At 40.1% G+C, this 72,089-nt stretch overlaps 1 protein-coding gene across 1 annotated transcript; it reads left to right on the top strand.

Moving 5' to 3' along the window:
* The first annotated feature begins 16,740 nt into the window (after positions 1–16,740).
* Positions 16,741–55,376, top strand: SEPSECS (Sep (O-phosphoserine) tRNA:Sec (selenocysteine) tRNA synthase). The gene is made up of 11 exons (XM_004432320.3): positions 16,741–17,034; positions 17,851–18,005; positions 20,359–20,477; positions 20,806–20,964; positions 23,682–23,835; positions 27,009–27,111; positions 33,836–33,965; positions 34,100–34,191; positions 44,086–44,179; positions 45,865–45,955; positions 47,614–55,376. The coding sequence occupies exons 1-11, from the start codon at positions 16,741–16,743 to the stop codon at positions 47,918–47,920; spliced, it is 1,698 nt and encodes a 565-aa protein (XP_004432377.3). The 3' UTR covers positions 47,921–55,376.
* The last annotated feature ends 16,713 nt before the right edge of the window (positions 55,377–72,089 follow it).

Here is a 72,089-nt window from a genome sequence, read left to right as displayed (position 1 = left end):
AGTTGTCCAGCCTCTAGTAAGGCTCGTGAGAAGGAGGCTGAGTGAGCCAGTCCACACTCTCCGCATCTAGGGGCAAGTGGCTTACTCGCTACCATGGCCATGACCAGCTATAACAGCAGAGACCATGGTTTCAGATTTGCTGAGTGCTCCCTCTGTGCCATGAGCTGGGTTGAGCACTTTACATCCATCATCATCTTTCCCTCGCTATTATTATGCCACTTTCACAGAGAAGCGAGCTGGGGCCTAGAATGAGTCAGTAATTTGCACTGACTTACACTGGAGGAAGAAGGGGAGCCAGGCTCCGAACTCCAGCTTCCAGATTCCCACCACTACTTGACCACTTCCCTTTATCGCTGCTCCACCACCCGCCATCCCTCTAAGTCAAAGGCCTCTGAAACTCTTCCTCACTCTTTCAAGTGCCAGCAAGCCCCAGGCTCCGGGCCAGTTCACAGACTCCTGACAAGTCTCCTGCAGCTCTTCTCTTGCTCCTGCTTTTACAGGAATTGTAACTATCTCCGCAGTTTTAGTGCTTGGAGGAAGCTTTCTCTACCTACCTCTCCTCCCTTTGGAGAGAGAATTGCTTTACTCATCCCAGGGAAGGTCTTAAATTACCTTCTGCTACATCCACATCTACTTTTATTTCATCGCTCTCCATCTGAAATAGAGAAGATGAAGGTGAGACCATGCTTTCTGAATTCTCTGAGTCTCAGCAACATGTAATTACTGCATTTTTTTTCTTTTTCTAATCACAGGAGACTTCTCTGAGCAACCTAGTTACTGATTCCACTCCTCCCTTACTTTCCACTTCCAACCGCTCTTTGAAGCTTGACATTGGCGTGGAAGTTATTTTGCTTCAAATTACTTAAGAGGCCTCATTAATGAAGGTGACGACAGCCAGATCCTGCCATGCTTCTTAAGAGACTTGTCATTTCCCCTACCCCAAGCCTTTTAGAACACATGTGAATGGAATGACAAAGCGGTGTGGTCATTATTGGTCTATTTGCATCTGCCACTGGAAAACATCTCCTCCCCAATTTGAAATACGCTCATAACATGAGGTGTCGCCTATTCCCTGCTCTCTCTCACATCTGGATTCCTTCAGCAACCATCAAATGATAAGCAATCTTTGGGACCCATTCTTATCTTTTAGCCATTCAAAAATGTTTGTGAATGCTTACCATGTGCCAGGCACTGTGCTAAGTGCTAGGAAGAGTAGGTGAATAAATAGTCAGGGTTCCCGTCTTCAGGACCTTATAAGTTAAGATAAGGCATCTGGATTATATGCTGAGCATGATGGGAAACCATTGAAGAGTTCCAAGCAGGGGAGTTACGTGCTTTGATATATACTTAAAAGAGAATTTTTGCCGCTGAGTGGGGACCAGACTGGGATGAGCGGTGATAAGCAGAAGCAGAAGCAGAGAGGCCATTGCAGTTGGCGATGTCAAGAGGAGATGACGGACCTGGAGTAGGTGGTGGTAGAGCAGGTAGAGAGAACGGGGTGGGGTGAGGCATGACAGGTTTGCTGATAGACGAGATGTGAGTGATGGTGGAGTGGAGGAGTCTATGATGCCTTCTGGGTTTTCAGATGCTATTGGGGCTCAGCATCAAGGAATCCTGGGCACCAATATCGCACGGGGCTTTTCTGCCCACGGGGTTCAATGGGCTTTATGACTTAACAATATGCTTCTTGGCAACCTGTCCTCTCTCCCTTTCTGATTATATTCTTGTGCTCCATTCACATCCCAGTGGACAGAACCCTTATGCTACATATTTGCCTGCCTGAAGCCTGGACCATGAAATGCCTCTTGGCTCTGACAGTGTAGAGCAGTGGTTAAGAGCACAGTCTCCAGAGCCAGACAGCCTGGTCAGAATCCTGGCTGTTTTCCTCAACTAATGTGCTATCTCACCTGGCTTCTCTGGTGCCTATCGTCTTCAGTTGCAAAATGGGGTGGGGATAATAGTACCTACCTCATAGGGTTGCTGGGAGGATTGGATGAGCTACTGCAGGTAAAGTCCTTGGAGCAGCACCTGGCATACAGGCTCAGTGTTAGCTCTCATTACTGTAAATCAGAGGGGACCAGGTGCTTTTGAGCTGCCCTTATTTCACTCTACACCCATTCTTACAGCAGGATTTAGTGCTTCAAGGCATCCGCCAAATAGATCCAAGCCCATAGCGGATTAACAAGAGAAGACTATTTTACTACGTATTTCATAGGGAGATGGAGAATGGGGGTTCCCTCAGCATTACACTTCAAAATCCCCATTGAAAATCAGCCCTTCACTCCCTCCCTGGACACTTGCTGTGTATCTGCTTCTCCCCACACTTCCTTCTTGCAGTTTCCCTGGACTCCGGACCTGGGCTCTCCTTCCCACCTCACCCTTAGTTTTTTCACAGAAACCATTATTAATTTTGGTAATCCTCTCTTTGTTTTCGATTTCCCTAATTTCTGTTCTTATCTTTATTATTTCTTTCCCTCTATTTTCTTTGGGTTTATTTTCTGTTCTTTTACTAACTCTTGAGATAAAATCTTAGCTCAGAAATGTTTAAGCCTTTTATTCTTTTCTACTATATGCCTTTAAATTCATATGTTTCCCCCTAAGCATGATTTTAGCTGCTTCCGATAGGTCTTGATATGTGGTATTTTTACTATCATTTAGTTCAAAGTACTTTCCAGTTTCGATTATAATATTTTGCTTGATGTATGGATTACTTACAATATTGCTTAATTTCAAAATAAGTCTTGTTTTTCTTATTCTTAGCTTAGTTGCATCGTGTCAGAGGATGTACTCTGCACAATTTCACTGCTTTGAAATTGGTTGTAACTTGTTTTATGACCCACGATAGAGTCAATTCTGGTGAATGTCCCATGTGAGCTTGACAAAATGTGCTCTGTAGTTGTCAGATACAGTGCTCTACGAAGTACATTAGGTCATGTTTACTAAACATGTTGTTTCTATAGCTTTAATTTTTTGTGTTAACTTGTTCTATCACTTCCTAAAAGGTGTTTTATAATATCCTAGTGTAACTGCAGATTTGCCTATTTTTCCTTTTGTCAGTTCTGACTTTATGTATTTTGAAACTATGTTAGTAGGTATATACAAATTAAGAGTTATTATATCTTCCTGGTGAATTGCATCTTTTATCGTTATGAATCATTCCTCTTTATGTTTAGTAACGCCATTTGCCTTAAAGTCTACTTTGTCTAATATTATGTATTTTTTTTTGTGAGGAAGATTGGCACTTCCGATCTTCTGGAGCTAACATCCATGCCAATCCTCCTTTTTGCTGAGGAAGACCAGCCTTGAGCTAACATCTATTGCCAATCCTCCTCCTTTTTTTTTCCCCCTTTTTCTTCCCAAAGCCCCAGTAGATAGTTGTATGTCATAGTTGCACATCCTTCTAGTTACTGTACGTGGGACGCCACCTCAGCATGGCCTGACAAGTGGTGCATCGGCGCGCGCCAGCGATCGGAACCCAGGCCACCAATAGCGGAGCACACGCACTTAACAGCTAAGCCACGGGGCCGGCCCCTACTTTGTCTAATATTAATAGTCTATGCCAGCTTTCTTATTGTTAGTATTTGCATGTTATATCTATTTCATTATTTTACTTTCAACTTTCAACCTTTCTATAGCCTTTTGTTTTAGATGTGTCCCTAGTAAAGAGCATGTAATTATTTTTGTTTTTAAAAATCTAGCCTGATAATCATTGTTTCTAATATTTAGCTCACTTATATTTAATGTGGTTTCTAGGTGTCCTACCTGTTCTGTTTCTTTTTCTTTTTCTTGCCTTATTTTGAACTGATTATTTTTATTATTCCACTTTTCCTATGTATTAGATTAGAAATTACGCAATCTTTTACTATTCCTTTATTGGTTATCCTAGAGATTACAAAATAAATTCTAGGTTTTCAAAAATCTAATGTCAGTTGGTACTTCTACTCTCTTTTGAGATAATACAAGCGCCTTTGGAACAGCACTTCCCAAACTTTAATGTACATATGCATCACAGGGGACCTTGTTAAAATAGATATTCTGATTTAGTAAGTCTGGGGAGAGGCCCAAGATTTTGCCTTCTAATGAACTCCATGGGCCACTCTGTGAGTATAAAGCCCTCAGAACACTTCAACTCTGTTTACTCTATTTAGCTCCTCCCTATTTAAATTCCAATCATGTATTTTAATTCTATACATATTTAAACTCCTCAACACTTACTATAACTTTTAACATGGATAATACGAACCTAGATTCACCCATATGTTTACTTACCATTTTTGTTGCTTTTTATCTTTTCTTGCATCTCTGATATTTCATCTGGAACCATTTTCCTTTTGCCTTATGGGATACCCTTTAGCATTTCTTTTAGTGGTGTTCTGTTGGTGAAATTCTGTTTTTGTCTGAAAATGTCTCCTTCATTTTTTAAAAAATAAACTTTTTTATTTTGGAATAATTTTAGATTTATAGAGATAGAGCAGAGGGTTCCCATATATCCCTCACTCTGTTTCCCTAATGTTAACATCTTATATTACCATAACACACTTGTCAAACTAAGAAACCAACATTGACACATACTGTTGACCATACTTCAGACTTTTATTTGAATTTCTCACTAATGTCCTCTTTCTGTTCCAGGATACCACATTGCATTCAGTCATCATGTCTCCTCAACTCCCTTTGGTCTGTGATAATTTCTCAGTGTTTTTTTGTTTTTCATGACTATGACAGTTTTAAGGAATACTGGTCTGGTATTTTCTAGAATGTTCCTCAAGTGGGGTTTGTCTAAAATTTTCTCATAGTTAGACTGGGGTTATTGGTTTTGGAGAAGACTACCACAAAGGTGACATGCCCTTCTCATAGCATCCTATCAGGGAATACATGATAGCTACATGACTTATCACTTGTGATGTTAACTTTGATCACTTGGTTAAGGAAATGTTATACAGATTTCTCCACTGCAGAGTTTCTATTTTTCCCTTTGTTTTAATCATCTCATATTCACCCTATTGGTAAGGAAGGGATTCCCATTGTAAGGTTATAGGGATGGCCAAATGCATGACACCTGACACTGGACAGATGAGACTCACAGCAGTTTATTAGTGACATATACTCACAGCCTGGGAAGCACGGCACTGCATGACATGCATGGCTACATGGGGGTTACACTTGAGGACAGAGTGAATGACCAGGAGCTGTGGGAGGCAGGGTGAGTGGGGTGCTCCCTGGTCCCATGGAAGGAAGTGACTGGCTTGTTTGAATAATTCTGTGGGCTGACAGGGAACTGAAACCTGCTACTCAGGGATAAGCAGGAACTCTGCCTGATCCCTTTGATAAGGAGGGTTGTTTGGCTAGGGCATCTTATTGGCAGGAGCAGAGCGAGAAGGGATCTTGTGGTTAGTCCATTTGAGGTCCTCTTGATTTTACCAGATGTCAAGATAACATAAAATATTGAGCCTTAGTTTTAGGCCTCTACCACATCTTTCCACATTCTATTCTTTGGAAGCATTCTTCCAAAGAATGCTATTCTTCCTCTATTCTTCCAATAGAAGAATCTATTCTTCCTCATTTGTGAAAGATGTGTCCCAGCAAACAGAATTCTAAACTGGCAGTTATTTATTTCAGCACTTTTCTTATTTCATTGTCTTCTGGCTTCCATAGTTTCTTCTTACTGTATTCCATGTACCTCTTACTCTCTTTTATATTTCCATCTTTTTTTTTTTTTTTTTTACCTCAATACTTTATTCTGGTTACTTTCTTCTAGCTATCTCTCAATTCAGATGTAGGGGTCCAATAGAGTGTTTGGTGACCATAAGTAGCTTGTGTCACTGGAGCACATCCATGGGGGAATGGGAGGGCAACCTCTGGTGAAAATGCAGTGCCTACAGAACAAGTCTAGATTCCTTTGACTGGCAAGGAAAGCCTTTTAACACAGAGCTACAATTTAGCTTTGAGGCTTTTCCTCCTGTGATTTAAGACCAACCAGACAGAACTATGTATTTGTGAAATGCATCTTTATCCCTGATTCCAAACTTAACTCGTATCATTTCCTCCTTGGAAGGGTTGATTCTCCCTTATGTCTACTGAGATAATCCTCAAAGTTTTAGCCTAAGTGCCCTTTGTTCCATGAGGCCACCTTTGATCATGTCACAGGGACTCCTGCTACTTAACATATGTTAGATTGTATTGTTAGTTGTCTTTTAACTATGTTCTGTTTTCAAAGTAAATAATATTCCTGGAGGAAAGGTATGTCTTGTACTATTTAGTACTTAACATTTTAGCCTCAGCACTTAAATAGGGTTTTGCACAGATTATGTTAATGAATTCACATCGATTGATTTTTCCCTTGGTTTCTCTCAGTATGCTAGAGAGAGATCCTCTAGTTGTGTACATGATACATTTTAGCTTTTGGTCAATTTAATTTTATAAAGGTGTGGAAATAAATGAAGACCACTCAAATGATGATAGAAGCTGTTTATTCAGAACTTGCCACAGCAAGGGAGTCAGTCACCATCACTTGTATTTGGCAGAGATTCAAAGGAAGGCAGTGGAGTGGGAAAACTTTATAATGGAAAAATGGGAAGGCATCAGGTATGCCCCGACTGTAGGCTGTTGACATGGGGAAGCTGGAGATGGGTTAACTAGAAAAGGGGTTATCTTATTTGATTGGTTTGAGGATCATATTTGGCTTTCTCTGGTTGGTCCTGAGTTGGAAATGGAGGCAAAATAAAACAATGCTGATAGTCATTGACCAAGCCCTGACTATTCTGGGATGGCTGCTCAGAGACTATGGTCTGGCTTTCTGGTTGCTGCAGAGGTTTTAGGTCAGAGTTCTATTGTCATATATGGTCTGGCTAGTGTTCCTTCGTATATTCAGTCCCTCAGATGCCCCTTTTGGTCATTCTCTTTCTTGCAAGAGGTTGGCCAATTTAGGGAATTAAATAGATAGATCTAGATATCCAGATCTTCACCTCCTGGGGATTGTTCAGTTGCCTCCATAGTCAATCTTATTGTGAGATCTTCTTAATCCTTTTGTTTTACTATTATGGTGATGATATAATGAGAGAGTAGCTACATAGAAGAATTTAAAACTCTACACAGAATGCAAAGACCAGCATCATTACCATTATGACAAAAAGAAGAACAAGTAATAATTCCTTTAAGATGCTTCAGAACCAGGAACCCAATAGAACTCAGACCAAAAGAGCAAATCCCACAGGCCACGAGGATCAACTTAAGACAGCCAAGTAGCTCTTTCCTTAAAGATATGTATAGTCTTTTCTACCTTGGATTTTTCATTGATCTAAGCACAGCAAGATATTTTAGCAATGACACAGATGCCACCATGACTGGCCAACAAGAAATCTAGAAAAATGCAATTGTCCGTCACTGTTCACACCAATGAATTGCAACTGATTTGTACTTCATCTAGAGCAGAAGTGGTAACATTGTTAACTCTTGCTTGAGTTAGTAATGAGTTTCTTACAGTGTTTTCTATTTGTATTATTCTCACCATTGGGAACACTGCATGAACAATGAATCAGTAATTCCCTCAGGTAGAGTGCCTGAATAAGCAAGAGTCGCCTTATTTTGGGAGAACTCATGTATAAGTTAGGATTTCTAGCCCTGGTGATTTATAGAATCAATGTCTCTGTGTACAGACAAGTTCACAGGATACTATTCCTAAAGTGCATGAGGTGTTAATCTGAGGCAAACAAGACCAGGTGTGCTGGCTGCAAGGGAAGTGGTATCTGGGAGGGGACATGGAGATACAGGAAAAAAACGAGTTGCTCATGCTATAAGGTTGGAACCAAGGCCTTACATAGCTGGGATACATATTTGGATTTCAATGAGTCTCTTCCAAGTGGCAAGTATTTGGCCCATCACCCTACAAACATTGTTGAATTCAAATTTAGAAATACCCAGGGTCTAATCAGTAGATTATAATAATCGATTCTTTTTTAAGGGAGAGAGGGACACTAGCAAAGCCACAGGTTGATTTGTTTAAGGTCATTTGTCCATGTAATTGCAACTGGAAACATCATTGGTTACAATTCTCTATGGTCTTATTTAATGAGATTGGAATTGCCCAGAGATTTTTATCATGGGGGTCTGGTGATGGATGGCATATCAAGCAGTCAGTAAGACTGAGGGATGGCTACTGTTTGGGATAACCTAAGAATGGCATTAGGTAAATATGTTCTGATCTAACAATTATACTAGGGAGAGAACAAAAGAAAAAGTGGCCATTCTGAATGGACAAAAGCCAGGGGCTTATATAAAATGGCAAGAATGAATATAAGCAAACACAAAAAATAAAACAGGAGTAGGGCAGAGATCTTGGTCCAGTGTCTTGGTAGGAACCTGTCCACTATTTGAGGTCATCTGCTTGTTCTGCAGGTTTTGGATCAGCTGTCAACTTCCAAAGATTGGCTACTTCTAGAAGATCTCTGAGAATCTGCACTTTGAGGTACCTTATTGGAGTAGCTTTCCAATTGTATGGAATTCTAAATTACTTCTTTAGTTGTGAAACTCAAACCCAATGATTGACTCTGCACTATCGTATTTGTTGTTAACAGTACCTAATAAGGTCCCTTTCAGTAAGGTTCAAGAATAGTTTGTCTCTTATATCTCTTCCAGTAGATGAAATCTCCTTGTCAAAGATCATAAAGAGGCTGTTTAAGAAGATGTTGTGGGAACAATGGCATAATGATCTTGGTGATAGGACTGGGTATAGTACATGAGTCTGTGCAATATTTTGTCATGTTTGTGTGCAATAGGACAGATCCTATTATTGTGAAATCACTAAATGTATGGACCTTCCAGTAGCCAGTTCATAGGGGGATAACTGATGTGTACCCAGGGGAATGGACCACATAGCCATGAAGGCTAGTGGGAATGGAACTACCTTTGTCCAAAGGATGGCAAGAATTTCTGAAAGTTTTGTAAATTTAAATTTAAGGATGCCGTTAGTTCTTTCAACCTTTCCAGAAGATTGTGGGTGGTAAGGGCAATGTAGTTTTTGAGGAAGGGGTAATGCTTTACGGAGTTCTTTTATAGTGATTACCATAAAGTGTATGCTTTGGTCACTTGATATAAAAGCTGGTATGCCCCAGGTTAGAAATACAAAATCAAGCAGCTTTTTAGCAACTGTAAAGGCTATAGCTTTTTGGCAAGGAAATGCTGCAGCTCATCCTGAAAATAGACATACAATAACTAAAAAATATTTTTAAAAATCCATCTGAAGGTGTTCAGAAGGCTATTGAGGACTTGGTTCCAGGCCATGTCTCACCTTTATAGTTTTTCTAGGATTATGTTGTTGACAGGTGACACATGACCTGAAAATAACTTCAGCTATCTTCTTAAAGTTTCCCAATCAATCTTGATTTAAGGGAGCAATTGATTTGTCTGTAGGGTGATGAGCAGTTCTTGGAGAAATTTACCTAATTTCCATTTGAAGTCATCTGATGCCATAAAGCAGCCATCTTGGAAGTTCCAGAGATCATCTGAGTGAAAGGTACAACCAGATTTTTTTCTATTTTCCTTTTCAAAATCAGGGGCTAAACACTGATATTTGATAATGGCCTCTTTGAATACCTCCATAGATTTATGCCTTGAGGTGTAGGTAGGATCATAATGTTGGCTAAGGCTGCTTGTTTGGCACAATGATCTGCTAGAGCATTTCCTTTAGCTTCCGTATTATCTCTTGTTGCTTAAGTGTCCATCTTTATAATAGCCACCACTCTAAGAAGTAGGAATGCATCTAAAGTATCTTCACTTGTCCATTTTTTTAACGGGAATTCCAGCATTATTTCCAAAGCATCTCAAAGTCATGTACTGCTCTGAAAGCATACTTTCTATTTTTATATATGCTTAGTCTCTGGTCTTTGGTTAGTTGACTAGTCTATTAAGTGTAATAAGTTCTGCTGTCCTAGCTAATTTTTACCTCAGGCAGAGGGCTATATTCTAAAGGAGAGTTTAAATTAGTGATAGCATATCCTGCTTGATAACCTTCAAGTATGAGCCATCAGCAAATAATATAAGATCGGGGTTCTCAATGGGATTCTCTAATAAATGTGAACAAGGTACAGAAACTTTCTTAGCTAAGGTAAGACAATTGTGAGATTCACCTTCTTCTGGTAGAGTGGCAAGGTTCAGAGTGTTGGAGTGATGAATAGTAACGCAAGAGTAAGACAGTAACAATAGCATAGGAGGGTAATCAGCTGGCTCAAAAGTGTTGCATGTTCCCAGTCAGCAATAATGTCTGTACTGTGTGAGGAACCATGAGATCAAGTGGGGAGCCTAGAACTAGTTCAGCAGAAGTATCAACAAGTTGTTGTTGTTGTTGTTGTTTCAGTAGCAGCTATTGTTACAAGACAAGGAAGGTAACCCTTTGCAACCAGGACAAGGGTAAGGCTATAGTAAGCAGTAAGTTTTTGATGGTTCCCATGAAATTGAGTTAGAACCCCAAGGGCATGTCCGGATCACTTATGCACAAATAGACAAAAGGGATTTTTGTAGTCAGGGATCCCAGTGAAGGAAGCTATTGAAGAACTTTCTTGAGGCTACAGAAGGCCTATTCCATAATTGGGTTCCCAGAAGAGAAGGTCTCTTACTGATAACTTAGTCAACTCATAAAGAGGTGTTGCAATCTCAGAAAAATTTGTCTGCAATATCCAGTTAAATCTAGAAATCCTGTTATATTGTTATTTTGTGAGAGGTCTAGGGTAAATTTGGATAGTCTTTAATCTATCAGGAGAGAATATTTTTCCCTTCTTAGATATGCCATGATCTAAATAATGGACTGTGCTTTGGAAAAACTGCAATTTATCTGTTGAAACTTTGTGTCTCTTTTCTTCTAAGGCTGAGAGCAAGTAAATGGAATCCTTTTTACAAGCTTTCTTGTTCTCTGAATAAAGTAGGAGATCATCTACATATTGTATCAGAACTGAATAACAAGCAAAATTTAGATCTTGTAAGACTTGTTTGAGGAACTGAGAAAAATAGGAGAGGGCTTCAGTGAACTCCTGGGGCATGACTATCTAGGTATATTGTTATCCTCCTCAAGTGAAAGCAAAAAGTATTGACTGTCCTAGATGTGGTATAGAGACACGTCAAAAGGGCAAAGCAAAGATCCATTACAGGGAAGCAAGTAGCTTCAGGTAGAACTGATGCCAAGTGGGTATTTGGGTTAGGTACTACTGGAAAGTGAGGGACAAAAATTTTGTTGATTGCACTGAGGTCTTGAAAAAATTGATATCCTTATCCATTTGGTTTCTTTATTGGCAATACTGGAATGTTACAGGGCTAAAACAAGGTATGAGAAGACCTTTGGATATAAGGTCTTCAAGGGATTTTGCTTTGCTTCTGGCTTCAAGAGATGTTCGGGATGTCTGGGTTAACAGTTTGGTAGATCTATCTACTCTCCAGGTTCTGACCCAATTAGGTTTTCTATGTCAGTGGACTTTTAAGGTCATAGAATGTCAGGTACAATGTCAAGACCTTTATCTGGGGTATGCATAAAATATAATGAAGAAGGCAAAGGTATATTCAGAGCAGACATAACTTGATTATGAATAGGAGTCCTTTGGAACTTTAAGAAATAGTCCCTTTGTTGTGCATTTAATATTACAATTCCATTTGCAAAGTAAATCTCTCCCTATTAAATTTGCAGGAGTGGTATCACAGAGCAGGAAGGCATGTTTTCATTCAAGGGCACAAGGGTTACAATTAATGGCTGGGAGATAGGAAAAACCTGTGGGTTATTTAAAGACCTATCACTTGCATGTCTGCTTATTCTGAGGAAGAGGTTGAGCAAAGATGGTGGAGTTTGGGGGCTGGCCCTGTGGCTTAGCAGTTAAGTGCGTGCACTCCGCTACTGGTGGCCTGGGTTCAGATCCCAGGCGTGCACCGACTGCACCGCTTGTCCAGCCATTCTGAGGCCGCGTCCCACATACAGCAACTAGAAGGATGTGCAGCTATGACATATGACTATCTACTGGGGCTTTGGGGAGAAAAAGGAAAAAAAAAAAGGAGGGGGATTATTGGCAATATATGTTAGCTCAGGGCCGGTCTTCCTCAGCAAAAAGGGGAGGATTGGTATGGATGTTAGCTCAGGGCTGATCTTCCTCACACACACAAAAAAAGATGATGGAGTTTTAGGTAGTAAGAGTAGCACCTCTATCTACCAAGAATTGATGAGGTTGACCATCCATATTTATTCAACTTGAGTGGTTAAGGGTAAGTGAGGATATTGGGAGCTTTTTGCTTCTTCAGCGCACTCTCATTGATCAGAATTGAGGGATTTCTTTTGTCTTGGTTTTTCTCTTATATGATGGAACATTCTTTTTTCCAGCGTCCCTTCTGTTTACAATACTACAGCGTCTTTGTCAAATACGGTTGCTTGGGAAGTGGGCCACCTAGCTGTTTGATCTGCAAGATCATAGTTTATTTTGGATTCTGTCTCATTTTTATTCTAAAGTCCTTTCAAAATGTTCTGACAGGTATTTTAGTTCAGACAAAGGGGCTATTTTCTATTCCAATTTCTACTTTTGAATTAGGCTTCCAGTTTCAGGTTTAACTCCTTTGACAAAATGAGATGAAAGGGTTGTTTTTATGCCGACACCTTTGTTAACTCCTGAATGTTGTCAGAGGCATTTTCTAGTATATTATGAAAATCTTCTATATTTTCATCTTTTTTCTGTTTGTATGATTGAATTATGGGCCAATCAATTTTTATTGGAAATGTTTGGGGATACTACTTTTAGGAGACTTTGCCCTGCTTTTCATGCTTTTTCTTTTTTGACCCTAGGTTTATTGTGAAAAGAGAGATTCCGTAGATCCTTTCTGGGTCAGTCCAATCAGCTGTGCCATCCAAGATTTAGCATCTGAGGTTCTGACCAACCTATGTACAAGCTTATGTAGATTAGGTAACCCTGAATCATATGCACCCAAAAGTATTCCAAATTCTTCTATGAATAGTTGCTGGTCTTGTATGAGAGTAGGGAGATCCTTAATTATAGCTCTTAATTCATCTTGGGTCCAAAATTTAAATTCTACAGTTGCCTGCATATCTGGCTCATAGGAGGGATGGATCTTTAGAGGCAACTGGTATTTTGTGGTCATAGGAGAGTCACTGGGAATAGGTAGGGGGTCTGAACAAGAGGAAGAGAAGGGAGGAGTTGATGGAGGTAAGGAAAGAGAGAGATCAGAAGGATAAGGAGGAAGAGGGGCATCTGGATATAGGGAAAGAACTGGAGGACAAGGAGGGGGAGGATTTACTAAGAAACGAGTCTAGTTTGTTGTTGCTTAAGTTTGTCAAATGCTCATTAGCTGTGGCTAAAGAATCTTTTAGTAAAATGATTTTTGAACCAGAATTTGCTTTGGAGATCTCTGCATACCAATCAAAAACTGCTGCCCATTAGGCCTGAGAAATCTTAATTCCCTTTCTTTTCTAAGGTGCATATCAAACAAAAAATTTATTCAAATCAAATGTTCCCCAGATTGGCCACTGAGGGCCTAAATCCTCATGGCTGGAGTTGTGCCACTTAGAGAGACAGGCACCAGAATTAGGATTGTAATGAGAATACACATAAGAAGCAGCCGTTTTTCCTAGAGGAGTAGAGGATTTAGGCTTCGACGACCCAGGAGAGCTGGCAATAGTTGATTGAAAGTAATGCTTGTGTTCTTTGTGTTTCAGGGCCCCTCCAAACACAGAGCATGTGCCCCCTGGCAGGTGGAAAATTAGAGTGAAGTCTCTCTAGATCAAAGGCCAACTCTCAGGACAAAAAAATCAGGATGAAGGAGAACCTCATCCAGTTTTATAGGTGACCCACAAAAAAGGTTGTCTAAATGGATGCTGGTCTGGTAGGAACTGCAAACTCATTGGTCTGTGAGGCTGGCTCGAACCACAGACTTACAGGGCCTATGCCGTGTTCTACCCTCTGATTCTCCTTCTTCTGAAAAACAACTCTTTTAGATAGCATAATACAAAACAGAAGTACAAAAGAGAGCCAAAAATGATGAAAAGGAATGGCCTGGTTCCACCAAGGATGCCAAACAAATGGAAACTATAACAAAACCTGGGTACCAGACTTAGAATAAAGAGCTGAGGAACTCAATGCAAAGTTAGCCGAGTTCAGCCCTGGCACTGACTTGCCATGTTGGCACAGACTTGACAAGTCACAGATAGCAAGGCACAGGGGGCCTCTGTGGGTGCCACATCTGGCTGAAGGTGGCCTCCATGGTGATGGACAGTGCAGACCATGTCTCAGTGGAGTCTCCAGGAAAACTGTGGAAATAAACGAAGACCACCCCAATAACAAACAGAGACTATTTATTCAGAGCTTGCTAGAGCACGGAGTTAGCCACTATCACTTGCATTTTGGCAGACTCAAAGGCAGATGGGAGTGGAAAAACTTTACTGTGAAAAAGGGGAAAGGCTCAGGTGTACGCTGATTGGAGGTTGTAGGCCTGGGGGAGCTGGAGGTGGGCTAACTGGAAACCAGGCATCTTATGTTATTGGTTTGGGGAGCATGCATATTTGGCTTTCTCTTGTTAGTCCTGAGTTGGAAGTGAGTGAAAAAACCGGGAAGCCAGCAGTCACTGACTGAAACCTAACTGTTCGGGTGGACTGCTGTAGGAGTTTTGGTTTGGCTTCCTGGGTGACTTGCTGCAGAGGTTGTGAGTCAGGGTTCTGTTATATATGGTCTGGCACTTGTCCATTTATATAATCAGTCTGTCAAGGCGAAGATGTCATTGAGCAATTACATCTCATTTAATCATCGTAACTGTCTCCTCCGTGTTCCTATTTTACAGACGAGGAAAGCAAGGCTCAGGGAGTATGAGTAATGTATCCAGGGTCATGTGACTAGTGACACAAGCAGAATTCACACCTACGAAAGTTGGACCTATTTTTAACTGTTTCATCTTGTAAAGACCATGAAATTATTCTGATGTTGCCCTATCTGTTAAAAATATTAGGGTGCCCAATAAATACTCATTGGGTGAGTGAAGAGATGAATTTTTAGAACAGTTCTTTTGAGATTGCCTTCAGAGCCTGCATTTTTTGAATACCTTCAGTAAAGGCATAGCTCAATGATGGGTTTAGTTTTTGGAAACAAACATCTTTCTGAACTAAGACTGGTGAATAACGTAAAAGAATCAGTTGGCTCAAAAATCTAGTGTGTCCATTCAGTAACGAAATGGATCTTGCGATTTTTGCACATTTTGCGTGTGATTTACAAAGCAGCTTTGAAGCCTTTTCGAAAGAAGTTGCGAAAATTGTTGTACTTTGGGAATAAGAAATCAACTTTCCAAAAGTTGGAAGGGTAACGCTCATTTAAAAAAATAAGCTAAATTCTCATTATTTTTGTGGTTTATCTTTCTGTGTAGTTTTATGTAGTTCTCAAATGGTCTACATCATTCAACAAACATTTGTTGAACATTTATTTATGCATCCAGCGCTGTGCTTTGAACACAGATATCAAATATAGCCCTTGTCAACCAGGAGTTCACAATCTAGTTGAGGAAGACAGAAAATTAACAATTGAAATGCAGTTTCACGAGTATAATGGCTGATAAATGGCAGGATGCCCTGGGAACATGCAGTAGGAACAGTGGTGAGTTGCTACATGGTAAACAACTGACTTCTGGCGGGAGAGGGTAGGGAAGGGCCTGATTTGTAGTGTTTACTGATTTCCATGTTGTAAACACTCCCACCATGGCCAATTTCAAGCTACCATCATGATGCCACTAAGGGAGTTGGAAAGAGATGCGCAGTAGTACACCACTATATCCTATTTCTGCCATTCAGATACAAAAGATGTAAATAACCTCAAGAGCGTAGCTAACAGTAAAATGTAGTAAAATAATTAGGAAGTGATGAGTTTGAGTAGTTATTACTTTTGCTTTTAATATAATTAACTTAATTGTAAACTTACATAATTTTTTAAAGAGCAGTTGTAGTTAAAAACCAGCTCACAAAATTACTGAACATTTAACCATCAACTCTTGCAAGAGAGTATGAACCAGTACAAGTGGGCTCTAGCATATCACTGGATAAGAGCAATTACTGCAGGCTCACCTAAGGCGAAGATTGCAAGGAAGTCTTGACAGGGATCCTGCCTGTTCATTCCTCATTTCTCTATCTCCAGCACCTAGTGCTAGGATGTTGAATGGTTAGAGTAATTCAGTAATTCAATATTTAAAAAAAAAACTTTTTTAGCCTCCACTATACCCCGGGCACTGTTCTAGGTGCTCTGTGGGTACCGCAGCAACAACCAAGGCCCCGCCTTTAGGGAGTTTACATTTGTGTGTTTGTGTATAAACAAATGTCTGTCGTGTCAGGTGGTGGGTGATAAAAATTCTGTAGTGCAAAGGAGAAAAGGAGTGGGCATTGCTATTTCATAGGGGGTTATCAAGCAATTGTAAACGTTGCAGTGTATGAAGGTAAAGACGAAAGGTTCTGGAATCTGAGAAACACGGTCTGAGCAAAGCGGAAGCAGAGACTCTACGCAGATCTCACCATTCAACGGTACTGGAACACCGAGTAATTTAGGAAATTTTTTTCTTCTGAGAAGCCCACGGAGTTACCTTTTACTCTCCTCAGCCCTTCTGCACAACTGCAAAGTGCTTTCCAGTCCTTTTCAGGAACCCGAGGGTTTAACCAGACCAATCAGAGGGAGCGAGGCGGGGCTTATTTTCAGTACCTTCCGAAGCCCGCTAAACGCACAGACACCCTTGCGCATGCTCAAATCCTCCGGCTTCTGGCGCACCGTCTGGGGCGGTTCGCGCATGTGCGAGAGCGAGACGCAGGTTTTTGCCCCAAGGCCTTGCCGTACCGTCCAGGCGGCGAGCTGCGTCGTGGTTCTGCCGCGTGTTCTGGCGTGTGGAGACTGTTGTCCTGTCACCGTTGCCGCCGCTGACATGAACCGCGAGAGCTTCGCGGCGGGCGAGCGGCTGGTGTCGCCGGCTTACGTGCGGCAGGCCCGTGAGGCCCGCCGCTCCCATGAGCACCTCGTACGGCTGCTTCTGGAGAAGGTACCGAGCTGTCGGGTCGCTCGCAGCCGTCGCGCCCCCCGGCTCCGGCTCCGCCCCGCGCCCCTGTTGGCGCTGGGCCCGCCTCAGCCGCTCCTATTTGCTGGTTGAGACCTGTCCCGGAGCCTGTCGCAGCTTGGCGTGCACTCGGCTGCCTTGCTGCGCTCAGCGCCTTCTCAGCCTCGCCAAAGCCAGCAAGACCCAGGGAGTGTCGTTAGGGGCTGTGTGGGCTCGGGATTTCGAGCCCCGCGGTTTTCTAACTTCGGGATGCGGAAGTGAGGGGAAGTCCCAGTCGGTTTACTGTTTTGTTGGCGGAAAGGGCAAAGTTCGCCCCTTCCATCTTTCCGTCCTCCCAGGGACTCAGGGAATACGTGATGTTTCTAAACCGCGATCTACTAACTCGAACGAAGTCTGCCGCGGAGCTTCACGGGTCTCGCTCCTGCAGCATTCCTGAATTTTAATTTCATTCAGGTTTGACAACCCCTAGTTTTAACACCCTGGTTTGAAGAATCTTCGTTGAAGATAAAGTTTAGTGGTTTTCGGTTACTTTAACCTACTGCAACTTTAAACCTGAGTAAATCTCATCGTGTGCGTGTATCATCACTCCTCACGATCTGTAGATAATTGTAATACAGTGTGACACAAACATTTTGCCTACTCGAGGTTTCTTCGTAGTGCTGACTTTGTATCTGAATTTTAGAAAGCAAGGAGCGTGGCAAAATACACGTTAAAAAGTTGTGAAATTCATTGAAGTAGGGTCCTAGGGAACGTTGGTTTTCTTAAATATAATTATAGTTTTTTTTTTTTTTTTTTTTTAAGGGCAAGTGTCCAGAGGATGGTTGGGATGAAAGTACACTTGAACTCTTTCTACATGAACTTGCGATCATGGATAGCAACAATTTCCTGGGCAATTGTGGTGTGGGAGAAAGGGAGGGGAGAGTGGCATCTGCATTAGTTGCTCGGCGTCATTACAGGTATTTTTTTCAAGTCGCATGTGAAAACATTTCTTGTTTCCTTTTTTGGTTAAAAACAATGGTGGCAGTATTCATCATGTTAAATTATAAAATGTCCATTTGTAACCTACTTCTTCCCTGTTCAAATGCTCTCGTAAACTAGATGCAACAGGGAGATGGAAACAATTTATCTGAGCAGGTGCTTTTCAAGACAGTAGGGTAAAGTGCTGGTATGTGGTGGTTACCCTGTCAGGTTCTGGGTTAACAGTACTGGCCATGTCTTCTGATAAGAATGTTTAACCTAATAAACCTGTTTGGTTGTAAGAGTTTAAAATATGTTAAGGTTGTTTGTAGTTTTCCATGTTTCTTTTCTAACATGGCAAATTTTTTTTAGAGAATTATATAGAGGTAGAACTTTAAAGGGTTGTTTGCATCTAAACTGAATCCCATTTTATAAGTACCTTGCTTTGTTGCAATAAATGTAGGAAAAGTTTTATTAAATCTAATTTTAGATTTTTAAGTTGCTTTTTTGTTTTGCATTATTTCAGAAAGCTTTTCATCAATTCTGATAACCATTTAATTGATAGTAGTTCAAAATATCATTTCTCTGTTCTCCAACCTTTCTGTGAAATATAGGTAAACTCTTAGAAAACTCCTGTTTTCTGTGATTTTAAATCATGATGAAATTTTCCTAGGGATAGTAGACTTTTACTTCAATCAAAACCATCAAACTTCCAGTTCAATCAAAAGGCACCAACTTCTAGTTATAAAATAAGTCATGGGATGTAATATATAGCATGGTGACTATAGTTAATAGTACTGTATTGTATATTTGAAAGTTGATAGGAGAGTAGATCTTAAAAGTTCTCATCACAAGAAAACAAATTTGTAATTGTGCAGTGATGGATGTTAACTAGACTTAATTGTGGTGATCATTTCACAGTATATACAAATGTGGAATCATTATGTTGTACACCTGAAACCAATATAATGTTATATGTCAATTAAATCTCAATTTAAAAAAATTGCAGTCAAAACTAATGATGATGAATATATAACTTGGATGAAAAATTCGTGGTTAAAAATGGGCTGATAGGGGCTGGCCCCATGGCGTAGCGGTTAAGTGCACTTGCTCCACTGCTGGCGGCCCAGGTTCGGATCCCGGGCGCGCACTGAAGCACCGCTTGTCAGGCCATGCTGTGGCGGCGTCCCACATAAAGTGGAGGAAGATCGGCACTGACGTTAGCTCAGGGCCAGTCTTTCTCGGCAAAAAGAGGAGGATTGGCATGGATGTTAGCTCAGGGCTGATCTTCCTCACAAAAACAAAAAAAGGTCTGATAACATGGTTGATGATATATGTTAAAAACAATGCTTTGTACATGAGGTTTCAGTAGTAATGAAATGTGACACTAGTGTTCTGTGATAATTCCAGTGTCCAGAATTTCCGATCTAACTGTACATTAAAATAAATTTTTCAGTTTGAAGGGTATTCAGAGCTATCATTAGTGTATAACATCATCTAGTTTAAAATGAGTGGATTTGCACACTAATTTTCAGGGAACGTATAGTTCTTTTCAAACTAAGGCAATATTTGAAACATCAATTCATCCCCATTGGAATTTAGCCCACTGCTCTAATTAAAGGAAAAAGAAAGAAAGAATTTAATGTTGTATATATTCTGGTTTTCTACTGCTGCATAACAAACCACTCCAAAACTTAGTGGCTTAAAACAGTCATTTGTTTTATCTCTCATAGTTCTGTGGGTTAACTGGGCTCAGCAGGGTGTTTATAGCTTTGGGTCTTTTAGGTAGTTGCAGTCAGATGTTGGCTGAGAGTTTAGTCATCTGAAGATTCAATTGGGCAGTTTATCCAGGTTGACTGACTTAGAGGGCTGGGAGCTCAGATGGCCTCTCTATGTGGCTCGGGCTTCTCCCAGCATGACAGCTGGATTGTAGGAAGGAGCCCCCCAAGAGGCCAGGTGCAAATCTTTAAGGCTTCCTGTGATCTAGCTCAGCAGTTCCAGACCATCACTTCTGCTGGATTCTTCCTGGCCGAGCAGGTCACTAAGGCCAGCTCAGGTTCAAGTGGGGGGTGGAATTAGACCCCACCTCTTGGTGTGGCAGTAGCATGTGGGCATAGGGAGAAAAGGAATTGATGGTGACTGTCTTTGCAGACTAGCTACCACAGCATAATTGATGAATTTGTTTCAATTTAAGTAGGATATTTTCATATTATTGATAGTTTATGAAATATGTCTACAATAGTCAAGTATCGCTTCTGGTATTTTTTTGGTTATTGTATTTGTATACTTATACAGTGGGTTACTTAGAACACTGAATATTTTTGTCCAGTTATTGGCCCATTTTTTGCTTAGGTTCATTCATGGAATTGGACGATCGGGTGATATTTCTGCTGTGCAACCAAAAGCTGCAGGTTCTAGCCTTTTGAACAAAATTACCAATTCTTTGGTCCTGGACATCATAAAGTTGGCTGGTATGTACTGTGTTAATCATAATATTTTTGGCTGACCAGCCACACACATCTTTGCCTAATTTCTTTTATTAATGCTTCTTTCCAAAAAGGATGTAAATGGCTTCTACAAAGACATATATATATATATAAACCTTTAGAATAAGATGGAGAATCAGAGCCGTAAGCCTGGGGGATGAATTTGGCAGTGAGCTTCCTGAGAACGAGTATGGAAGAGGAAGCACCAAGCCTACAACTCTTATTATTTGATAGAAGAAGTATATCATCTCTTCAAGAAGGATGCTGGTTTTTCAATGGAACAACTAATTTCTTTTTTACTTTTTATTCATAGGTGTCCATACAGTGACCAACTGCTTTGTAGTTCCTATGGCAACTGGTATGAGTCTAACTCTGTGTTTCTTAACATTACGACACAAAAGACCAAAGGCAAAATATATTATATGGCCAAGAATAGACCAGAAGTCCTGCTTTAAATCCATGATCACTGCAGGTAAAAGAAGAGAAGTGGCATATATAATGTCTTCAACATCACGGTTAGAAAATTCAAACTTTTTATATAGAGATAGATAAATGAAAAAGAAACTAAATGTGTTCCTTTTCCTTCTTTTTATTGTGGTAAAATACACATAACACAATTTACCATTTTAACCACTTTTTTTTTTTTGAGGAAGATTGGCCCTGTGCTAACCATCTGTTGCCAGGCTTCTTCATTTTTCTTTTTTCTCCCCAAAGCCCCAGTACATAGTTGTGTATCATAGTTGTAGAGTTGTAGCTCTTCTGTGTGGACATCAAGCATGGCTTGATGAGCAGTGAATAGATCTGCGCCCAGGATCTGAACTGGCAAACCCTGGGCTGCCAAAGCGGAACACGTGAACATAACCGCTCCGCCGGCTGGCCCCATTAACCATTTTTAAATATACAGTTCCGTGACATTAAGCACATTCACGTTGTTGTGCAACCATCACCAGCATCCATATCCAGAACTTTTTCATCCTCTTAAACTGAAACTTTACCCATTAAACAATAACTCTTCCTCCCTACTACCCCCAGTCCCTAGCAATCACCATTCTACTTTCTGTCTCTATGAATTGGACTACTCTAGGTTTTTCTTATAAGTGGAATCATATTTGTCCTTTTGTGACTGGCTTATTTCACTTAGCATAATGTCTTTAAGGTTTATCCATATTATAGCATGTGTCAGAATTACTTTCCTTTTTTAGGGCTGACTAATATCCCATTGTATTTATATCCCACATTTTGTTTATTCTTTCATTGATGGACACTTGGATTGCTTCCACCTTTTGGCTGTTGTGAATAATGCTGCTATGAACATGAGTGTACAAATACGTGTTTGAGTTCCTGCTTTGAATTCTTTTGGGTGTATTCTCAGAAGTGGAATTGCTGGATTGTATTGTCCTTATTTTTCAAAATGGGATATGATTACTGCCTCACAAGATTGTTTTGAGGATTAAATGGGATGGCATATGAAGTGCCCAGCAGTAGTCCCTGGAGTTTAAAAGGTGCTTCAGGAATGTTTGTCGTATATACATGAGTGGAGGATACATAAATTATTACCAGGAATCAAAGTACGAGGAGGCAGGCATCATTAAGTATAGATGAAACAAAAACTTTAAATTGATGTTTTGTTATTTGGCTTGCTTAAGTCGAATTTGAGAATTTAAGGTTATTTTTGAATGGCTTCAGTCTGTTGTATGAAATGAACAGTATTGAGCTGTAATTAAACACCATAAATAATCCTAAAGAAACTCATGTAAAGGGATTCATAATAAGGACATATAGCAGAAACTGATAGACTTTTAAAAAACATACTGACTTATTTTAAGTGGCAATAAGTTGTCAAATCTGTTCATTTACATCCTATTAACCAAAGATCTGATAACCAAAGTTATGGAAAAATTTCCCGTATTGAAAAATGGGAAACTTTTTTTCAAAAGATGTAATTTGGACCACAATTTATAGTTCATTCTTTTTTAGGATAGCCTGTATCCTTAGGAAGCAAGATAGTTGTATTCTTAAAAAAAAAAAAAACTTGCGTTTTAATTGTTTGAAAGCAAAAACAGAGTTGGGTCTAGAGAATTTGAGAAATAATAGAGAATTAGCTGTGCTTAGGAAGCTACCTACTTAAGTAAAGTTTTGTTTGTTTGTTTTAATAGCTGTGAAGGTATAGATATAAAAACTAGACATCTCTGAACCAACGTATTTGAGTTGATGATTTTATAGTGGCTGAGGTTTTATATTTCTGTAGATAGAATGCAAACAACTTGATGTGGATTCTAAAACATAAAAGAAAACTGCTCGCTCTTAACTTTGCTTTAGCTTGCTGTGTGACCTTGGGGAAGCCACTTAATCTTCCTGAACTTTGGCTCCCTTATCTTTGAAGTGACTGAGTTGAGCTAAATGGTTTCTAAATCCCTTACAGCTCTTAAATCCATGAATCTAGCCTGCTGCTGGATTTGGTACATGGGAAGGCTGCAGATGTGACTACATAATAACTTCATGTGCAGAATTTCCCAAGTTTATTTTCTATCCAATTTCCAACACTTAAACACTTAGATTTTACTTTTACTCTTAAGTACTTACTAGTATCACAAAGTACTTAGTTACAGAAGTGCTTTGTACATTATTTAGTGTATATATTGCTTTTATAATTTTTTAAGTTTATGGATACCTAAATATTTACCATATGTTACATAGTTATTATTTGGGTGGAACTTTGGTCATATGCTAGTTAAGTGTACTAATTCAATTGAAAATTTGAAAACAATTTTTATATTTAAATTATAGAAGGCCGTTGTAAGCCATGAGATGGGTCTGTGATCTTTAGGCTACTGAAATTCATTATGTTTTTCTTTAGAGGTAAAACATGAAGTCGATGATTGTGATTTGTTTCAGTACTTGAATTTTATTATTATTTTTGTCCATCTCTGAAGTAAAGTGAGCTTTAAAATAAAACTTAGCTGTTGCCAGAGAATAAGTAGATTTACTTTTCTAGTTGTCCTTTACATTATTTTGACCTGCCTTTGACTCATAACAGTACTGAGCCAGGTCTTTATTACTAGAGGAGGGTTCATCAACTAAAATAAATATTTAGAGTTCTTGTGTCAAGTAGCACTGCTTCCTAGAGTACCAGAATCTTCCCTCATTTTAGTTTACATTGACGTTTTGATTTCTGGTTGGCTTGGTTAGGTTTTGAGCCTGTGGTGATAGAGAACGTTTTAGAAGGTGACGAGCTGCGCACAGACCTGGAAGCAGTGGAGGCTAAAGTCCAGGAACTTGGGCCTGATTACGTTCTGTGTGTTCATTCGACTACATCCTGTTTTGCTCCAAGGGTGCCTGATAGGTAAATGATTTGTGAATATTGTCCTTTAGGTGTTCATCAGTCTTTTAAATAAAATTCGGATATACTAATTCTCAAATATGCTTAAGTAACATTTGACAGTAAATAGGTGAATGGACTCTTCTAAGAGAATAGATTGACCTTGTGGAGAAATAGCGTAATGACTTGGGAAAATAAAAATTTGGTCTAGAAGAAGGAAAAACAACTAGTACCAAGTGGAGATCCCTTTATCACCTAAGCAGATGCAGAGCATCTCTGTTTTCTTCCTTGTTTATTTTCTGTTTCTGATCTCCTAGCATCTTTTTCCTCATTATTTAATAGAAGTTTCTAAGCTAAATGTTGGATTTACTTGTTTTCAGTCCTATCTCCACTTCTTTGATCTTACAGTTAGTTTTCATATGTAGGCACTATCAATATTAACAGATATTAAATAGAAAATTTTAGGATTATTTACTGTCCTTTGAATTTTTTTTTAGTTGGAAGATTAACCCAGATGTACACTTCGGTATACACAGAGGTTGTCTTTGCATTTTGAGTAAAATGCAAATATTTAAGAAAATAAAAGCAAAAAGAAAAAAAGCAAATGTTTGCTTTTCTAAGAGATGGCTTCAAATTTTCATTCTGAAAATGCAGTAGGCTTAGGTCTAGTAATAGAGATGTTTAGTTTTGACAGCAACTCTGTTTCATTTTAACATTTTGAACAGAAGTGCTAATAACTTGTAAAAACTATATTGACGTTGGACTTTTCTTGTAGCATTAAGTTATATTTTGGTTTTAATTCATGGAAACACGTAATTTGACAGTAGTGAATGCATGTTAGCTTTTATTTTCTTATAGGCAGATTTTAAGAGACAATTTTAAAACCATGCTCTTGAAAAGTTGCCTTGCTTCATTCATGAATCTTTGAATTCTGTGTTAAGTTTATATTGTGTATGCTTTAGTTGTTTATTCATTACTTACTAATCAGATTTTAAATTTGTATTGAAATATTAAATAAACATCTCTATAGTTTGTTCATGATGGTTTTGATATCTAGAAAATTTTAATGTGATAGAAATAAATCACATTTCCAAAAACAGCATGTGGATATTTATATTAGTTAGATTATTTATCCTTGAGGACAGTTTTGTTTTTGTTTCATTTTGACTAACTTTTTTTGAATGTTTACAGTATACCTGGTACAGTGTTAAGTATTTTACATGTATTATCTCCTTTGGGAAAAAATCATAAAATTTTTATCAATCGGCAAAATTCTTATGTGCCACTTTTTGGTGGTGTTATGTAATGAATGTTTCTGATAAGAGTGAACTTTAGGAAAATGGTGATGTACAGTTGTTAGTAATATTTTTGAATTTTTGATTTTATTAAATTTGAAATACATTTTGATATCGTTACATTAAGCTTAATTCCTTTATAGTCTTAATTTGAATGGATATATATATATTTGTCTTTGTTAATTAATTGGACAGAGTATTGTGGGGCAAAATCAGTCAAAGGTAATGTTAAACAAAAGAAAGGTATCATTTCTTCTGATAAACACCTTAAATTGGTTTCTAAGTTAGAATACAGTTTGATTCACATGGAAGGTATTTTTTCTGCCTCTCCTTGGCCTTTCATTGAATACATTTATATACACTCTAAATATTAGCAGATTAGATCAGTTCAGAATATTTTGAACTACTCGCAAGTGATATATTTTTTTTTCCTTTTTAAAATAGTACTTTATATTATTATGGTGCCTTACTTTCAGGGAAGTTTTTTTCTAAAGAATACTTTCATTAGAACACAAACATGTGAAAGTGCCTTTTACCTTATGAAGAAAACAATTGTGTGTATCCCAGAAGGTCTATTTTGTTAAAAACATTTGATTAGTTTAAGTAACAGACAGGTTTTCTGTGTCGATTTTGAGGTTAATGAAAATAAATGATAGAATGAGTTTTAACTTATAAAACTTTAAGAAAGCAAATCGAAAACTTCTGACAGATGAACAGAATGTTATTCCTATTTGTAGTTTAAAAACATTAATGCACATATGCTAGAAAAAGAATATGTATTCATAAATAGATAATAAAACTAATATATATTTGAAAAACATCTTTGTAGAAAAGAACTTTTATTGTATAAAAATGCTTTGCTTCTAAACTATATTATAGAAAGAAAATTTTTTAAAAATTAGTTTTATTAAATCACAGGATTTAGTTTTCGCTTCATGGTTGCAAGACATTTCTGTTAGAGATGACCTCAGTCACAAGTAGCGTTTAGTTTTGTGAAGAAACATCTACAGTCATGCGCTGCATAACGATGTTTCGGTCAGTGATAGACCGCATATACAATGGTGGTCCCATAAGATTAGTACTGTAGAGCCTAGGTGTGTTGTAGGCTAAGCCATCTAGGTTTGTGTAAGTACACTCTATGATGTTCTCACATCAACAAAGTCACATAATGACGCATTGCTCAGAACGTAACTCCGTTGTTAAGGGACTCGTGACTGTATTTATTATGCTCTAATTGGAAATGTATTACCCTACTTTGCATAAAGTTAGACTTTCAAGTTGCCTTAATATGGGGAATGTCAAATGAAAAAGTAAGACTGAATTTAAAACCAGCAGCTATAAAAGATTCTTTAGTATCCAAGTTGTTGGAAAATGTCAGTTATTTTGGTATAGAGACATTTTAATGTTCTGTATTTTTTAATACATTAAAGTCTGTTTGAAAATGTATTTTTTTACTTTATGAGATGTTTAATGTGATATTTCTTAAGATTTCAAGATATGCTATTTATTTTGCAGATATTAGCTTTAGTATGATAAGCAATCAAAAGCTTTTAAAAATGAGCATACCACCTTGTAAGGGGTCATTATAAATAATCTGCTTCTTGCTTTACATATAGGAAATTTTAAAGTGATTTAAAAGCTACCATCTATATAGATTTTTATAAATACATATTTTCTTATTTATTGGTAGCATTAATTTAAAAGTTTTTTAGGTTTATTCTAAAGTGCCTGTTATGTATTTCTAAGTTGCCAAAATTATATGCTAAAATATTGCAGAAGTTTCAGTTTTGTCATTTTTTTCCTGGTGTACATTAAGGATAGCTATTAAAAAAAAGTTTTCACACTGTAATTTATAAAAGCACAGTATGAATATGTCTTTCTCTCGAATATTTATGTTTGTAGATTAGAAGAACTGGCTGTGATTTGTGCTAATTATGGCATTCCACACATAGTCAACAATGCTTATGGACTGCAGTCTTCAAAGTGTATGCACCTCATTCAGCAGGTAAGAGAGTTTAAAAAGAGATGTCAAGAAAAAATAGATGTTAACATATTACAGGATTGTTACTTTTTTTTTCTTATAACCTAATACAATAAAGACAGTTATCTAGCACCCTCTACTTCATGGAGCATTAGAAGTTTGCACCCAGTATTCACTCAGTAAAAGTAATTATTCTTTGGTAGTATGGTGGTAGTTGGACTAGTAGCTTTGGTCAGAATCAACATAGAAATACTTCAGTAGTTTAGTTTTTAACTTTCTGAGAATGTTTCATTACCAGTATTCTCATTTTTCTAATGTACTAGATTATAGTACATTATGTAAATTTTTATGTAGATGTAGATTATATAGATTTTTAAAACTGTATTGATGATTTGTTTTATATTTAATATTGAAGGACTCACTCTACCTTATTATCCTAGACTGGAAATGACTTCATTTATAAACATTCTAGCATGTAACTATGGAGTTGGTAGGTTTTTAGAAATTTTATGATTTTGTTTTATTTTTATAAGCATCAACTAGATCTGGTCATCTGTTTTAAATTCTTATTTTGAAAATATGCTGGTACTTTCCATCCTACTCAGAATGAGAGTCACAGCCATAGTCTGCAAGGCTTTGTGTATTCAGGTCTCTGCAGCTTCTCTGATTTCATTTCCTGGCGCTCTCCCTCTCACCTGCTATCTCCCGGCACACTTGTCTTCTCTCTGTTCCTCCATTGTGCCACATGTGCCACACCCCGGGCTTTTGCTCTCGCTCACCCCTCTCCCTGGTTGCTCTTCCAGAGAGTTGGGTGGCTTCTTACGTCACTTTCTTTAGGTCAATGAGACTTTCTCAGACACCCTATCTAAATAACACCTCCCTCTTCCTTGCCACCATTTTCTTATCCCTCTTTTCCTGTTTTACCATATCCATTGATTTTAAGGTGCACATTTTTCTACATTATAATGTCTCTGGAATTGGGATGTCTCACAATCATTGGTATCATATAACATTACTTGGCAATGTTTTTTCTTACCTAGTGGTATGTTACATAATGTTGCTTCTTAAAATTGACGGCCTCTTGCTCTTTTTCTCCATAGCACTTATTACCTCTTCATAGGTTAGGACACTACCTGGTACATAATTGACTCTTAATAACCAGTTACTGAAAAAAGTGAATGGATAAATGAAGTATTATATTTACTTATAATGATTAATTATTCATACTGTATTAGGATATGGATAGATATCATCCACATATGAGTTATATAATTTGTGTGCATAATGATGTTAATCACATATTCGGTTTTGACATACATGTGATTGTGTTATGTGGACATAAGTTATTCACGGATTATCTGTGGCTTTCTCCAGCACAGTGGTGAGTGCTCCTTAGCCCAGTAGATCCTAACTAGTAAATTATTTTGTTTTATATCATTTTGAGTGCACTAATATCATCTCTAATATAAATGTGGTTTATATGAGATAGTAATAGCTGATTTGCTTAATTTCTTTACTCAGAGATTGTACCAGTTAGGATGTAATTGGCTGCAAGTAGTGGGAACCCAAGGCAAATTGGCTCCAACAAGGGAAGAAATAGATTTGTTTACATAACATAAGAAGTCTAGGGGTGGAGTGGGTTGTAGGCATGGTATATCAGGGTTTCTTAAAATCTTTGGAGGAAGACCATTTAGCATTTTCTTGATATCCTTTTCTATTATTCCTTAACTTTTTAAGGCTTCATCACAATTCTAAACTAGATTATGTCTAATTTGAATGGTAGCAGAGGAAAGTTGTACAATTCACTATGCTGGAAATCTTGAAAAACATTTTATTTCAGTGATCCATTTTTATTCCTTCTCCTCCTTTTCTTTTTCTCCTTCTCCTCTTTAATTTTTGCAGCCTCAATTCATTTAAAAGTCAAATACATCAGCATTACTGAAAGTTTAGAAAAATGAAGAAAGAGTCAAAGATCTTTCATAACCCTATTACCCTAACAAATACCCTTACTAATTGATGTATCTACTTTTTTCTCTTTTTATATACATTGCTTTTTACATGTTAATAGTCATTGTGTATATTTAATGTTAACGTCTTTAAACTTAGTGAAAAAAATAGATATAATTTTTAAACTAGATTATATTTCTTTACTCTCTACATGCCTACAGAGTTTTCATAATGATCATTTTAATAGTTCCTTAACATTTACTCATATATTATGTACTTAACCCAGAAGTGCTCAGTGTTTTAGTGCTCTCGATGTTATCTTTGAATACTAGAAATTTGGTGGCGTACTTGAAGAGATTAAGACTAAAAGAAAATGAGCTCCAAGATACAGTATGAAAGGTGCCCTTGGAGTTGTACATCACAAATACCCTGCTTTTTCATTACCTCTATTCATTTGTGAGGTGGTTTCACTAAATTTTTAACCAGAAAATAACACTATAAGATGGGTGAATGAATTTTTTAAATCTAGCTATTGTATTATTGCAGATACTGTATTACTTTGTAAAATTGACATTTCTTAAAAAAAAAAAGCAGTAGATAAACATTCTAATTTTCCCAAATTGGCCTTCACAAAGAAAGGTGGTGTCACTTTTAAAGGTGGTGCTTTAAACCGAATAAAGACTTGAGTCTCATGGAGTGCTATTTGCTGTTTCATGACATTCTAAAAAATTCAAGTTAACTTTAGTTCATCTCAGTAGTTCTTATTAGTAATAAATACTACTTACTGAGTACCCACCATGTGTCAGGCATCCTGCTAGACTTTTAAAGTTTATTAATTTAATTCTAACAATTTAAGGTATCCTTCCATTCTACAAATGAGGAAACAAACTCAGTGGGATTAAGTGACTTGCCCAAGTTCCCAAGCTACAGAATGGCCCGTCTAGTTCAGTGTGGCTCCAGAGCCCCATATTTTTGTCGAAAAAAACAAAGTACTAAAACTGCAAATACTTTCTTGAGAGGGTAGTATTGTTAATAATCAAGCAATTGGTGAAGAAAGAGCTGTTACTAAAATGTTTCAGAATTCTTTTTTTTTTTTTTTTTGTGAGGAAGATCAGCCCTGTGCTAACATCCGCCAATCCTCTTTTTTTGCTGAGGAAGACTGGCCCTGGGCCAATATCCGTGCTCATCCTCCTCCACTTTATATGGGACGCCACCACAGCATGGCTTGCCAAGTGGTGCGTCGATGCGTGCCCAGGATCCGAACCGGCGAACCCCGGGCTTCCGCAGCGGAGCACGCGCACTTAACCGCTTGTGTCACCGGGTCAGACCCCAGAATTCTTTTTTTTTAAGGGTGATGACCCAGAATGACTTAATTCTAAGCATATGGAACATTCTAGTATGCACATGTACTCCCCAGGAAGTGAGCTTTGAAGAACCTGTACTTCTGTTTATATACTAAACTGACTAATTTAGGAGACTCCTGAAATATGGATGTTACGAAAGATTAACGGAGGGGGATATGGTAGAGTTACAAAAATACGTGGGATTAATTATTTATATATTTAATATAAAAGAATGGGTTGTAAAGCTTCAAAGTGTGGGAAGCAGCAACTTTGCTTATTAAGAATTTGAGAGACGTAGGTGTTAATACTACTTATTCACAGACTTAATTGTCAATTCGTTCAACAAATATTTAGAGTTCCCACTGATGTGCCAGGCACCAGGCTAGGTGCTGGGGATACAGTAGTGAATAAAACAAAATCCTATCCTCCTGGAGCAGAAGCAGGCAGTAAACAATGTATATGACTGGTGTTGATTAACACTCTTGAATTTCGGGGGGTGGGGTGTCAGATTAGATGGAGTGATCCGGGAAGGCCTCTCCAAGAAGTAACATTTGAGCAGAGCCCTGAATATGATGTGAAGGAGTGAGCCGTGCAGCTCTCTAGAGAGATTCCAGACAGAAGGTACAGCAGGCGCCAAGACTGTGAGGCAGGGGTGTGCTTGGAATGTGTGAGGAATAACAGGGAGGCCGGTGTGGCTAGACCAGGGCGATGAGGGCAGCAGTGGTAGTAAAGAGACTTGACATGTGTTAAGGATTTGGGATATTATTGTTGATGTGATTGTTAGCCATTGGAGGGTTTTGAGCAAGAGAGTGACATGTGATTTACATTTTTTTTTTTTTTTTTGTGAGGGAGATCAGCCCTGAGCTAACATCCGTGCTAATCCTCCTCTTTTTGCTGAGGAAGACCGGCTCTGAGCTAACATCTATTGCCAATTCTCCTCCTTTTTTTTCCCCCAAAGCCCCAGTAGATAGTTGTATGTCATAGTTGCACATCCTTCTAGTTGCTGTATGTGGGACACGGCCTCAGCATGGCCGGAGAAGCGGTGCGTCGGTGCACGCCCAGGATCCGAACCCGGGCCGCCAGTAGCGGAGCACGAGCACTTAACCGCTAAGCCACCGGGCCAGCCCGTGATTTACATTTTTAAACCGTCATTCTGGCTGCTCTGTGGGGAATAGACTGTAGGAAGGCAAGAGTGGAAGGCTGCTGCAGCAGCCCATGTAAAATATGTTGGTGGTTTGGGCCAGGGTGGTGGTTGTGAAGGTGGTAAGAATTGGTTGGATTCAGATATATTTTGAGAGTGGATCTTATGGAGTATGCTGATAAGGGAAAAATGAGAATTCAGAGACTCCGAGGCTTTTGGCCTGAGTAGCTGGAAGAACAGAAATGCCGTAGGAATGGTATTTTATCTTTTAAACATGAGCTCTTCGTTCAGATTACCTCGGTGTTAGTCCTTGCTGTGTCATTGATTGCCTGAGTGACCTTCTATAAGGGGCTTTCACTGCCTGGACTTGAATCCCAGCTGTGTTGTTGACTACATTTCTGAGCTTTGGCAGGTCACTTTAATTTCATTGTGCCTTAATTTTCTCATCTGTAAAGTGACTGTTATACCAGCATCTACCTCATATGGTTATTGTGAGGGTTAAAAGAGTTAAGAGTGTAAAGTGCTTAAAACAGTGCCTGGTGCATAGTAAGTTCTCAGTAAATTCTGGCAGTAATTATTACGTGAACAGTTACCCGTATTATTCACTGCCGCTATCCCCAGAACCTAGAACAATGTTGGAGAGATGATAAGTGCCCAAATATTTGTTCTATGAATAAATGAGTAAATGAATGAACTGGTAAATGGCAACCCTTTACTTCATAGAACATGCTGCTATGTTTCCTATTCTATTTAAGCCCTTCCATCCTTCTAGTGTTTTTGTCCTCTTCATTGATAGCCTCTGACTTCAGTGTGGGGAATGAGGTCATACACCATTCCTGAAATTGGGTCCAGCCTGTGTGTTCTCTTGCCACCAAGTGTGCTGCCCTTTTGGTGCTTTCTGTGCTTTAGTGATGAAGGGTTCTAGCAAAGTCGGTGCACTGGTTGTTCTCTTAGTACTCTTGCTCCCAATTTAGGTTCAGGTCTCTCTCACGAAGCCTTGGACAGTACTTAAATGTTAGTAAAAAGGCAACTCGCACTGTTCCACTTTATTTTTACGTGCTACTACTTGGCATGTTTTTCATTTATTTATTCTGTTAGTCTTATATGCTTCTCTTTATTTTCCTGTGATATGGTGAGATTTTTTCTGATCATAGTTTATGAGGAAATCAGAAAGAAGAGTAATGGGAAGGTTAAGATTTAACCATCATGTGATAGCCTCGGAGTAGTTGGCTCCCCTTCTCTGCTTTTGCTGCTTCTACCTGTTACCTGGGTCTGGTCTCTTAGATTAGGCCAGCTATCTGCTCCTTCTATTCTCCCTGAGATACAGATGTGGAAAGAAAGTGTGAAGATGAAGGTCAAATGTGCTTATAATATTAATAGGAATGTAGATTGTGAATACAGATTGAAAATCTGTGGCTGCAGATAAAGAAAAAAACCATCTTAGTTGAAATTTAGATAGTATCTTTTTAAGAGGAGAAAATTGAAGCACATTAGACAGAAGGTCATAGACTGTGTTGGAGGGGGACTAGAACCTAGTTTTACATTTCTAGTAAGTATTCAGTTTTTCACCATAATCTTAAGTTTTCACTTGAAGTTCATTTGCAGTGGAATGAGATCATCTAAGATTATAACATTAGGAACCATGAGTTATGTAGAAACATTGCCAAGAGTATACAAAAAAAATTTCCATTAGTTGATATTAGAAATAAAATTTTTCTTTTCTCTTTTGTTATCTGAGTGGTGATAGGAGGAGAGCTTATTGCTTAAAGTGGTCGTGCAGGTAGTAGATTATCCAGGCATGAAAGAGAGGCACTTACTTGTATAACTAATTGATTGGCAGCGTGGGTGGCTACAGTTCATTAGATTATGGTGGCCGCTCTTGAACTCACAGAGGGTGTTTAAGATTACTTAGTACTTGTAGGACCCACTGTGACATTTATTGTCAAATAGAAGATCACAGTTGAGAGGCATAGGAGGAATCCACTCTTAGCCAATTTTAAGGTGAAAAGCTGTGTTTCAGTATAGTTCCCACTTGAACTCACCCTGAAACCCTGCCTTCCTCAAAGGGTTGTTGTGAGGATGAAATGATCTGTGTGTGAAAGCGGGTTGTAAACTATAAAGTGCTCTTCCACAAATAAGGAGCAGCATTTAAAAACTCAGTTTAATATTTTATTGGCACTGTTACAAACAAAATAAAAATCTTTGATCTGTTCTTTATTTCCATACACAGTTTTAATGGTATTTATTTGTTAATAGCAGTTGTTGTCTGTTCTTCTAGAAACCAATATGTAATATACTACATGTTGTTTCGTTCTAGGGTTCTCGGGGTGGTAGAATAGACGCTTTTGTCCAGAGCTTGGATAAAAATTTTATGGTTCCAGTAGGTGGCGCTATAATTGCTGGCTTTAATGATTCCTTCATTCAGGAAATCAGCAAGATGTATCCAGGTAAATAGATCAGTTGATCTTCAAAAAAAGTAACTAAGAAACAAAAATCCATTTGTACTTAGGCTACTGTAATAAATCTTAATTTCCGAAGCTTTTTTTCCCTCTGGGATGTAACTTGTTCATCCTTATTTCAGGAAGAGCTTCAGCTTCACCTTCTTTAGATGTCCTTATTACGTTATTGTCACTTGGATCAAATGGCTATAAGAAGCTATTAAAAGAAAGAAAGGTAAGCTTTCCCTTTAGGTGTAAAATAATACACTTGACTGAAACAGTACTCCCAATTATTGGTGTTTTTGCCCGTTGGTTTGTCACTTTGGGAGTACAGATATCTAGTATGGTCCTAGGGGATGTGCTTTGATCTGGAACCACCCTAGGTGGTTTTCAGTTCATCATTGTCATCCTGTCTATCCGGATATTCTCAGGAATCTTGGACAGGTGATTTTTGGTTTTTTGAGAAATTCCTGCATCAGGGATTCTTATTAGTTCAGTAAAATTCAATTCATTTATCACTTAGAGATTCTTAAAGGACAGATGGACAAGTTTTTGCTTTTTAGTTTTTGGAACTCTGAAGACTTGTTTAGGTGTGAGATGTCAGTCACAGGAGGAAGAACCAGGTCAGAAGTTGGCCGGCTATTCATTCTAAAATAGTAAATCCATCCCTTGCCATTATTGGAATGCTGAACTCATTGCTTATGTTGGCTATGAAAAGTGACATTCGTGCTTGAAAAATTGGACTTTGTCCCCAATGCTAAAAGCTAGCTTAATTCAAGACAATTCCAAAATTGTATTCAGAGACAGTGTTGGCAGGGCAGGTCAGACTAAGATGTTTTATTCATTTCCTGCTTGGGAGAGCTAGAGGCCCCTGGTGTAGTTTTTGTATCTGTATGTCTTTCTAACACTTAGTAGCAATATTAATTGCTTAGATTTTAAAATAGTTCTTTACATATTTTAAAGTATTTTCATATATATTAATCTGACAGATTCTCTTAACAGCCTTATGAGTAAGTAATAGAAGTTTAAAAATGTTTGTGCTCTATTTTACCCTAGTCCTGCTCCCCCCGCTAATTCAGTCCATAGGAAAGTATTTGTTTACTTTTTATTGTGAGGATATCTCAAGATTTACATGATACAGGAAAAGATGTTCAACATCAATCATTAGGGAAATGCAAATTAAAACCACAAGAAGATACCACTACACACCTAGGCGAAGGGCTAATATTAAAAAAAACTGACCATGCTAAATGCTGACAAAGATCTCAGGCGGGTAGAACTCTGAGACATTGCTGTTAGGAAGACAAAATGGTATAGCAACTTTGGAAAACACTTTGACAGTTTCTTACAAAGTTAAGCATATACTTACCATATAAACTAGCTGTCCCACTCCTAGCTATTTACTCAAGAGAAATAAAAATTTATGTCTGTACAGAAACCTATACATGAATGTTTATAGTGATTTTATCCATAATTACCAAACCGTGGATACAACTCAAATGTCCGTCATCTGGTGTATAAACAAACTGTGGTACATACATACTCAGCAATAAAAAGAAACAAACTACTGATATTTGCAGCAACTCTCAAATGCATTTGAGAGTCATTATTGACTCTCCAAATGCATTATGCTAAATGAAATAAGCTAGACTCAAAAGGCTACATATTCTATGATTTTATTTATATGCCATCCTGGAAAAGGCAAAAAATATCAGGAAAGGAAAAAGATCAGTGGTTGTCAGAGGCTCAGGTCGGGGAGGGGACTAGTGGGGTGGTGAAATGTTCTGTATCTTGAGAATGGGAGTAGTTTCATGACTGTATATGTTTGTCAAAATTCATAGAAGTGGACACCTAAAGAGCAGACATCTGAAATTTTACTATATGTAAATTATGCCTCAATAAACCAGACAAAAAATTTTTAAATGATTAGAATAAGACTCCAGTTTGGTAAACTCCAAAAAGTAATCATCGTGGTCATAGATTGTTAAAGCCAAGAGAAGACCTCAGCAAATCTTTCAAGGAACCTACTCCATATGACAGATGAAGACTGTTTATAGATGAGGAAGACTGTCATCTGTTTATATGACAGTTTAATTGTATCAGGTGCCAGTGGATCTTAGCTCTCCTGTAAGTAGTTGTTTCAATATAGGAAAGATATTTGAACTCACAGATTTTATGTTAGGTGAGTGTTGCTGTTATCCTTTTCATGGGAAATGGAGGGATAGAGAAGTAACATGTATGAGGTAAATTGAGGGACATAGATTTAAATCTAGGCAATTGGGCCTCTGATCCTCTATCTTGATCTCTAAACTCTACTGTTTTTTTTCTTTTATGGATACATAATCTTGCCTGGTAGCTATGTAGCTATCTTATATAGCTATAAATCTGAAGACTTAGGTCTGCTAATATCCAAAGGAGGCAAAAACAGTGAATAGATTTAGCTACCCTGGCCAAAAAAGCTCTGTTATATTTTAGAGAGGATATAAGCTACTGGCTTGTGCAGAAATCACTGTTGTTGGGGAGCTGCCTCTCCCCGACTCCACATGGTCCTGGTAGACTGTCAATCGCAGTGGCCCGTCCTCCTTTTTCAGGGTGGGCATATGATCTGGCTAGCCTGGTTTACATGTAGGCATGTGGAAACAAAGTCCTTCCAGCAGATTTGATAGATCGTTTAGAGATAGAGGTTCTGTTAATTTGCAGATAGTAAACTGTGAGGATGAGCGTTACGAAAGGACAAGCAGAATGTATGAGAGCATGTGTCGCCTAACCCAGCTGGGGCACCTACCCCAATTCTGGGAGGGTCAGGGAAGGCCTCCCCGAGGAAGTGACGTCTAGAGCACTTCATAAAATTTGCTTTCCTTTAGGATAGATTCAGGTTCAGTAAGTCTGGAGTGGCGCTCAGACAACTGCGTTTTTAAGAAACCTCCCTGATGAATCTCATGCACACCCAAGTTTGAAACCCATTGTTTTGGGGCACACAAATCACTTGTATCTGTAACAGAAACTTGTAGAGGAAAGATATGTTATAGCATTTTAATATTTTACATAGGTAGATAATATTTTATGGAGTTTGAAATGGACTGCATAAATATCCCAAATATCAAAGCTTGAAAATATAATGTGTTGTCTATTTATTTCTGATCTTTTTAGTTGTCATAGTTATAGTCTTTACTTATATTGTAGCTGCTTTTTAGATTATATTGATCACTCTGCAGTTTGGGGTAAAAAATTCATTTTTAAACTAAATAAATGGAATATTTAATAGCTCTGACCATAAGGCTATTACACAAAGTTTTAAATTAGACATTTAAAGAGTGTACTTTATTATAGAGAGAGACTTTAAAAATTTTTATGTACTGTTATTATATCAAACAAGCATACTAGTATTTCCTGTTTTTGTTCTTCTTGAATTGAAACTGTAAATAATAATAGCTAATAATATTAAATATTTGCTATAATAAACTAATACAAGTCTTGAGTGATTTTGTAGTTAAAGTAATTTAACTAACAAAAGTAAATGGATTATTTGAGTGTACGCCCCTAAAAAGTTACCATCAGGTGTCTGAAATGAAACTTGGTTCTTGATTATGGGTAGTCTAGTAGACTAGTGTCCACCTTGGAGTTTGCCATTGATCCCTCTCTTCTTAGTGTCCTTTGCTTGATATATGCTAGATGCTCATCAGATGTTTGTTGAATGAACTAGGGGAACATATAGGTTCAGTGTTGTATAGTCATCTCTTGTTTTACACAGAAGAAGTATCTTTGTGGAAATTAGTCAGAAAGCAAATAATATTTTGATACTGACTTCCATTATGAATTAGATGTTCTTATAGAACTATTTCCCTATATGGATATAGTTGAAAACTTGTGAAAAGGAATGAGTTAAAATGGTGATTACCAGTTGTGTATAACAAGAACTATGCTTCTGGGAGTAGGACCTCCTCCCTAGCAGGTACTTCTCTTCCAAAGCACTTTTCTTACGTTAGGATTTTGGAGTTGTTGATTTCATGGGTGTTTGTTTATCTTTTTGGAATCTAAGATTTTCTGTTATGCCATGGTTGTTCTGACTTGACTTTTAGGGTGTGACTTTAAAATTTCCAGCTATTTTTAGATGATTCCAAAGGTACATGCGTGTGTACATTTTGCTTAGCATGGATGAAAATCCAGCTGCTTTGAGAATGACCTGCAGGAATATGTAGGTCACCTGGTGAATGGATCCAACAGATAACCCAGCTCTGCTTTTCATTTGGGACTTATTCTTTGTTAATCATTGGATAAATATTTTATGGGAGAAATTTTATGTTCTAGTGATGTTTGTGAATTGGATGGCTCCATCTCAGATGTCAAGAGGTAACTCTCTTTGTAACATCCAGAACTTTGTTCTTTTCCTTTTATCTAGGTAGAGTAGAGTGGAATAAACAGGGACAGGACAAGAATAGGATTCTAGCTACAGGGTATTAGCATGTGTCTATAGGAGTCCTGCTAGCTAGTGTTAGTTACTGTAACCTGAAAACTCTTTTAGGCTAAGGGAAAAGTAGGTGCGTGGGGAACTAACCCTTTTAGGAATGTCTGTTGTATGTCAGGAACTCTGCTAGGTTCTTTATGTTCATTATTTCATGTACTACTCAGAGCAAGTTTATGAGGTAGGTATTATCTTCACTTTACAGATGAAATTGAGGCTTGGAGAAGTTAAGTACTTACCCAGAGTCCACATATAAGTGCTAGACTGCCATTGAAACCCAGGTCTGTGTGATGCTGAAGCCTCTGTCTTACCACGCTCTTCTCACTGCCTCCAGTCGCTCATCCAGCATTGAGGGACTGCTGGCCCGTTCGGTGCTTAGCATTTGAACCATAAAAATGATCTCGTGACCCCATATTTTTATTTAGTGGAGGCGTGTAAAACCCCAAAGGCTCTAATGTATTAATTGGTTTTATTTAAAATTCTTTGTATAGAATTTACTTAGAACAGAGGCTATCTGTAGTGGTAATCTTCCAAGTATTAAAAAGCTCATTTGAGAATTCTGTCATTGTAAGTGAATAAAAGTTTGCTCTTTAACAACTTCATTCAACAGGCAAGTCTTTGAAAAATGTGGGTGTCCTCCATAAACTATAATTGTGAATATGTAGCATGAATATTGTTTTTTTATTGGATTTGCTGCAGAAGTAAGGGACTCTTTTGTTTAAATGGACTTGCCTTTGAACTCTGGAAATTTAATCGTGATAGTTTATTGGTTCAGCTCTGGAGAAGCTGAGGTAAAGCCATTTTGCTCCAGCCAGAGCTATTTATATACCATCACTGAGAGCTCCTTTTTATATTTTCGGTGTTATTGTGTACTAAAAAAGGAGTGTTAAAAGAAAACTTAGGATTTGTTTTTATTCTGTGCCCTTATTCACCACAATGATATTTTTAGAGGTTATTTCATCTAGCTATATCTCTTCAGAAAAGGCTTTATCTTTTTCACAGTAGAGCAGACAAGAACTCAGCTTGAAGCCATTCCTTGTCAAGCCTTCTTTTTTGAAGGGTGAAAGGATCAGAGAGAGTGGAACTCTGTTTGTGAATTGAGCCTCTTTGCCCTTAGCCCCTTCCTGATCAACACATCTGCTTCATTGAGAGAGAAATGACCGTGAATTTAACTGAAGAGGCCTTTAAGAAAAGGGGTTAAAATTTAAGAGACTATTTCTTTGAGTTTTTTTATGCAAAAAGAAAGATCAGTCTTAGAAGTCTATCCTCACTTCTGTTTTGTTTCTGGAGAAAACCATTATTCTGCTTAGCTTTCCCTTTAGAAGAGTGCTTTGCTGCGCAGGGCAGGCAAGATAATCATTCATTGTTGCAAATATCTGCTGAGTTGGACAAGTGCAGAAGAGGAGTGACAGCCGAATGGCTGTTCCAGTGGCTGGAATTTGTTAGCTGAAGCTTGGAGGACAAACTAACTTCTAAAAGAACATCAGACATATAACTTCAAACGGTGTCTTATACAAAGCTAAGTTTGGAAACATTAGTAGATTTGCAGCCCTAAAAGTAGAGTAGTTGAATCTCAACAAAAACGTTGGGTTTCAGACCTGGATATGGGGCCTCAGCGGAAGAGTTTGAAAGCAGTGCTTTAGCCTGTGATGCAAGGACTGCCTGGATCCTTTCAGCTGGCCACAGTCATAGAGAGCAGCATATTGCCTTTAGTACTGTTATCTTCAAATATGGACATCTTTGTGCGTGGATACGTACCTACAGTCTGTTGTCCATCCACCATTTCATGTTATCATTGAAATATTAGACTACTTATGTTTCTCTTTTGACTTATTACCTACCTTATGAGACATATTGTAATAATATGTGAAGTTCTAGTTTTATCTCATCCTATAACATGAAACAGTATGTTTCAAAAAAGCATGATTACGTAAGACCTTTTTCTTTAAAATTTAGTGAATTATGCATGTCATTGGGTTATGGGGAGGGATAGGCTAAATGTTGGGCTTCATGACTGCAAATCAATTTGCAAGAGGCCGTATGAAAGATAATGCTTAATGTAATTCAATTTCTCTTCCATTAACATCTTGAACTATGGTGTAAAGTTTTGTATTTTTATTCTGGAAATACAGCTGACATTAGCAATCAGGTATACAGTTCAGTTTATGTCTAGTGAAGAGTCTTAAAATTAAGTTAAATACAGCACAAAAGACATAGAAAATCAATAATATTTCATTTCTTTTAAGTAAGATCTTTCTATATACATTTGCTTGGGGTGCTTATAAATTTCTCCCTTTATAGAAGTATTTTATAATAAATGTCAGTTATAGATTTAACTGTAGCAAAAAAATAGTGCAAGTTCTGTAGTACCTTTAATATATCAGATAAAAAACTGCTTAGCTAAGTGTTAGTGTAGGAAATACTGGTACAGTCTCCTAAATGATATTTTTTAAATGTAGTGATATTAATGGGAGAGCATTTAGGACCTTAATGTGTACAATATTGGAGGATTCAGTATATTGTGCTTTAAGGTGCTTACCTGTCATAACCTCATAACCCTTTACACAGAGTGGAGATACTATACATATTTGCAGATGGATGTGAACTTGACTCACAAATATTTTCTTTTTTGTCTAATTACTCCCATACTAGTGATTTATGAGATTTAGTTACCTTAATATTATGTTTATAGTCTAAAGATTTTTATCCTAATATTTGCTGCAGTTAAAACTGAGTTCTAGTGCCATTGGTAAGTGATTGATAGAACTGGTTAAAACTAATGTGTTAAAGTATTAGAAATCGAACGCTGGGAAAATGTCAGTTTTTTAATAGCCATGGATGCATAAATAAATTTAAAAGCACCCACTAGGGGTGTTCCTAAGGAAACATTTCCTCTTTTTTGGAAATAGCTAAGTACAAATTTAGTAGTCTGTAAGTGTGACCACATTGGTGACTATGCTGGCAGCCATACTAGAGAAAATAGTATTTTAAATTGGTCCTCACCACTGAAGTAAGTTTTTTGTTGTTACTGTTGGGCAGAAAATGTAGGATTCTGTAAAAAGCATTTCTTGGCTATCAGATTTGTTTCTGCTTTTGAGAGGTTGATGAATTTGAGAGTAAGAGAGAATTAGACAGACAGATGCCGATTAAGACTTGGGTGTATAATATAAATGAAGAAAAATCAGCATCTAATATCTGAATTAAAATATGTGGCTGCTTTTTTCTTTTTTAAACAATACAGAGCATTTAAATTAGTGACCTAGTTACTTTATAATAGATAGAAATATATAAATGAAACCCAGGAATTTGACTCTTCATTAACACTGGTATGGTACTAAAAGATTGTGAATTGTTCTAGTTGCTGGAAAAACTCTTGATTTCTTTATTCCATTTAATTATCTTATTGTTTCACCTTCTAAAGTGAATATTGGAATATTAGTTTAAGGAGGAGGAGCCAGGAAATCTTTTTATGTCTAAGAAAAGATGCCTACAACAACTTTTTTTTTCTGTTTCTACAAGTGGTGATAAATAACATTTGCCTCTTTAAATATTTCTCCACACTTAATGACAAAAGAGAAAGGCTTATCACATGTAAAAGTAACATTTACTCGTAGCTTTATTAGGTTTGTTAAATGTGGGTGTTAACCCTGAATATAAAAAGAATCGATTTATTTTAGTGATCTAAGATTTCATAATTCTGACATGCTGAGAATTGATCTTATAAATTATCCTAAAAATTTGAGAATGACGATTTAAAATTTTTTCAGGTCAGAATATAAAATGTACTGTGTTGACAGGGTAAGAATGTTTGTGGTCTTAAGGAGATTCACTAATAATTCATAAACTTGGTAGGAATTTTCCTCCTCTCTTCATCTTGACTAACAGAAGGTGGAGTTAGTCATCTGTGTGCTTTAGACATGAAAAAGCTACTCTGGGTCCCAGTGTGAGATCAGACCTTACCTTAGAGAAGAATGAAGCAGCTTTTGTTGCCTTTGAAGTTGAAGAAGTATCATTTCCTGCTGTCTCCACTGGGGTACTCTGTTGGCCCTTGGCTCTTTGGTGTATCTTTAGCGTTTATATGTTTGACTATGGCTGGAGGAGGTCAGTGCAAAATGGGTTTATTCAGGGGCAGACTTATTTGGGCAGATTTTCATTTCAGCACTTTTTTTAAAGGGCTTACTAGGAGAAGAAAATACAACTTTAGGTCAACCAGTTGCCAACTTAATATATATTTGTGGGCCGGCCCTGTGGCTTAGCAGTTAAGTGCTCGTGCTCCACTGCTGGCGGCCTGGGTTCAGATCCCGGGCGCGCACCGACGCACCACTTCTCTGGCCATGCTGAGGCCGCGTACCACATACAGCAACCAGAAGGATGTGCAGCTGTGACATACAACCATGTACTGGGGCTTTGGGGGAAAAAAATAAATAAATAAAATTATAATATATATTTGTAACTTCATTAAACTCCCACTTATATACATATGTGCGTGAAATTTTATATTCGTAAAATATTTTTATTATATATACGTTGTTATTCAAATAAGATCAAGAGTCCAATTTTTAGTTTTTAGTTGCTATATTCTTTTAATTGAGTTAAAGAGTTTGTTAATTTTAAGTTTGTATGATTTAAAGGAAATACATTTTTAAACTACCTCTTCCTGAGTTACTTACATACTAGAAGCCTGGCACATTTTTCTTGGTGTTGGGAAAATAGTGGTAAAGAACACAATTCCCTGCTTTCAAGGAGTTTTTCCATTCTCGTAGGTCATCAGAGGCAGTGTTCATTTAATCGGGTAAATGAGATAGTTTCAGATTGTGGTAAGTACAGTGAAGGAACCAAAATAGGTAATGGTGTTGGAACGAGATTGAGAGTTGGGAGTGGGCCAAGTCGGAGAGCTGCTTTAAAGGGAGGTAATAAGGGTAATAAAATAAATAAATAATAAATAAGTAATAAAGTAAATAAAATAATTTAGTCTGTGACAAAAGGGACCATTCATGGAATGATCTGGGAGAAGAGCTTTCTGAGTGTGAAGGAAGCAGGCACAAAGGTTCTGATACTAGGATGAGCTGGCATGTTCAGCAGTTGGAAAGGAGGCTGATGTGGCTGGTGCCATAGTCATTCTGGGGAATGACAGTTGCTGAGTTGGGCCTGTTGGCTGGACCAGATCATGTGGGGCCTTATAGATGAAGAGTTTAGTTTTCTTATACTTACAGGAGGAAGTCATTGGGAGGAACGTGATGTGATTTTTGCTTTAGGAGACCACTCTGGCCTCTGTGTGTAGAACAGATTGTAGAGGGGTGGAAAAGTAGGCAGCGAAATCATTTAGAATTTATTTCTGTGGTCCAGGGAAGAGGTTGATGACTGCTTGGACTAGAACGGTAGCCCTGGAGGTCTGAAAAGAGAATGAAATTGTGGTAGATACATAGTCCCAAAGCAGGAAATTTGCTGGTTCTTGGCCTTCTTTGCCTAAATCCTGTGGTTTCTGATAATTATGGCAACTTTGAACCTTGCTATGTTGTGGTAAAGGAAAGAATTGCTCCTGGGGCACATGGATGAGTTAACTCACAGCACAGACTTCACACCTGTCAGATTTTGTCTTACTAAATCTGGCAAATTGCAGTAAGTATTTATTTGATTTTCTTTAAATGTAACATTTTGTTGTTGCAGGAAATGTTTTCATATCTGTCCAACCAACTAAAGAAGCTGTCAGAAGCCTACAATGAAAGACTGTTGCATACACCTCACAATCCCATATCTTTAGGTAATTTTTTCTTTTAAAAAAAAAATCAGTACTTCTGAACCATCCCCAGCAGGAAGCTGGTATTTCTAGAAACAGTATGAATTCTTTCTGGTTACAGTGATATTTCTAAATTCATTATAGTGTTAACTTATAAATTGAAAAAGTTTAGTTAGCCTTTAGAAATGCTTCAATGTATTTCTAAGATAAAACCTATATACGGAAAGAATCCAAATCAATATTAAGTATTATAGTGAATATAATGAATATACAGAAAATAATACTTTAACTCCTGCTTCTAACCAAAATAATTTGGTCACTAGTAAGAACTCTATATAAATGTGTAAAAATTTCTACCAGTTAACAAAACACCATAATATTAGAAATTAAAGCTATTCTTATATTGTTTTTAATGCTATTATTGTTTGTTTTCTTGACTGTCTCTACGTTAGAGATATCTGTATTTATGATAATTTCATTGGTTTGTAAAACGACTATGTATTTTTGTCCTGTAGTACAAGAGCTACTAAACAGGATAATATAAATGTTGACTTTATGCGTTTAACTAACTTTCAGGCTTCATACTGATCGCTTTTAATTTGTGAATAGATGTAGTATAACATGTTTCGTATTTCATCTATATCTGAGTAAAGTAAGGAAAGAGTCATTTGTAACTGAAGCCTTTTTCTGGAATGAGCTTCCATGGAAAACCATTTGGCCACCAGTTATATATAAAACCCACCCCAATCAGTCCCTTGCTGGTTTATAATCTATGTAGGTGTTATAGAAGGTGATATGGTATGGTTTGAATCTCAATTCCACCATGTACTAGCCTCTAACCTCCTTTTCCCTATCTTTAAAATAGGGATAATGATCCCTTCCCTGCAAAATTGTTTAACAGTGGTTGAGATATATTTGTAAAGTATCTATTAAGGTGAGTCAGTTCTCAGGAAATGGTAGCTCGTGGTGGTGGTATGAATAGAATATAGTTTACGCATATAACCTCAGAAAGATAATTTCCATTTCCATATGCAGAAGTTGATCTTACTTAGTTTTATATATGTGCTGAAATATATCCCACATTCTCATTTTATAAGTTCTTAAAACATGGTTGAATTTGAATAAACTGCCATATTGATCATCCCATTGTCCCATCTATTTAATTGGAAAATTCACTCTTTGGAAGGGTAATTTGGAAATTCTGTTCTAATTCTGAGTATGTTAATTTATATTAACATATTTTTTGATATGCAAACAAATCCTTACTATAATTTATTAAGTGCATTAAAGTGAAATCATACCACTTGACAATAAAAAGTAATGTCTCCATGAAATAAGCCAGTCACAGAAAGGCAAATACTATATGATTCCATTTACATGAGGCACTTAGAGTAGTCAAAATCCTAGAGACAGGAAGTAGAATGGTGGTTGCCAGGGGCTGTGAAGGGAGGGGAGAATAGGGAGTTATTTTTTAATAGACACAGAGTTTTAGTTTTACAAGATGAAAAGTTAGGGGGATGGATGCACAACAATGTGAATGAATTTAATACCACTGAACTGTACACTTAAAAATGGTTAGGATGGTAAATTTTATATGTATTTTAACAGAATAGTAAAAAAATTGATGTCCCCATCATTAAGTGTTTGTATTTTGAGTGATTTTTGTGCTGGTGAACCAAGGCTCATTAGGATACTTTTTTCTTTTTCAGCTATGACACTTAAGACACTAGATGAGCACTGTGACAAAGCTGTCACTCAGCTTGGCTCCATGCTTTTTACCAGACAGGTTTCTGGAGCCAGGTAAGTATGTTTAAAAGAGGCTTGGATTTATTTGGCTTTTCAAAGTTAACTCGAATCAAGTACCTTTCCTTAACAATAGTCCCCTAAGTACACTCTGACCTACACCTGAGAATTCATCAGGGAGTAAAAGAATGATGAGGTAGAGATCTGTAAGGCCATTCATTATATGCCCACCTGTGGACTGCCTACACTTGAAATAGTCACAGAAAGATATGAACAGTGTTTGTTTTAATAGACATACAGAAACAAAGTTTCATTACCTCTCTGTACAAATTTTTGTCTTTATTTTCCTTTGTTATATAATTTTCAGTAGTGTCACATGATGGAGTTAGAAATAAGTCATCTTCATTACTAAATTTAAGTGAAAATGTTTTTAACGAAAACACCATTTCTTAAACTAAAAAGATTATGCAATTTTTGTCTAAGTACTGCCTTTAAAAAATGTATCTTTTGCTCTTGTATGTACATGGCTTAAAAATGAATTTCATTTTTAATTTTATATTTAATAAGGTCAGAGAAAAATGACTTGAAAAGAAATATATTGCTCTAAATACTCTTCTTTACATGCTTCTATTAAAGAGTTTCTCTCTGCTAGAAGTTAGAGATTTCACATCAAAGGACAACTTTTTAAAAGAAAAAAATCTTAGATTAATTCAGCTTTTCCCTTGATGAACTATATCTGTTTACGGCGTAGTTTTGACACTTCTAAAATGGTTTTCTTGGCCTTGCTTTTAGTGTTGCCACTGTTTGTATGTTTAGGTTGATCTTAATTGACTTCTTTAAAAAAAAAAGTACCATTAGAAGTCTACTTATATCAAGGATGCCAGTGAAATCAAGCTTAAAAAACTCATGTGCCATTGCTGAATGTTACTGATTGCTGATGACCACCCTGCTCTAAGCAGTGACATAATTTCTGGATCTTTGCTTTAAAACCCTCCATTGCTTAGCACTGATCAGATAGGTGTAATTTTCCTTTGTTGATTATTTGAGATGATGCACAGCAATTAATTAAAGTGGTTTGACTTACAAATTTCAATATTCCATTAAAGTGTGTAGATGTGAAGTCAAATTCCATATTTGGTACAAAAACAGAAATAATTTTCTTTTTACCTCTTTGAAGAAGATGTAGAGGTGTTTGTGATTCCTAGAGCTTGTAGCTGTTTAATAGAAGAGGAGTAAACGGTAATCACCAGGCAATACTTTTTTATGTAAAATAGCAGTGTATTGTATAATTTTTATTGTAAGACTGACAGAGTCTGTTTTCATAGGCCATGATTTATAGCTTTTTTTTTTTTTTTGAGGAAGATTGGCCCTGAGCTAACATCTGTTGTCAATCTTCCTCTTTTTCTTTTTTCTCCCCAAAACCCCAGTACATAGTTGTATATCCTAGTTGTAGGTCCTTCTAGTTCTTCTGTGTGGGACGCCGCCTCACCATGGCTTGATGAACGGTGAGTAGGTCCGCGCCCAGGATCCAAACCAGCAAACCCGAGGCCGCCAAAGCGGAGCATGTGAACTTAACCGCTGTGCCACCGGGCCGGCTCTTTTTAAACTTCTTAATAAGTAAATGTAAGGCTTAGTAACACAGATATCTTTTGTTTATGGTGATATTCTGTTAACATCACCAGACATATTAAATTGGTAAATCTTTTCTCTTTCAGGGTTGTGCCTCATGGGTCTGTGCAAACTGTGAGTGGCTACACTTTCAGAGGCTTTATGTCACATACAAATAATTACCCTTGTGCTTACCTCAATGCTGCATCAGCCATTGGAATGAAGACACAGGATGTGGACTTGTTCATAAAGAGACTTGACAAGTGTTTAAAGACAGTAAGAAAAGAACAAAATAAAGAGAGTGATGTATTGGGAGTTGACAATTATGACAAAACTGAAGATGTGGATATTGAAGAAGTGGCTTCAAAACTAGATAATGTACTTCTTGACACATACCAGGCTTCTTCTTCATGACATGTGAAGGGTTTTTTTAATAATTTGAAAGAAGTGATGAAGCTGCCATACAAAAAGCAATTTAAAGACAAGACATGAGATTTTTGAATTGAGAATTTCATGGAGAATATTTGGCCAAGGAGTAGAATATGGGCTGAGCTAGCCATTGATGATTGCTACATCTTTATTCTTAGACTGCCTCAATCGTTATGATCCTTAACAGATTATAATATACAATTAGCATTTTTCTAATTGTTAGAATGTTTTTCAATTAAGCATTATGATTCAGATAATTCTTACTAATATAATGACGGTAAAATTACCTCTAATTCTCTTTGAAATGTGTAGACTGCTTTCTCCTAACCATTCTCTCTAGCATTCGCAAATTACTTATGTTTCTGATTATACAAAATTTAGAAAGATCTCTAATGCTACTAATTACTAGATATCCGTTGATGTGTGTAAGTCACAGTATGCCTGTAAAATGGACGTTTCCCCGGGAAGTAGAGTCAAGGTGTAAGCTTTAATTTTCACTCAACAGCAGTGGTTCTCAGCTGGGGATGATTTGCTTATATGTAAGCAACGTCTGGGGACATTTTTGGTTGTCACAACTAGTGGGATGTTATTGACATCTAGTACGTGGAGGCCAGGGTGCTGCTCAACACTCTACAATGGACAAGTTCCCAAAACAGTTATCCAGCCCAGAATCTCAGTAGTGCTGAGGTTGAGGCTGAGAAACACTGCTCTAAAGTAACTGACCTCCTCAAGTAAAAAGAAATTTTCCATAGTCACTTTAATTATTCACTAGTGGTTCAAAGAAGATAGCTCTGTAAATGTTATCAAACTAGACAATATATAGACCCCTAAGTGATAACTAGGGTTACCAGTTCTAAACATGTAATTATAAATTGTTTTATATGACATTTGTGCATTTTTCCATTTGGACAAGTGAAAACTTTATTCCACTGTTTTTGTTTTAAGCAGCCTTTGTATATTGGTTAGTTTGTCCAGGTGTTGGGCATGACCATCAAGAGTGGTTAACATGGGTGTTTCTGAACATATTTTTGCTAGGGAGGTGAAAATGGTGTAGCATGATAAACAAGTGTATTCCCCCCTCCCTGCCCACATGCTCAATCTCTGAGTCCGAAATTCCAGAGGTATTGGCTATAACAGTTATTTGTGTTGTTAAATTTTAAGAAGTAGACTGATGTCTCATAGCCTGAGGAATTAATGAAGCTTCTGAATACACCAAAATGCCAAAGCCATGTTTCTCAGGACTTGCTTTGTGGAGCATCATTCCTGAGATGCTCATGGGGATAAAAGGTTCTGTGGGCAAATAATTTTGGGACTTTGCAAACCTGCCTATTGGCATATTAAAGGCTCTAAGAATTCCTTTGAAGCTGGTTTGAATGTATCCTTTTCTAAAGATGGAACCTATTTTTTAAATTAAATACTTATTGACTTCTCATTGAACTTACTTTTGAAAACACTACAGTGGAGAATGCCGCCTTGATTTCTGGGTTGTATTTTTCTGTATTAATTTGGCAGTGTAAACTCTTAAGCATGAGCTCAGACAGATGCCACTCCCATTAGTGTTAGAATTAGGTTAGAATACTTTAGACACTGGCTTGACAACCTTGGAAGTCTAGACTGTGTTGAGATAAAGTACTTAATTATAAATATCGTAAAAGTTACTTTTAAATTATTATATCTTTGGGATTCAAATATTTTAAATATCTGGGCTTTTTTTCACTAGCTATAATAACTCATTTCAAAGGAGTAAATCCTGGATTAAAAAATTGTGTAATTTTTTTGTGTGAATTTGGGACTGAGTTGTAGAACCAATAACGCTAAAAAGTTGCAATAGAACCGCTCCCGTCTACGAAAGGGAATGAAGTGATGTTGCAAATGTAAATGCTGGCAGTGCAGCTTACTACACACGTAAGCCAAAATTGTTTTATAGAACAAGTGATCTATATTGTGTGATCATCATTTAGCTTAAGAAAGGCCAGAGCCGAGAGACAAGCAAGTGTTCTCTCATCTGCGGTGTATCAGCAGTTCTTAGGCTTCAGCTGCTGAATAGATAATAATTCTAATTGAAGATAAATTACATGAACCCACATGTGAATGATAGATATGTTCCAACATTTCATTCCTGGTGCATAAAATCAGCTGCAGTTTTTATTAGCCCTTTTTTCCAAAGGTTTTGGAATTCCAGCTCTATTTCTACTGGTTTGAATGTGACCTTGGGGTCATAGAATTCATAAGAGTTTTTGAAGGGATTTTGCAGGTTCTGCATATTCAGGCTTTCCTTTGCCCCCATCCCAGTGTCGTTTTTGCTTGCTCTCTCCCATTTCCACATACAAGTATAACAAAGTATGTACGTATGATTACTTATTTTAAATTGCTAGTACTGATTGGTAACCTCATAATTGGCCTTAGTTATCCTTGAAGTGTGGCAGAGGGGCAATGGATGATACATTTTCCAATCATTGATGACCTTTTCTATCTTTGTGATCCAATTGCCTTTACTAAGGCTATTAGGATGAATTTTGGATTGGTTTTGTAGTCATTGGGCTGTGGTAGTCTGCCTGGAAAAGAAAATTGAATAACATGAAAAATTCTTTAGGTCACTTCACAATGTGTTACTTATACACACAGCGGGGAAAGATATTTTAAGTCCAACTCTCAATTTGGCTCTTATGTCCTCTGCTGATGAGTTCTCACTCTATCTGGGAATGATATGCGATACCAGCCTTAGGAACTCAGTGTTCAATTATAAATCTTTCTATTTAACTTTTTGTATTAGTTGAATGAAGTTATAGAATGTGAATTATTGGATACAGTTTTGTTCAGCCAATAGGCACTTGATATACAGAGTAGTAAATTTAAATATAAATTAAGTTTTTTCTAATGTTTTGCCCCAGCGCATAACTCTGCTGTGATTCTGTTTCTTTAATCACCCATAGACTGTCATGAGGCCTATGCTACAGGATGGGCTTTTATTTTTAGACTATATACCTATGATAGGTTTTAGTAAAATTTAAATTAAACAAAGCTGATTTTTTTTTAACCGGTGATGTACTTTAATATTGAATTAGTAGCTCACTGTGCGAGTTAAATTCTTGTGTTCTTTCACAGAGGAAAAAAGCCAACAGTTGACAACAACAGCAAACCCTGATGAGTCTCTTTCATATTACACTCAGCGAAATTTTTTTGAATACATATACATTTGGTGCATATAAAAGTTGTTCTCTTTTCCCACTGTCTAAGATGTACTAATTTCTGCCAGGCCCTTAAATGGTTTCGTTATGTTTTGCATTCATGAGGCTGACCTTACTTTGTAACTAAAAAATAATCCAGTGTATGTACACAGAAGTTTGGTCATTCCAAAAGTTTGATACCCTCTGAATAATTTGATAAGAACAATTGAATATGCTGTTAAGAGTAAAAAAAAAATCTCCCTCAACAGTCTTTTCTTTGTCTCTTACATTGTGTTGATTATATGTCGCTGATGGCCACTCTTAACATACAAGTCTAAGACTTACCCACTGCATTCTTTTGTGTCTTCCTTTTTATTTTCATGTTCCTTTTGGCCATTACAGATGTTCACATGTAAGATGATGAATTCAAAGCTAATGAATGTAGCTTTATAATTTCCTGCCTAATACTCTACAGTTCAATCTAAGGCCTTAGGCAAAATCTGGAAATGTTTATGCTGTCTTGTTTTTATCAAGTGGTGTCAGCTTGAGCTTCTAGAGAAATGTGAAGAAAGGTTATGTTTAACTGTATAATTGTGGGGGATTTTAGCCATAAGAATTGAAGCTGATGTGAGCCTGCTAACCTGTACGTTTTACAAAAAGAAAAAGGTTTTTCCAAAAATATTTTTGGTGTAGACTATTTAAAAATATAAATGTTATATAATTTATTACATGATATAAATTTTTAATGTCATTGACAGTACATTATATTACTTTACCTTATTGCTACAGATAAAATCTTAATGTACAGATCACTAACACTAAATTACTTGCCCATATTTTGATTCGGTCATCAGTATCAAATTGCCCAGAAATCAGCAAGAAAAGTCATACTTATAATGAGACTCATGAGTCATGGTGGGAGGGTGGCTGCCTAAGATTATTAAAAAAAAAGAGAGAGGAAAGAGATGATATTCCAACCATTTTGCAAAGGATCTATTGGCTGTAGAAAGTTGGATGCTTAGAGTTAATCTTTTCTAAAAGAAACACTTACCTTTTATTGGAAAATAAAATAGATTAGTATCGCTTCCTTCTTCATTTCAAAATTGTACTGTTTGAATTTTGCAGGTAGTTGTCATTTGATTTGGAGTTAGATCTCTGCACTAGTACTTATTAACCATCTGGGCTCACATATTTAACCTCTCTGAATCTCAGTCTTGTCAAATGTGAAATGGGTACAACCTTATAGGATTGAGGATTAAATGAGATGATAGTTATGTAAAGTGATTAACTCAGTGCCTGAAACATAGCACTTTCTGTTAATAATTGCTATGATGCTCTGCATAAAGGTATACTGTACCAAATTGTGCTAGATTTAAGTTAAAATATATTCATTATCTAGTTTATTTAGTAGAACTTTTTTGAGAGGGAGTCATCAATGAATTTTGTCCCTTCTCCAGTGGAAAGTGAAAAGTATGTAGTTGATTTTAGATGATCATCATCTTTTTTTATTTGCAGAGTTCTTCTATTGATTTCTCTGAGTTGCCTTTTGTTCTGCATTTACATTTGAGACTATTTTTTAAAAACATATTTAAAGTGCATTAACTATTTTATGCCCCTGAAATTTCAGATCACAACCCAGGAGAGATGTACAGAAAAAGTTTGTGTCACAGTGACTTTCACATCAATGATATTATTTGACCAAAGCTTTTGGTATAATCAGCAGACCTACAAGCATAGCAGTAGTTCATTATATTTAGCCCTAGTCTTAGATGACTTTATAGTAGAATGACTGATCATGGCTCCCAAATTTACATCTTTAGCAGACCTCTTTCCTGAATTCCACTCTCGTATGAAACTGCCCAGTCATCTCCTGGATGTCTAACAGACATCTCAGCTTCTACATGCCCAAGGTGATTCCTTGATCTTCCCCCTGAAACCTGTTCTACTCACAGCCTTCCCCACTTCAGTTGGTCACACTTCTTTCAGTTGCTTAGACCAAGAACCTTGGACTTATCCTCGACTTCTCTCTTTCTCACATTCTACATCTAATCCATCAAGAAATCATATTGGATCTACCTTAAAAATGTGTCCAGACTCAAACCACTTCTCACCTCCTCCTCTGCTACCAAGCAGGTCTGAACTAACAATGTTTCTTGTCTGGATTATTACAGTACTCCCAACACCACCCCCCCCACCCCACCAAGAAAAAAGTCTACCTGCTTTCTACTCATGCCCCTTTATAGTCTGTTCTCGATACAACAACCAGGGTGATCCTTTTCAGGCATGTGTCACGTCACTTATCTACTCAAACCCTTGCAGTGGCTTCCCGTATCATGGAGTATAAGCAAAAGTCCTTGCTGTGTCCCCAAAAGCCCTACAGCATCTGGCCACCCTACCCCTGCCTCCTCTGTCTTTTGGACTCTCCTTCCTGCTCTTCATCCTTGCTCCCTCTGCTCCAGCCAAACTGGCCATCTTGTTGTCCCTCAGACACTCCAGGCACACTTTGCCTTGGTTCCAGCTATTCCCTCTGCCTGGGAACATCTCAGTCCAGGCGCTTGGCTAACTCTCTCACCTCCTTTGTGTTTTTATTCCCAGTTTCCCTTTTCAATGAGGTCTACCTGGACTACCCTTTTTAATACGGTAGTTATCTCCTCCACTTTAGCATTGTCTAAAAATTGTCTTAAAATTGAGAGGGGAGCCTTAATTTTACTGGGCATAAGAATCCCTGGGGGTTCTTGTTAAAATGCAGATTTCAATTCAGTAGGTCTGAGGTGAGTGTGCAGAGGCCTGGCTATTTCCATCTGGTGCAGGATTCCTCTGACAGGCAGTCTCTGCTTCAGAGCTGCCTCAGGGCTGGCTGAACTCTGTGGGATCTGCATGGCAGTCAGGTGGCTCCCCTGCCCCGGCCTGCTTCCTCCCTTTTCTTTTACTGGTGTTACTCCCCCATAAAGCTTTCGTGCTCTCAGCAGCTGCGTCCTGGAGAATCCACGTGTGGCACGTGTGGTCTACAAGGTGGGCTATGCTCCCCTGCCTACCTCTCTAGTCTCCTTCATCTCCCAGCCCTCTTCTCCCTTGCTCTAGACAGACCTGCCAAAGCCCAGAGTCGACTCACTTACTAATATTTAAATAATACCAGTCCATAGTATAGTTCCTCGTTAGCCTCATAAATCTTTCATTTGTTGGCCATCACAGATTATTATGTTGTTTTAGTTTGGCATCATGTTTTAGCTATTTCATAATTTAAAATAGTAATGACTGTTTTTTTTGTTTGAGAGGAAGATTGGCCCTGTGCTAACATCTGTTGCTAATCTTCCTGTTTTTTTGTTGAGGAAGATTGGCCCTGGCCTAACATCCACACCCATCTTCCTCTATTTTATATGGGATGCTGCCACAGCGTGGCTTGATGAGCAGTGCATACGTCTGCGCCGGGGATTTGAACCTGCGAACCGTGGGCTGGCGAAGCGCGCCAACTTAACCACTATGCCACCATGCCGGCCCCCTAATTACTGTTTTTAAATAAGGGGGAAGACTTAATGATTTAGCACACCTTTGATAATTGGTCCATATGCTGTGAGAGAAGTAAATCATCCAATGACCAACCCTCAGGAAGAGTTTCCTTCAGGGCACTCTAGTGACCGTGAAGTAATTAAGAGGCCAGACTCCCACCCTGTTTCTACCACTTACTGGCTGAGTGACCTTGCACAAGTGACTTTCACCTCATCTGTAAAATGAGGAAAATAATATCTAAAAGGGTTAAAATAAAGATCAAATGAAATCGCGTGTTTCTAGTACCCAGCAAGGAGTCTGATATGTCGCAAGTGCTCTGATAGCAGCTGTTGTTAAATGGTGGCTAACAAAAAAATGGAAAATAAAGTAGCATCAGAAATAGCTTTTACAAAATGTAGCTGTGTTTATTGGCGTGATCTTTATTGAATCCTGTTAGGTTAGATGGAAATAGAAAATTGAGACTGAACTGTATTCAGAGCTCTGGGCTCACGTTGCCTTTTTCCTGGTGGCCCACTCCTTCCCTCCTCTCCTCTTCGTTCCTGCCTGACTTACCGCTGTTGGGTTCATTTCTTTAAGTCTTTTTTCCCCTGTTAAAATGCAGATACATCAGGAAATAGATAACTGCTATCCTTTATCCTTATCAGTTAGCTACATCTTCGTTAGGATGAGTTTATCAGATGTTTCTCTAAGTGGGTTATTTAAAAAAAAAAAAATACCATTTTTATTTAATAGAAAATTTCAAACATGTACAAAAGTAGAGAGAATCATATAATGAAGCTCAGTGTCCATCACTCAGCTTTGGCACTTATCAAGTCAAGTCCGACTTTGTTTCATCTACACCACCCTATTATTTTAAAGCGAGTCTCAGGCGTCTTTTCAAGGTGTAGCTCACATTTCAGTATGTATCTCTAAAGTAAAGGACTCATTTTTTTTTAAATCACAGTATCACCTTAAAATAATTAACAATAATGTATTGATATCATCCACTATACTGCCAGTGTTCATTTCTCTAATTACCTTTCTTTTTGTGTTGAGTCAGGATCTAAATAAGATCCTTTAAGGGTAGATTTTAGTGGAAAAGGGGAAGAGGTAAGAAACAGCGTGAGGAACCAGTGAAAATTACACAAGTGCAGAAAGGGGAGATTCGAAATACTTGAGACGGTGTTTTTCTAACAACTTCCCCATGGATTAATCATACTAGATTTTGGAGGATGTTCATATTCTACATGGGCTCCTAAAGATCTCCTAAAGTGCTGGAGAAATTACCATTTGACCTCGAAGTTTCAGTGATTATCATAAGAAATGAACTGAGTCCACACTCATGTATAATAATTCAATTTCAATGGCAACTTCCTTAACATAAGGCTGCGAATTAGAACCCCAAATTGGGTTAGGCCTATAAGACAGTAGGGGTAATTGTTCTAGCTATCTAGAAGGAACCCTTATTCTAAATAAGTATATTGAAGGCTAATTGAGCTCTTATGTTGGGTTCCAGACAGCCGGGCTTAATGAGTAGCGGAAGGTAGAGTGCCATCTCAAAACCAGTTTTCAGAGGAAAAGGGAGGCAGGCAGGCCCCCCCTGGGATAGATCAGAGGAGCTGAATGTGGTGCTCTGGTGGGAAGAGTCTGCCTGATGTGTCTCGTGGATCACATTAGAGAGACAAAGGAACTTTGAGGAAGCAATTGGAGCTTTTGACTAAATAAAAAGCTGAGAAAGTGTTCTTCACACTCCCTCCTCCAGAAAATTTGGCCGTAGGCAATAACCAGGTTCTTTACACCATAAAAGCAGAAGGTACTTTTAGTTAGAAAACTGTCGGAAGAAAAACAGAACAAAACCAAAAACAAAGTAAAACGAAAATAAAACTTCTCTTTGGAAAAGTTCCCCTGGAAACATGAGATCCAGAGGTCCCCTGGGAATACACTGGTCTAGTGAAACTCCCCCTTTTAAGCTTTCCTGGATAAGAAAGTTTCCCAGAATGACTACTGAAGGTCACACAGCTAATTAAGGTCAGAACAGAAGCAGGTCTGGGAGGCTGGAGCCACCAGTGGGCCCATGACAGGGGCAGGGGCAGGTCTGAAGGAGGGGGAGAAACCCTTTGCAAGATAAAAAGTTGATCCAGAAAACATTTTCACAGCTTTTGGGCAGACTTTCTGTTTTCTTTCCTCGTAAAATGCATCAGTTTCTCTTTGATCCTTCAATTTCCCATGCCTGCTGTCACCAAGTTCGGTTTCTGCTTTATTTGCCATTGCCTGGTGATTCAACCTTAATGGAGTGGGAGTGGGCGGCAGTGGGGGAGATAGGAGCCTTTTGCACAGCGACCCCTGCTAACTTTTTTTGAAGGCCAGTAAAACGACTCTTCAGTTGTAATCTACTAACTATAAGCAAATGGACCTTTTAACATTAGAAAATTCAGCAATTCTTGTGTGTGTTTATGATCAGTCTATTTTCCATTTATTCTCATCTATTTGCAATAAGTGTATTTTGGAGCCAACTTGCTTTATGCTGTTCCCCAGGAAAAAAAGAAAAACCCACAACCAACCAAACTGCTTATATAGCCGTCCCCAAGGAGCCCAGCGCTTCCTAGGCGTGAAATTGACTGACACACACAAAGGCAGCAGGTGCGGGGCCACATGCCACTTGCCGCCTTTTTTTTAGTGTGTGTTTATAATCTGTAAATGGCTGTAGATGCTTAAATGGTTCCCTAATACTGATGGAGAGCGGATGCCATTATAACTTGAACTTGTATTGCCATGCAGATGGTGGAAATAAACATCCAATTCTGCACGGTTTTGTTTGTCTCTCACTTTTAAAAGATCGGCTGAGTGTCAGGCATCCACGCTGCCAGCAGGGGGACTCAGGCGGGGGCATAGGAGCGCTGGGCTGCTGTCTGGTTCCAGACTGGCTTTTGTGTTGAGAGCCCCCAGGGCAGCAGGTTTCCATTAGCGGGAGGGGGGTCATTGCAGCAGTGGACCTCGCCCGGGAGTTACAAGGCAGCAGCTCCAAATATCCCTTTACCCTCAAGATGTGCCTCATGCCCTCTCCCTTTCCTATGACAAAACTATTCCAAACCTAGCCATGCCTCCTGGACTCCTGCTGTGCCCTCCTCTCCGCCTTTCACGTTCTTAGACACCTTGAGAAATGGGGTCAGTTCAGCACAGTAGTGACAGTACCAGATTCGATTTCGCCCTCCCAGCTTCCCCCCCATCCCTCAGATTGCCTCCTTTTTAGGGGCATTGATCCATCACGTTTTCCTCCCTTTCCTCGGCACGTTTGGGACCTTATTAAGTATTTGTTGAATAAATTATCAACTGTTCACTCTATAGAAATAACCAATAGGGTTTAATGTTAGCCTATTCCTGAAATACTTGTTTTAACAAGTTCAGAATAAAGATAGAAATGAATCTCTGAAATGTTGCAAGTCAGTGAGCAGAAAAAACAGGGCATGTTTGGTGGCAGGGACGTCTTCTTAGCACCTTAAGATTCCCCGGGCAGGAACCACTCCTTGGGAAGGAGGCCAAACTTGGGAAGCGCCTGCAAGCCGTTTCCCTGGGGCTGAGGCACTGGCCCCAAATATGAGTGCTTAAGCGGTGATTCCACTCTGCAGGGCCAAAGAAACTGCTGCATGAGCGAGGGGCATGGGGTTTATGACCAAGGCCATTTCTGGCAGGTTTGGTCTGTTTTATTAACGAATCACGCAAAAGCAAGGCAGAACTCCCCCCTCCCCCGATGGGTTTATTTCCCTCGTACCAACCTCCTTTCTCTACATCAAATAACGCAGTAAACCTGCCCATTTCTATAGAGCGCCTTCTGGATAACAAAACGCTTTCACGTACATTATCTTGTTTTCATCTTCTGACAGTCTTTGGAGCCGGGCGGGGTGTGATGATGATCCTTATTTTGCAGCTAAGCCCCAGAGAAGTTGGTCAGCTCCCCTGGCTTGTCTGGCCTCATCCCGAGGGGTAGGGGCCGGAAACTCTGGCGCTCAGGGCTGACTCTGGCCTCAGAGGTTTCTTGGAAACTTGGGAACCAGGGTTAAGATCCCGTGCTTTAGAGCAGGGACAGGGAAACTTTTCCTGTGAAGGGCCAGGTAGTAAATATTTTAGGCTTTGCAGGCCATACGGCCCCTGCTGCAACTACTCGAAAGCAGCCACAGACAATATGTAAATGAACGGGCATGGCTGTGTTCCAGTAACACTTTATTTATGGACACTGAAATTTGAATTTCATATAATTTTCATGAGTTGTGAAATATTCATCTTCTTTTGATGTTTTTTTTCAATCATTTAAAAGTGGAAAAACTATTCCTAGCTCCTGGGCTATACAAAAATAGGAGGCTGGCAGGGTTTTGCTGGTGGGCTGTGGTGTGCGGTTCTTCCTTTTCAGCTGGTTCTGCCATTAATTGAGTGTGTAGTTTGGGGCAGGTTACCTAGATAAGTCTCAGTGTCCTCAACTACAAGGTGGGAAAAGTAATGATTTCTATCTTCAGGAACTGGAGAAGGAAATGCAAGGAATACACAGTGTTTAGCATGATATTCTTATATAGTTAGCCCTCAGTTAATGGGAGTTGTTAGGATTCCATGATGCCAAGATCTGGGGAATTGTTTGTCCTCCCAAAATACACTGATAGGGATTCTGATCTTTAAAACAACTTCAGCCTTTTTTACACCTGGTGCTAATGAAAAATTGTGTGTGGAAAGGAAGTCTAAACATGCCCACGGGACAGAAATACTTTTTTTTTAAAACCAAAGATAATCCTTTAAAAAATAATAACTTGTATTATTTAGTGATAAGAAAGGGCCAAACGAAATGAAAACAGGCTGCACGTTTGGCCTGTTGACTTGAAATCAGGATAAGGAGCCTCTGCTTTCTGGCCTTTATTTCCTTATCTGTAAAATGGGGATGAGAGCAATAGTGTCTCACAATGGGGATTGAGGAGAAGACGAAATGGGCTAAGAGGTGTCAAGTGCATAGCACGGTGCTCGGCATGGGGTCAGCGCTCTTCCAGGGCAGCTGAGGAGCTCCCTGTTCTGCCCCTCGTTGGTGCCCTACTCCAAGCTCAAGTTCTGAAGAGACCAGTGTTGGGTGTTGCCGGTGGTGGTGGTGGTTTGGGGAATTGTTGATTGTAGCCAAATACACATCTTTTGCTCCTGAGGAGTAAAAAGACTGAGAACTTTGGAAACCCTCTGCTGCTAGCACCCAGAGGATTCAGCCCCAGGCCTGGGGTTGTGATCTCTGGGGCTCTGGCATCACCAGGAGGCTGGGATGGCGACAGACAGAAAACGTCTGTGGGCACAGAAAGCTGCTGAGGAACTGAATCCAAGAAAAAGCCCTGAGTCTGCTCAGCATTTGTGAATCTAGCCTAGATTTGCCCAAATCTGGCTCCCTGCTCTCCCCTTCCAGAAGCAGATGCCTGTGACTTGGCACCTGTTTCCGGAACCTTCTATACACCAGCCTTCTTGGATGACTGCACCCTTGAGCCAGGAAGGATGCAGGTCTGGAGGCGAGAGCAGGGCTCTTGGGACCCAAGAGGCTGAGCCAAGCACCTGCCCTCTTGGGCCTGAAGTCCCCGTTTGTCAGCTGGAACCCCTGCTCCTGCCCAGAGGCTGCTGACACTCCCACTGACCAGGCCGTAAGGTGACATTTTGCATCCTGTGGTGGTGGATGGCGAAACCATAGATAATCAAGCAGGTGAAGTGCTGGGATGAAGTGCAAATGAGGAAGGTCAGCCCTGTCCTTGGCCGTCCCCTCTCCATCAGACAGACTCATTGTCGGTCAGTCGTCCCTTCTGTGCCCAGGGGCTCTGCTCTGGGGGTGACTGGGGGCCCTACGTATGGGAAGGAGGGGGTGTGCACAGGCTAAAGAGTGGCTGCTTCTGCCTCGCCCAGCCCTCTCTCCCGAGCCAGCCTACCTTCTGACTCACACTCAGGCAGTAGTCACACCTGGCACAGGCAGCGCTGGCACAAATTACAGGTCATCTGGCCTTCAGTTCAGTGGGACTCCCAGTTGGAAAGGGCTGAGGCTGCTGGGCCATTTGTCTGTCTGACCAAGATTTACTGAGCACTGGCCAGAGACTGCTAGTTTCTTTTCAATTTTCCCACCTCTCCCTTAGAACTCCAACTTTAACTGGGAATAATGGCACCCCTCGAGTGGGTTAAATTTCCTAGCCTGCCTTGGAGTTAGGCATAGCCACGTAGTAAGGCCGGGCCAATGAGGCATAAGATAAGTTATTGTGTGGGACTGCTGGAAAATTTCCTGAAAAGGGAAGCAATACACGTTTTTATGCTTCCTTGTTCATAACACAGAATTTAGATGTGATAGCTGGAGCTCAGGCAACCACCTTGGACCAGGAAGTGGGCACGCTAATCCTGATGGAGTAGCTAGGTAGGAGTTTGGGCCTCTGATGACGACGGCTCCACAACACTTTCCCTGGGCTGCACACCTCCAGACGTTTTTCATGAGAGGCGGATAAACTGCTACCTTTTAAAACAACTGTCATCGTGAGTTCATTTGTTACAGCCAAACCAGATCTCAACTGATACAAGACCCCACTATGTGCTGGGTACTCTTCTAGGTGGTGGTGACACAGCAGTGAGGATGGTACACGTGGTGCCTGCCCTGTGCACTCACATTCTAGTGGAGGGAGAACTATAAAAGTGGAAACACAATAATTCCAGGAAATAATTGGTGCCGTGGAGTAAAGAAAACCAGATAATTTTGAATGAGACATGATTCTGAGCTGTCACGTGTTATTAACCGATATAATTTTCATGTCAGTTCTCCGTGGTGTGGGCTATTATTATCCCCATTGTACAGATGGGGAAAACAGAGGCACAGAAAGGTGAATTTACTTGTGTAAGAACACTCAGCCCGTGAGTGGATGAAGTAGCACGTGACTCCCGGCCCTCAGCCTCAGGAGCACACAATCTGACAACGTGCCCTGCTGCCCCAACAGGCTAGAGGGAGGAAGCGCTGCCCAGGGACTGCCGCTCAGCTGGCACTGGGCCCTCTCATTCCTGTCCTTGGTCTTCGTACCAGTGCTGTCCCTCCTCAGGTGTGGCTTTCCAGCGTGGCAGTCCTGGGGTGTGAGACTTCTGAAGTGGTGGCTACCCCCCAAAAGCAAGTGTCCCTAAAATACCAGCTGGAGGCTGCATGACCTCTCTGATCTGAGTCCTGTTGCCTCTCTTCCATTGCATTTTATTGGTGACAAGTGAGTCACAAAGTCTGGCCCAGATTCTGGGGGAAGGGACACAGACCTCCACCTGTCTATGTAGGACTGTCAAAGAATTTGTGGACATGTTTAAGACCACCACATTTATCAAGAAGGCTCAGTAATGGTCACTCTGGTTGGGGAGACCCCTGGGAAGCAAGCAGAGCACAGATGTAATGGCAGGAGCTCAAGCAACCATCTTGAATCATGAAGACAACTCCACAAAGAGACACCAGGAGCCAAGGGCATGGCGCAGACAATAAGGACCATGCACAGTCAGTCTTTCCAGACCTAACATAACATGGATGTGTTCTGGTATCTGGGAAGCTGGGAAGCTGAGAAGGAGGGAAGGAGGCCTTTGTGCTACCCTGGGCATCAATACCAGGGGTTGGTGCTGGCTGAGTCCCCTCCCTGTCCCTGATAGCCCTGTAAGCTGCCAACCACTGCACCAGCTGACTTGGTAAGAACTGAGGGGCTGTACCCAGTGCAGATGTGCCCAGATACAGGGGGTCTACTGGCCCCCAGGTAGGTAAAACCACTCACAGATGAGCTGGTGGGAGCATCAACAGACTTTCAAGCATTGACATCTTGGAAGAGTGGTTTTGAGATCAACCTGCCTTTACAGGAACCAGCCCCAAATCCAGGACAGCCTTCTTGGGGGAATCCCTGGAGGGTCCCAAAAGCTGTGGACTTGCCTGAGGTTGGAGAGTATGGACCAGTGCAGGAGAAGCTTGGGGTCTTGCTCTAAAAGTCTTCCAAGTCCTGCATCCCCATCACCCGCACCTCCCACATACCACTTAGGACACTATGGGCCGCTGGTCCCAGGAAGTATCACCAGACGGTTTATGGAACAGCAAACACGGGAATAGTTGTTGTTTATTAAGGGCCTGGGTTTTTCATATATTATCATGTTATCTCACTTAATCCTCACAACAACCTTGCAAGAGAAATCCCTATTCCCCTTCTACAGGAGGGGATATTGAAATTCAAAAAGATGCAAGTCACATGCCTAAGGTCACAAAGCAAGTGGCAAGGACAAGACTGAAAGCCAGACCTGCCTGGCTTTGATCTTCTTTTCCTTCCTCTGCCCTATCCTAACCCTCCCCCCTTGATGAGGCAGAGCGGGTTGGGCTTGGACACACTGGGGGTGACAGCAGGTATAACTCTGCGGGTGCCTTGAGTCATTCAAGAATGAGCTCAACCAGGTTCAAGGACAAATCCTATAGGAGGGGAGCATTCTCAAAGCTAAGCAAGTCCCAGGCGTGGCCCTGGGGGCCCCATGGGTGCTCTGCCAGACACTGCCCAGACCTTCTGCAGCTTGGGGCAGCTGGGCTCTGGGCGGCTGGGAAGATGCCTGTAGAATGATTTCCCAGAAAAGGAGAACAACGGAACATGTGGTTTATTAGGGGGGAAAGGGTGGTGAGGAGTCTGGAGCTAAAGGAAGGATTTGATTTTCAATAAGAAAGCTCCTCTCCTGCCTCTCTGTCTTCAACTTGCTTTGATTGAGAACAAAGCTCTGTCTTTTTATCCGTTGAACAAATGGTTTGTCCCCAACAGTTTCTTGGGAACCCCCGCCCCAAACTCACCCTAGCTGCGACCTTAGGACACAAAGGCAGGGAAGGGCCCTCTGCCCCGAGCATTGTCCCTTCCTAGAAATGAGAAGCGTGGCGGAGATTCGTGTCACAGCCTGGCTTTTGTTCCACTGCAGAGTCACACTCCCTTAACGTTACCCCAAACCCCAAACCTCTGAAAACCTGAAGTTTAAAAAAATCTGACTTGACTTAAACTATAACGGAGCTCTTTTTAGTCTTCATTTATCCCACTTTGTGCAAATATCCATCCATTTTTGCTGCAGAAATATTAATGTGTTTGTGCATAGAATGCTGCCCCATATGAACTGTGCCCCAAGGTATCTTTCTTAAAATCCCAAAATTCTAACATGGAAACACCTGGTCGCAAGAGTGCCAGATAAGGAATTGTGGATCCTCAGAAAGATAGCTGAACATTATTACTATTTTTGTGTGTGTGTGAGGAAGATCGGCCCTGAGCTAACAACTGCCAATCCTCCTCTTTTTTTTGCTAAGGAAGACTGGCCCTGAGCTAACATCCATGCCCATCTTCCTCTACTTTACATGGGACGCCGCCACAGTGTGGCTTGACGAGCAGTGCCTTGGTGCGCGCCTGGGATCTGAACCGGTGAACCCCAGGCCGCCACAGCAGAGCATGTGCACTTAACCGCTTGTGCCACCGGGCCAGCCCTGGCTGAACATTATTCTTCTCACTTATCTCTCCTTTCTTTGTCCGCCTCTGTCTTTTCTCCCTCTTTTTACCCCCTTAAAAAAATACTCTTTCTTCTTGTCCTTCCCTTTCTACTTTTCCATATTCTTAGTTCTCTGGCTCTTTTTCCCCCTATGCGCACAAGCATCCATCCATCCACTAACAGACATGCACTGTGGGCCCGGCATGTGGTGGACACACGGATATAATGGTGATGGAGTGGGCGTGGTCCTGAGGGTTGAGTCTAGTCGGGGAACCAACAAGTAGAGAGCTGATCATCAGGCCGTGCTATGGAAGCAAAGACAGGGGAAGTGTAAGGTGCTGTGGGAGCACGTGGGCGGGGTACATCACCCAGACTGGGGCAGGGGCAGGATGGAGCCCAAGTGGGAGCCTTGTAGGCAGCTTTATTCCCTCCTAGCTTCACGATCCTCCCACCCAAGGCACCACAAAGAAGCACACGAGCACGTGACCCTTGCAACCATCTCAACACCATCCCCTGGCCTTCTCTTCCTCCGGGGAGCTGCCCCCACTCTCAGGGGCTCGGGGAAGGCTTCCTGAGAGAGGGGCATCTAAGTGGGGAGTCGGAGGATTTCATTAACTGGGATTTCCTTCTTTCTCCTTTATTATTTAATATCCAGTGTATTAGTTTGCTAAGGCTTCTGTAACAAAGTACCACAAACTGGGTAGCTTAAACAACAGAAATTATTTATTATTATTTATTGTCTCATAGTTCTGGAGGCCAGGAGTCCAAGATCAAGGTGTCAGCTGGGTTGGTTCCTTCTGAGGGCTGTGAGGCAGACTGCTCCATGCCTCTCCCCCAGCTTCTGGTGGTTTGCTGGCAATCTTTTGCTTTCCCTGGCTTCTGCTGTATCACCCTGATCTCTGCTGTCATCTTCACACCTCCTTGTGCCCTTCTCCCTGTGTGCGTCTATGTCCAGATTTCCTCTTTTTATAAGGACACCGGTCATATTGGATTAGGGCCCACACTGCTCCAACTTGACCTCATCCTCACTTAACTAATTACATCTGCCGTGACTCTGTTTCCAAAGTCACATTCTGAGCTATTGGGGGCTAGGACTTCAACATATGAATTTTTGGGAACACAATTCAACCCATAACACCAAGTCTTTCCTTGTGGATGATGTTTCCAGGAAAGAGACTTCTGTCCCTATCCTCTGGCTTAGTCTGGGCCTGTGGCTCCTGGAAGGGCTGATGGGGCACGGGCCAGGAGGCAGGAAAGGAGGCTGACTGGCTTTCCTGGTGAAGAGTGGAGAAGGGCAGCAGAGCTCTCTGTGATGAGCTGAGGTGGGGAAAGCAGGGAGGGGCTCTTAACCCAGAGGAGCTCAGGACACAGGGAAGCCAGGGGCTTCCTGGTGGGAGGAAGGCTAGGCTTCCATCCAGGCAGGGCGCATCGGTGGTTCTGGAGCCCGCGGACTAGAGCTAGCCCGTTAGTGGTGCTAGAGCCCAGGACGAACCATGACCACAATTTCGTTTGCCTCTACCTTCTTCAGAAAGGTTTATCTTTAAACAACTGTTCAGAGAGGGAGCAAACTGATTCTTAAGACCGGGAGGATAGTGAAAGTGTGTCGAGCTGCTGCAGATGAGTGCCCTTCCCAAAGCTCAGCAACACTCCACCCCAGGACACTGAAAAACTTACTGACACGGCCATGGAACTGCTATCAGTGTCTCGTGAGGAATCAAGAAATATGGGAGGCGTGGGAGAAAGCCAGGGATGGTTTCCTAGTTCTTTTTTAAGGATAAAAGAGTGAATTGTAGAAACTCCAGACTGATGTGATAACAATCCCTTAAAAATTATTAGACAGTTTGGACACACTTGTTGAAGAAAAGAGTGATCACCTAGGACTCTCGTGGGTTCACTATGAGCAAGTCCTGCCCAACCCTCTCCATCTCCTGTGAGGATGGGTCAATGTGGATTTGGGAAATGCTAGACCCGGTGAGCCTTGGTCTTGTGAGATATTTCCCAGAGACACTCGCAACAGCCTTTTGGACAAGAAGGAGTAATGTGATCTGGCCGTACAGCACAGACAGGTCCACTCATCTTTAGTTGGAGCCAAAGGATGTTGAATAATGACCAGTTTGAGAGGAAGGTCTTAAGAGCTGAGTCCCAGGCCCGAACATTTCTCTGTTGCCTTTTAGAATAAATACCATCCTCCCCAGCCCTGGACCTATTATTCTGGGTTTTGTTTCCCTTCTGAATACAGTTTTAAAGTTTTTTTGCTTGCTTGTTTGTAGAAGCGCATTAAAATACTAACAACAAGGGCCGGCCTGGTGGAGCAGTGGTTAAGTGCACGCACTCTGCTTTGGCGGCCCCGGGTTCACAGGTTCGGATCCCAGGCGCACACTGTCGCATTGCTTATCAAGCCATGGTATGGCGGCGTCCCATATACAGTAGAGGAAGATGGGCACAGATGTTAGCCCAGGGCCCATCTTCCTCAGCAAAAAAGAGGAGGATTGGCATCGGATGTTAGCTCAGGGCTGATCTTCCTCACCAAAAGAAAATAATAATTATAATACTAACAACAAATGTAGGATAGTTTTGTATTTGCATTTTTTTTCCTGAATTTTCCCCCTATGGTGAAATGTTTCATCAAAATTCAAACAGTTTGGTAATCATTGCACGTTTCATGTAATACAGGATTCCCTGCAGCGTCTCGCAGATGAAGAAGGAAGCCATTTGGCCAATAGGCGTTCTTTTCTGCTCTCGTTTTATCAAAAAAAAAATTTGCTTAATACCAACAATGCCAGGTATTGTGCTAGACACGGGAGAATCACGGGATCGTAAAATTGGAAGGAACCTGGAGATTTTTTAGAACAAGCACAAAAGGCATTTTCCGGATAACACAGGAGTTGCAGAAGTATTTTAATGAAAGCCAGTGTTGTACAGCCTTCCTCAAAAGGTTTGCAGCTTCCTTACCCTTTGTGCTGGGGTTTTACTTTTGAAATAAAAGCTGATCTCAGGGGAGAGGCCATAAGAGCAAAATTGCAGTCCAGGCATATTTTTTTTTTTTTTTTTAGCAAGAGGAATGTTCGGAAAGGAAGTCCTGAATGATTGCATTTGGTCAATCCTGGAAAACAAACAAGCCCAACCTCCTCCCTACCCCCGACTGCCCCAACAACTAAAAGCCCAAATAGCCCCAGACGCGGAGTGCTGGCTCATGCCCTTGTCTCAGCCAGTCCCTTTCTGGCCCTCACTGTGGATGTGTGTGGTGGGACCAGCTGTGTAGACCGTCCCCTGCACATCACAGCGACATTTGCGCTGGTAAGTGAAGTGGAGCAGAACGTGGATCATAGCGATGACGAGCCAGGAGCTGACGTCCCCCAGAGTTTCCCGCTGCAGCTGCTGCTTGTTACTTCGTAGCACTAGAAAGCGTGCTTTCTAAAAACGACAGGCCAAACAAAAAAGAGTGTTCTCTTTTTGCCTAGCCCATCCCCCACCCCTCACTTGCCCCCTCTAGATCAGACGACAGTGCTGTCAATCAGGGGCTGACTCGACTCGTGTAGGTGATCCAGATGGAGGTGTTGAGTCAAACTTAGGGTTGCCGGCGCTGCTGGGAGGTTGAGCGTTCCGGGTCACGTGGTTTTGTGCAAGTGGCTGAAAGTCCTTTACAGAAATAGGAACTGCGTCCTGCATGACCTCGTGCAGCCGTTCTCCGCCCTGGCCGCCCGTCAGGGGAACCGTGGGAGCTTTGAGAAAATGCCAGTGACCCACCAAGTGTCCTAAATCCTAGAGGTTGGCCTGGATTTCTGTAATTTCTTAACATCTTCCCAGGTGTTTCTGAACCGCTGAGGTGGCAAGGGCTTGGGGTTCAACATCAGGGAGACCCAGGGTTGAAACTTGGTTTTACTGCTGCCTTTTGAGGGAGAACTTGAGGAAGTTTCTTCAGTTCCTGAGACCGTTTTCTCAGCTATAAAATGGGGGAATTTGGAACTCCCTTTCAAGGTTGAGAGGACTAGAAGAGAAAAACTATGTTAGCACTTGACTCACAGTAAGAGCTCAATAAATGGCTATTGTTAATATTGTCATCGGATTTTAATCATCCCCGGATGCTTGTGAATCTTGGGCTCACACTCCATCTCTCAGAAGCTTCCTCCACTTTCTGTAGGCTGTTTGGAGTTACCAGGACCCATCTTCTCCCCCTTCTCCACACATCAACGTGTGGGCTTCAGTCTGACTCCACGGGGACATTAGCTCTACTTCTATCACCTCTCATATCCATGGTGAGAGTAAAAGAGTGAAAATCCAGCTCACAGGGTATAATTGGCCCCAGTGGTGTCACATGTGCATTCTTGACCAATCACTCTAGCCGTGAGAGTGTGAGGCTCTGATTGGCTCAGGACTGGGTCACATGGTCCCTCTCAGAGCCAGTGGTGGAGCTCAAACTGAAGAGGATGGGCTGGAGATTGGAGAGGGAGTGGTCCCCAGAGAGAATCCGTGGCCACACTCTACACAAATGTTTGTCGTTACAATTGTTACTTCTCCCACCACTGTCATCACCAGCACTGAGGCTACTGCTCCTAAGACTTGTGCCACTGCTGGCCTCAAAGTGTTCTGAAGCTCTTGCCCTCACGGACCACCAGATACCTCATTCCAAACAACCAACCCCCTCTTTCCCCAACTGCCTAGTGCTGGTGTTTAATTTCCAGCCTCCCTCTCACATCTGGACCCTATGGTTTGAAGTTGTGCCTCAGTTTGATGGAAGGATGCTGTGGGGAGGGGGCGTTCACGGTCTCTTTTCTCTCTCATGAGCAAATCATGTAGCTATGGAAGAATCGAACTATGTCGGCAGAGAGAGGGGATCTCTTAGATCTGGTGGTGGGAGAAAGCCAGGTCTCCAAATTCGTGATGTTGCCAAGATGTGTTACTGTCTCCGCTGAAAAGCCTTTGCTGCAACTATGGAGAAAATAAAAAGACCTGTGGTTGCCAGGGGTGGGAGGGTGGGGTAGGGAATGAATAGGCAGAGCAGAGAGGATTTTTAGGGCAACCAAGATACTCTGCATGATATAATGATGGATATGTCATTATACATTTGTCCAAACCCATTGAATGCACAACACCAAGAGTGAACCCTTATGTAAACCGTGGACTTTGTGTGATTATGATGTTCAGTGTAGGTTCATCCTTGGTAATGAGTGATGTTGATAATGGGGGATGCTATGAATGAGTAGGGGCAGGGGTATATGGGAAGTTTCTACATCTTCTTCTCAATTTTATTTTAAACCTAAAACTTCTCTAAACAAAATAAAATCTTAAAAAAAAAAAAAAAAAAGCTTTTGCTGAATGAGAACAGTTTCTGAAACCAATGACAAGCCCCAGATGAAAAATTGCCCCGATTTATTGCAAGTCCAAAGAGCTTGGCTCAGACGAGGGGGCTGGCACTGCATCTGAAGAACAGCTGTGAGATCAATTTGGGTATGGGTTTATTAGCCATGAGTCGGGCTGGAAGGGTATCTTTGGGGCAGAGGGGTCTTGGGCAGGGGACCCAAGCTACTGTGAATAATCCTGACAGCACAGGCATTGCTGGGAAGATTTAACTGCCCCAGCTGTGCCTCATCTGTAGGCCAGTTCCACGGGGCCTCGGCAAATAAGAAATAACAACCCAGAGCCAGGGCCAGCCGGCCAGCTCCCAGCCTGACATCGGGCCCAGATCAATTTCACTTGTGGTCTGATGGCTGTCTCGGCCTCTTAGAGCCCCCGAGTTGGAAGAGGCCCAGGAAGGTCGTGGAGTCCAACAGTTGTCGGATTAGAGAAGACCCTCGAGGCTTTCTGGGAGGATAGTGCTTCACCTCAGGACACGCAGGAGGGCAGCAGCCGCACAAATGCACAAACGGTCATTGGACACCTGCCGTGTGCCCGCCCCAGTCCCTCCCCTCCAGGAACTCCATCCTCCCAGGACAGAGTGTGAGGAAGTACCAGGTCTTCTGTGAAGGCGGCTTTGCCTTCCCAGGCAGTTAGTTCCTTGGTTGCTTTGATGCTGTTTTGCTTTTTCCCTATGCATTCATTCATTCATTCATTCTGTTTACAAAGATAATCTTTGCATTCTATGTACGTGCTCTTGTAGGAAACTTGAATACAGAAAGGTAGAAAGAAGTATGCAAAACAATCCATCAACGAGAAACAAGTCCTTTGAACAATCTGACATTTGACAGTGACGTTTCGACACCTTTCTCTATGTATATACTCATGTAGACATTTGTGTGTCACTCGACAAGATGAGATTTTTTCTGTTTCTCAATTTGCATTTTTTTTTACTCAACACTGTCACAGAGAGCTTCCTCCAACAATGACTGCAGATACACAGCAACATTCTAAATGGCTGCTCTGTATTCTGTTACGTGGCTGTATCTAAACTCACCCTCAGCCAGCCACAGATGCACTTTGAGATTGCTCCTGGCCTTTAGCTCTGATAAACCCTGCTGGACCCCTCCATGCTCTGACATCCTCCTGCCCCTGTGTGTCCCAGTCCGCCCAGCACCCAGCTCCATGCCCTATGTATGGAAGAGTACCTGTTTGGGGAATAACCCAAGTGAACAGTTTTGTGTCCTCATTCTATTCTCTCCTCAGGAAAAGTTCCTGGAACTAGAATTTTAGGATCAAAGGGAATAGACATTTTGATTTTAGTCACGTATTACCAGATTGCCACATATTGCCTCCAGAATGGTCCTACCGATTTATAATCCCACACACTGTCAGAGCTTCTCCTGACCTCTGCCAAAACTGGATGTGTCTTTTCAACCTCTGCCAATCCAGTAGATTCGACGCTTTATACTTTACTCTAAGCTCCATTTATCAGTTTGGGTTAAAATTATCCCTAGGGCCTGAGGCAAGGTGAGTACTTAATATATATGTAATGCAGTGGCTCAAGAATACTTATAAAGCCTGTCACCATGCTAGGCACCCCCGGACATGAAAAGGAATATGGCAGTGTTTCTGCTGCTGTCCACACGAAGATCCAGTGCGTGAACTGGCGAGGGGGGCCCCCACCTCTGGAGAGAAACGAGTAACACTGTGGAGGGAGATAAACAGGAAAGTGAGAGTCATCCCAGGGGGTGGATTGCAGAGGAGCTGTCCTGGGAGTGACACAATGTCTACGGGGTGAAAAGGAGGAAGAACGGAACATCCTGGGGTCGGCATCCTCTCTGAGGCCCTCAAGTTGGGATTTAATGCAGGAGGAAGGGACCATGTACAGTGACCACATGTCTTAAACTATTGCTGAGAGCCACCTGCCAGAGAACCGGCATAGTGCTTGTTCAAAATGCATTTTCCTGGGTCCACCTCAAAGCGATTGAGCCAGAACCCCTGGAGACTGGACGGGTCTAGACACACCCATTAGAAATTCCTTTACACACCCAAACTCGGGAGCCATCGCTCAGGTTGACACTCACACAATAGGTGTTAGCATGAAATAGAGAAAGAGGATTTGAGGTTTACACAACAGCAAATAGCCAGTTTCTCTGGCGCTTTCATTCACCTGCACACCCTCGCATTAGCCCATTGTTCTGGCATCAAGCAGACAGCAAAGGAAATCTCTCCGCTTCCTGGTTCTTGGGTAACCCCGCTGTGGGTGAACAATCTTTCGTCTGAGGGATTTAGAGAATAGGCCAAGAGTGAACACTGATATTGGCTAAGTGTGGGTGCTGATGTGTTTTTCCCACAACACACTCACTGTGACACCCATGGGAGCCTTCGTGTGGCCAAGTTGTCAAAGAAATGGGACATTCTCTTGGGCATTCTCAGGAAACTCAGGGGAGGGTCTCTGTATACCTCTTCAGTGGCCACAGAGAAGAGCATACTCTGACCTCCCCATCTGTCCCCAGAGCCAAGTTTCCCTTCCTGCGCAGGGACAGTTCCCCCGGGGAGTTGGCCAGGACAGAGCATGAGGGGCAGTAGCAGCTGCTGGAACCTTCCCAGGTAGCTGCCTATAGAACTGAGGAATGGGCCTCCCCAGTGAGCGTACTGTGGAAAATTCAATCTGC

Source organism: Ceratotherium simum, chromosome 8, assembly GCF_057802395.1.
Source record: "Ceratotherium simum simum isolate JZ-2026a chromosome 8, ASM5780239v1, whole genome shotgun sequence".
NCBI lineage: Eukaryota > Metazoa > Chordata > Mammalia > Perissodactyla > Rhinocerotidae > Ceratotherium > Ceratotherium simum.
Note: the sequence above shows the minus strand (reverse complement) of the source record. Positions and strands in the feature narration are given on the sequence as shown.

What these genes read in the sequence shown, in the direction of transcription:
- SEPSECS (XM_004432320.3), top strand. Translation starts at nt 16,741, where the DNA reads ATGCTCAAATCCTCCGGCTTCTGGCGCACCGTCTGGGGCGGTTCGCGC. An exon ending in TAAATCCATGATCACTGCAG is followed by an intron (nt 20,965 to 23,681) that starts GTAAAAGAAGAG and finishes TGGCTTGGTTAG; the next exon opens with GTTTTGAGCCTGTGGTGATA. An exon ending in AATCAGCAAGATGTATCCAG is followed by an intron (nt 33,966 to 34,099) that starts GTAAATAGATCA and finishes TCCTTATTTCAG; the next exon opens with GAAGAGCTTCAGCTTCACCT.